The sequence below is a fragment of the Serinus canaria genome, chromosome 27 (assembly GCF_022539315.1).
Source record: "Serinus canaria isolate serCan28SL12 chromosome 27, serCan2020, whole genome shotgun sequence".
NCBI lineage: Eukaryota > Metazoa > Chordata > Aves > Passeriformes > Fringillidae > Serinus > Serinus canaria.
Window position 1 is genome coordinate 3,532,170 of NC_066340.1, and position 51,355 is coordinate 3,583,524.

At 48.7% G+C, this 51,355-nt stretch overlaps 1 protein-coding gene across 1 annotated transcript; it reads right to left on the reverse strand.

Moving 5' to 3' along the window:
• Positions 1-26,608: 26,608 nt before the first annotated feature.
• Positions 26,609-45,674, reverse strand: WNT9B (Wnt family member 9B). Its single transcript, XM_050985717.1, has 4 exons — positions 45,594-45,674; positions 36,773-37,029; positions 28,306-28,571; positions 26,609-27,217 (listed from the first exon to the last, which is right to left on the reverse strand). Exons 1-4 carry the CDS (start codon positions 45,668-45,670, stop codon positions 26,741-26,743), a joined length of 1,077 nt encoding a protein of 358 aa, XP_050841674.1. The 5' UTR covers positions 45,671-45,674; the 3' UTR covers positions 26,609-26,740.
• Between the last annotated feature and the right edge of the window lie 5,681 nt (positions 45,675-51,355).

Sequence of the window (51,355 nt, forward strand, 5' to 3'; positions counted from 1 at the left end):
AAACTCCATAGAGCTCAGAGCAATAGGAACAGAAAGCTGTACAAGGAATTTGGAATTCAGATTTGTCTTCTCTCCTTGGGAGGGAAAAAGCAGCAGCACTGTGAGGAGCAGTCCTTCAGCAACTTTCAACCCAAATTCATTCTTTCTGTACCTATTCACAGATGGAAGTCCTTCATTTCAAGTCCAAAAATTTTGAAATCCAGAACATAATCAGCTCAGATTATTAAATAATCAGCAAAGTTTCAGACCCAAATCCACCAGCTCTGAGAGACTGAGGACCTAAATAAGAAAACCTGGTTCAGGTTTCTTAAAACCTAAACAACACCCTGGTTCCTCCAGAGCCAGCCAGAATCTCAGCACTCCTAAGTGGCAGGGGAAAAAAAAACACCTTTTCTCCTATGTAAACACTCCTTAGGATATATTATGCTTTATTTTCAGGAAAATGCTGGTTTGTTATGGCAACACTTCAAGCCAAAATCACAAACACAAGCTGTCTCCAAAGTAGGAGCCATTAAATCAGAGGTGACCAGGGCTGCCAGCAAATCAGGCTTATCAGGCATCTGCCAGGAACATCTCTCAAACCTTGAGGTAGGACAGAGGTGGTTAAAGGAGGGAGAATAGGAGGAAGGAGGACAGGAAGGAAGGACGGAAGCAGGATCGTACAGGAAAGGTAAGGAATTCGGAGGACAGGAAGGAAGGAAGGAAGGAAGGTACAGGAAGGGATAGGAAGGCTAAGGAAGGACAGGACGAAGGTACCAGGCAAAGGAAGGAAGTAGGCAAGGATAGCACAGGATAGGAAGGATAAGGAAGGCAGGACAGAGAAGGAGGCCAAGGAAGGAAGGAAGGAAGGAATGGCAGGAAGGAATGGAATTGGATGGAAGGAGGACAGGAAGGAAGCTAGGAAGGAAGGAGGATGCGAAGAGGAAGGACAGGAAGGAAGGAAAGGAAGGTAGGAAGGAATGGGAAAGGAAGGAAGGAAGGAAAGGAAGGAAGGATAGGAAGCAAGGCACATGGAAGGAAGAGGACAGGACGAAAGGAACAGGTAAGTGAAGGAAGCAGGAAGGTGGTAGGCGAAGGAGCGGAAGCGAAGGAGGAAGCGAAGGAAAGAATGCAAGCAAGGACTAGGAAGGAAGGAAGCGAAATGGCAAGGAAGCCGAAGGACGGGAACAGGACAGGAAGAAGTGGAAGGACAAGGAGGATAAGGAAGGAGGAAGGAGCAGTAAGGAAGGACAGGAAAAGGGAACTAGGCAGGAAGGAAGGAAGGAGGGAAGGAAGGAGAAGGAAGGAAGGAAGGAAGGAAGGAGACGGAACGAGGAAAGGAAGGAAGGAAGGAATGGAAGGAAGGAAGGAAGGAAGGGAGGAGGAAGGAAGGAAGGAAGGGAAGGAAGGAAGGAAGGAAGGAAGGAAGGAAGGAAGGAAGGAGGAGGAAGGAAGAGGAAGGAGGAGGAAGGACAGGAAGGAGGCAAGGAAGGAAGGAAGGAAGGAAGGAAGGAAGGAAGGAAGAAGGAAGGAAGGAAGGAAGGAGAAGGAAGGAAGGAAGGAAGGAAGGAAGGAAGCGAAGGAAGGAAGGAAGGAAGGAGGAAGGAAGGAAGGGGGAAGGAAGGGGAAACTGTAAGAAATCCCTGGTGTAAAGCAAAAGGGAGGAGTGTGTCTTTACACGTGGGATTTAAAACACAAAGCAAGGCTGAGAGCAGGAGAGAGTGAACCAGGGCTGCTGCACTGCAAACTTTGGGGCTGGAGAAAAGGAAGAGGAACCCAGCACTGACAGCCAAGGGTTGTCTGAGAGTGTAGGTGGAACAAGCTGTGATAAAATCACTGTCCTTAGAGCAACATCTCCCCAGGATTTGAGAAGAAGTTCTTATCATTCCATTTAAAATGTTGGAACTGGATCCAACTCAGTGTTAAATTCTGAATTCTGCCTGTCCACAAGGTTTCTTTGTTTTTACAGGTTAGAGATTAGCATGTATTTTAATTAAAGCATGTTTCTGTTTTGACTGAAATACAACCATAACCACAATAACATTAGTAGCAACAAATTGTTGTCATTTTTTTATTATATTATACTTCTCTTCAGGCCTAAAATGAAGCCTCTGCTTTGTTGCCATGTCCAATCCCATACAGTAAAAGGCTTTAATGGAGCCATTAGCCTAATCCTAAACATTTAACTCTGATACTGAGTCAGATCTTGAGCTTCTTGTTCAGTCTTGAGTGTGGCAAACCCTCCCTGAGCTCTCTGCAGCTTTGTCAGATCCTTTAGGATCTTTCTTCTAAGCATTTTCCTTTTCTCTCCTCACTGCCAGACATAAAGCACCATCCTGATGTGCTTACCATCCACCAAGTGAAATTTAAATGACAAATCTTATGATAGACACCACTGAAAAATCAAACTGACACTCCATGATTTCTGCTTTGATCACAATATATGATGGGAAAAATTCCAAATCTTTGAAAAACTGCCCCACAAAAGCAAGAAAACCCATTAAAAACCATTTCCTACTAAGCCATAATCTCAAATCATTTTGCTGTTTACTTTTGGAAGGAGAAGACCAGCAAACTTGACAGTGCCCACAAGGAATGTCCACCTGCCAGCAAGCTGTTCACAGCTCTCAGGCTGCTGGTGGAGTGATGGGAGGCAGAGTTCCACTCCTGGAATGCTGCTCCCCTGGCTTGGACAGGAGAGACCTGAGCATGGCCTGCAGCTATGCAGCCTCTCAAAGCTCAAACATCCCATGGAAAGGTTAGCTTTTAATGGATGCTAAATGTTTGGGGAGACCTTTGACCAGCACTAATACTGCAGCTGACTGGGCAGGAGTGGGGAGTGAATGACCTGCATTAGGCTGGGCTGCTCACTTTAGTGAACAAAAACTGTCAAACCTCTGCTGAACCCCCCCCTCCCTGGGCCCTCCTGCCCTCAGGTGCTCCCTGGACAGGTATGGATGGGGTGAGAGCTGGCTTTGGGTCATCCTTGTTCTGTACAACCAGCCCAGAGCACCATGCTGAGTTTGGAGAAGGTGCAGGAATACCTTCAGATGCTTCCAGAAATTCCTTTTAACTTTCATTTTCCTTTTTTAATTCATTTTTTTTCCTTTTAATTTTCCAAGCATCCAAATTTGTTTCAGCTCTGGACATTGTCCTCTGCTCTGGCAAAGAAAGCAGTGAGTGTGGAGGACTTGGCTCCTGACTGGGTCTTCCTCAGAAAGGCATCAGTGGAGACATTTTTCTTCCTGTGTCTCAGCATACAGCACTGGGCTGAAATTCCTCTGAGACTCTCACACTTTGGGGTGTATTGTATTTGGGTTTTCCCAAGATGAAGGAAGGAAGGATGAATCCCAGCCTGGCACAGGCCCTGGCAGCAGCAAAGCAATGATGAAACAGGACAACACATCTGGCTGGGAACAACCAAGGAGGCTTTTGCATCATCATTCCCAGCACTGTCAGGGGCAGTCTGGGAAAATCTGGGCAGGAAAAGCAGAAAACTCAGCTGAACCTGGAGTAGACTGGCTGAGATGCAGTCCTGCTGCCAAAGGCTGGTGCTGATGGAGGAAGCCAGTGAGAAAATGAGCTGGCAGCCACTCACTGCAAACAAGACGAGCTGCCTGCTGCAGTCGGTGTGGAGGAGAACAGCTGAGAGCAGGAGGGAGTTCTTGTCAGTGCTCAGTGCCCCTGGAACACTGGGTTCAGCTGTGAGCTGCTGTAGCAATGTGCTTCTTGTTGATGGAGTGACAAAACTATTTTTTGTTTCTTTAAAAAGGAAATAAGCTTAGAGGTTTCTCTTTTCGTTTAAGTGAAAAGACATTTCATAGGACTTGGGGGACTTCACTTGAAACTTAAGGATAGCTAATTGGAGAGACCTAAAAAGTCTTATTTGAGCAATTTACTAGAAAAAGAAGAGAACAAAGAACTAACCACTTTTGTGAGGTGTTCTACCAGGGGCAGGAGGGCCTCTTGCACCTGAATCAGTTTTTCTCTGTGAAGAGTTTGTTATTTTGCCTTTTATTAAACCTTTTTGTTTCCAACACTGCCACAAAAGCCATCCTGCTGATTTTATGCCTTCTAAAGTAGCTCAGCTATCTGAAGTGTGAACTAGACCTCCAAAAGCTTCTCAGACCTAACTCAAAGAAACTCCTACTTCAAGCTGCCAGCTCAGAAACAAAGGGGAGAAACTGCAGAGGGACCAGGCAAGGCAACCCAGATGGTCAAACCTGGGGCATGTGATCTGCCAGGAGAGGCAGAGGGAGAGGATGGTGTGGCAGAGGGGTGGAGGGAAAGGCATCACCTCTTCTGTTGGGCAAAAGGAGACTGAGAATGTCTGAGAGCAGTCTGTGACCTTTTGAAGTGCCAACACACCAGGATGACAGAGCCAAACTCTTGTCACTGATGCCAGACAGCACAGGAAGGGTCAACAAACACAAACTGGAGCTTAGGAGGTTCAGGTTGGGCATTAGGAAACATTCACTGCACAGGTGGGTGGTGCAGCCTTGGGTCCATTGCCAGGGGACCCTTCATCGCCCAGAATTTACAGGGTTCAGCTGCACAAAGCCCTGATTGTCCTGATCTGGTCCTGGCCTCATCCTGCTCCAGGGAGGGCTGGGCTGGAGACTTCCAAGGGTCTCTCTCTGCCCTGTTTTGGTTCCTTCCTGTGGCCCAGTTTCTTTGCGGGTTGCTTTCTCATGGATGTGCACTCTTCCCCAGGCTGCCACTCTCTCATGGAGGTGAAGGAGTTTTTTTAACACTCTTGCAAAGCTTCCCAAACATTCTCCATGCAAGATCTCCACCTTGTCACAAATTCCATCCAAGATCCTTGTTGCACACACAGTAATGAGTGGTCACCAGCTTTCCTTATCCTTTCTAAAGGCTTTTCCCACGGGTTTCACCTTGGTCCTATGTCACTGACATATTTAAAGAAAAATCCCTTTGCCAGGATTTTTCTCCTGAGAAGCTGAGAAATCTCAGAAAACAAATGTAAACAATAATTATTTGATTGTTTGGAATGTGTTTTGGAGGTTTCTTACCAACAGGTACATCTTTGATTGGTTCCATGTGAATTGTTGTTAATTAATGACCAATCCCAGTCCAGCTGTGTTGGCACTCTGGTCAGTCACAGGTTTTTATTATTCATTCTTGTCTAGCCTTCTGATGTCTCTTTTCCCTTTTTTTAGTATACTTTCAGTATATCATTATGATATGATGTGATATGATAGGATAGGATATAACGTAATGTAATATAATTAATAAACCAGCCTTCTGAGAACTTGGAGTCAATTCTCATCTCTCACCTCGTCCTGGGGACTCACAACAACACCACAGCAATTAATAACCACAATCCTACACTTCCCCAGTGTGGCTGCACAGTAGCACCCACACATGGCACTCTGCCTGGATGCCATCAGGGAGCAGAATCCTGTCTGCAGGAGGAGAAAGAAGGAAGGTTTGCTCACAGTGGGACTCACTGTGGCTGGGAGTGGGAATCTGGCTTGAGGAGGCTGGTGGTGTTGTGACAGTGGAGGTGATGTGGTATAGGAGTGTGTTTTTTGTTGACAAAGTGACAAAATTATTTTTTGGGTTTTTTTTAAAAAAGAAGCTTAGACGTTTCTCTCTTCGATTAAATAAAAAGACACTTCACAGAACTGAGAAGACTTCACTTCAAATTTAAAGATAACTAATTGAACAAAAGCCAAAAAGTCTCACCTGGGCAATTTAGTAGAAAAAGAAGTGAACAAAGAAACTAATGGCTTTTGTAAAGTGTTTTACTGAGAGCAAGAACCTCTGGCACTTGGCTTCGTTCTTCTGTTTGTTATTTCACTTTTTATTAAACCTTTCATTTCCAACACTGCAACAGAAGCCAACTTGCTGCTTTTTATGCCTCCAAAGGTAGCTAAGCTATCTTAAGTGTTTTATAGACCTCTAAGAGCTTATTAGACCTGGCTCAAAGAAGCTCCTAGAACAACATAGGATCACCAGACCAGGCAAGGCCCACAAGAAGGTCCAGGACAAGGACAAGGAAGGTTTAGGACAAGGACAAGGACAAGGACAAAGAAAAGGAAGGTCCATGACAAGGGCAAGGAGGGTCCATGACAAGGACGAGGGTCAAGGACAAGGACAAGGGCAAGGAAAGTCCATGACAAGGACAAGGACAAGGACGGTCCATGACAAGGACGAGGGTCAAGGACAGGGACAGGGACAAGGACAGGGACAGGGACAAGGACAAGGACAAGGACAAGGACAAGGGCAAGGAGGGTCCATGACAAGGACAAAGAAGGTCCACGACAAGGACGAGGGTCCAGGACAAGGACAAGGACAGGGAAGTCCATGACAAGGACAAAGAAGGTCCATGACAAGCTGTTGAATATCCAAGTGGAAAGAAACACAGAAGGTCGTGATGTACATCTGGGGGAGGGTGATGATGTGTGGAGGCAGCCACTTGAAGGTTCCATGGGTGGGAGGAGAGCACCAAAGGCTGATGCAAAGGCCCCCAGACAGGCTGAGCAAGGTCCAACAAAACTCTGCCTCTCTTTGCCTGCTGATGGCACAGCTGACATGAAACAGGCTGGCACAAAGTTAACCAATCAGCCCCATTTGAGCAAACCTGAGCTGGCACAAGAAGTTTATTCCAGCTCAGCTCCCTGAGTCGGGAGTCTGGATCACTGAGAGCCCTCCAGTCAGATTTAGCTATCACTGAACTGCAGTTGTAAATCACAACCTCCCATGTATGCCTTCCTTTCAGAAAAAACAAGCATCAAAGGATTCTCTTTGGAGCTTCCCCTCCTACTCCTTCTATCTCATTTTTCAATTTGAGGGAAATCATTGTATGGTAATTTCACCTCCCTCCTCTCAGTTCCTTCCATCAGGCTGATGCCTTTGGACACTGCTCCAGTGGCAGTGAATATGCAAATATCACTTTGTTTGTCTTGCCTTGGGACAATGAAGGCTTTGAAATGTAGATGTGGGAGCTTCAATTTGTCTTGCTAAGAACCTACTTTCTCTTTAACTCTTATGTTTTTATACAATTCAATTGAGGGACTCTCACTTCCAACTAAGCCATTCACCCTCATTTAGACACAGTACAATATATTTCATCTGGTCACTGGTTTTGTTTGCTGAACTGCATCACAAATTAGGTGTTTTTAAAAGCTGTTTCATTCAATCCTGGGCAGCATGACAGCTGTCTGTTTTTACCCAGAATTACACAAAGTGTAATATATATATCATTATATAATATAATATCATAAAATAGTATAATATAGTATATATTATCTATATTTAGCTGTAATGTACAGCTAATTGTAGCTGAGAGATGCACAGGGTGCCCAGAGCCCTCCTGGTTTAGACATGAGGACATAGGATTGTCAAATCTCACTCAAGCCCAAGATCCTTTTAGCTCAGTGCTGTGTCCCTGGCTCTGCCCAGGTGAAATCCCAAAGGGAGGTGACAGGAGCTTGTTGGTCAGAGAATGAAGCCAGTCAAAGATGTAGCAGGAGGTATTTGTGTTGTGCTTTAACCCCAGACAGCAAATAAACCCCCCAGAGCCTCTCACTCACCCCACACACACCCCCAGCAGGGAGGAGAAAAGGAAAAATAAAAAACTCATGGGCTGAGATAAGAACACATTAATAATTGAAACAAAATAAATGTAATCAATAATAATGATAGGAATAATAGTAATGGAAAGGGGAAAAAGGAATAAATCCCAAGAAAAAACAGTGGTGCACAACACAATTACTTATCACCCACTACCCACAGCAATCATCAGCTCCTGGGCAGCTCCCCCAGTTTAAATCCTGGAAATGATGTTCTAAGGTGTGGAATATCCCTTTGACCACTCAGGTCACCTGTCCCAGCTCTGCCCCTTCCCAGTTTCTTCAGCTCCTTCTTGCTGGCAGAGCCTGGGAAAGAGGAAAGACTTTGATTTGAGGTAAGCACTGCTCAGGAGTAGCTAAAACATCAGTGTGGGATCAACATTATAGAGATGGCAGTTGGTGATTGAGCAGGAGGAGCCCAAAGTGGAAGAGCTGGGTGCAAATGGGATGGAGGAATCTCTCCACAGGTGTGGCCCTTCCACATCTTCATTGTGAGCCTTCTCAGTGGGTCCCAGCAGAGCCAGAGAGGCTTCTGAGGGCTTGTCCTGAACACAACTCTGCCCTTTCTGCAGCTCCTTCTCCTCACTGGTGAATGGACACCCACTGCAGGGGCATTTCTGCTGCTAATTCCCAGTGACCTACTGGGAAATGCTAAGCCAATTTGTGGTTTCACTCTTGGCTTTAAACCCCCTTCCTGATTCCTGTCCCAGCCTGGCTCATGGTTTCAGTGCTGGCCCCATGGCCTGTGACCCCAGAGAGGCAGAATTCAGCCCCACTTCTTTGCCCAACCATTGCCTGTTGCCTGATCCATCACCCCACGACGTTCTGCTTTGCAGGCAACTCCTCAAAAATGCTGGATTTGAGATTGTGAGTGATTGAAAACCCCAAATCACACATTGCACAGTTCAGTCACCACTGCTTGAGCCCCTCACAAATCTCACCAGCAGTTTACAAAAAGACCCACGAGCAGATTCCCAGCACAAGTCAGGACTGGGGGAAACAACGACTGCAACAGGAAGCAGAAAAAATCTGACAAGTAAAAACGGCTTTAAATTAACATACAATAGCAGATTCTTTCCAAAGATAATTTAGGGAAAGTTTTCATGAGGTTGTTATCTTTTAATTTCTTGATACATTTGTTCACTGTTGCTCCAAGTTCTCCAGGATTTAAGGATGCTTGGAACACATTCCTTAAAAGAAAAGGAAATGCTCTGTATCTCACAGTGAAATTACAAAACCTCTTAAATATACTTTCAAGAATAGAAACAGCCTTGTTAAAAGAATGAACTGCCAGTGCACTGAAGGGTGAAATGCAATAGGAAACTGACTTGATAAAAGGATAATTCCAGTAAATGAATAACACTTCCCTTGTATCACACAAAATACATAATGCTCAGCTGATAAAAATAGCAACGGCAGGGAATGTTCTGAGCAGCTTTTCTGGCAAACTCGGCTGGGAGCCTGTTGAGAGGAAGCTTTACAATCAGTCCAGATGAGGAATAAGAAGTGTCTTGATGCGAAGCAATCCTAGATGATCAGCAGAGCTAAAAATTGTTTCAATTAATGTCATTCTTGCCGTTGAAAACATTTTCATTAATGTCTTAATGAATTAATTAATTCTTGCCCTGTGGCAAGGGGAGGGTGCAGGTGAGTGTCCAGGGCCTGACACTGTGGATGGGATTCAGCTCCTTTCTGGGGCTGGGAAATAAAGGATCAGCCAGTGATCCAGGAAAACCTGGGCTCTGCTCATGCTCAGAGAAGGGAAAAGACACAGGGCAACTCACATGGCAATTCTTAGACAGTGTTTGTCCTTGTGGGCCTGATTCTTCCACTGGCCAGAAAGGGAGCCCAGAGCTCAGGTGGGGCCACTGGATGAGCTGAGGAAGCCCTGACAAAGAGCCCTGACCATGTCATACAGACACCACAGACTGTCCTGGGCTGGACAGGACCCACAGGGATCATCCAGTGCAGCTCCTGCCCTGCACAAACACCCCAACAATCCCACCCTGGCCATCCCTGGCAGTGCTGTCCAAACACTCCTGGAGCTCTGGTTGAGACCAGGATCATTCCCTGGGGAGTCTGGGCAGTGCCCAGCACCCTCTGGGGGAAGAACCTTTCTCTGAGATCCAACCTAAACCTTCCCTGGTCCAGCTTCATGTCAGAACCCCTCAGGAAGGATCCCTGACTAAATGGCAAGTCTTGAAATGAATTATCCTTGAAGTTCTTGCCAGAAGGAATGGGGAGTGCCACCTTCACTTCATGGCTGTAACTCTGATCCAGCACTGTACTCCAGGTGAATCTTGTCTTCTGCTCTTCCCTTTCTTATTGCCCAAAAATGAGGGAACTTGAGGCTCATTGGGAAGCTGTGGATCTGGGCTAGTGAAGGGTAGGACAGGCAGCACATCAGGCAGCCAGCACTGCTTCCTCAGCCCACACAGCTCCAGACAGGGCCCAAAGTGCCAGACACAGCATTCCCCTGCCGCCCTCCCCTCAGGCTCTGACAGCTCAGACTGTGGTTACCATTTGTGGGCACCCAAAGCCAGCTATGAATGTGGTCCCATGGTCACAGGAGTCAGAGCAGACCCCTCAATGCTGGACATTAACCCTGATGGCCCTGCAGAGGAGGAAGGTGTGGGAGCTGCCTGCCTGAATCACCACTGAGACTGACTCCAGTGTATTCAGAAACATGGGACCAGACCATCCCACTAAGCAGACCCCAAATGGGAAGTGTTTTCCTAATCCTGTAAAATATTTGTATTCCAGTGAGGACCAATTTTTATTCCAGTGAGGACCAACGTACTGATTTTAGAGGCTGGAGACATTAGGAATGAGCATGGCAAGCAAGGGGAACATTCAATCCTCCCACCTTGGAAGAGGTGTCCAGGTCCTACAGTAAATCTGCATGGCCTGGTGCTGGCAGGTGACAGGCACTCATGGGACAGTGGCCAACGCTCTGCCACGCTGGGTGAGCACTGAGGCTGAAGTGAGGAAGATGAAGGCTCCGTCCCACCAGACCCTCTGAAGAAATGGGCTTCTCTTTCAGCACGGCCAACCTCTGCAAAACTCTTCTTCGAGCTGCTCCCTTGGTGGCAGAAGCAGCTGGAGCCCTTCTGAGGTCAGATAGTGGAATTTTAGCTAGAGGCATTTTTTGTCTCAACAGAGATGCCGCCGGTTTGTTCGGCTGAAAGATCTAAAGTGGAGGCCGCTGCAGCAGAAATCCACTTGCTTGGGCCAACCTCTGCCCACCCACCCTGGAATGACTCCAACACACTCCCCTGGACCCCCCAGCTCTTGTTTAATCTTTAATGCACCTCCAGTCGCCCTGGGCTGGACAGCACAGCGAGATAGCAGTGATGATTAGCTGCTGACCCCTGGGCTGAGCTGGGCACTGGGAAATGCTGCTGACCCTGCGTCGATCCCGCCGTGTCCTGCGGGCAGGAGGAATCATTAGTGCTCCCGTGGAGGGGCCTGCAGAGCCTCTCACTGCTGCCTGCAGACCTGTCCTACCTGTTCCTGCTGCCCTGGCTCTCCTTTGGGCTGTTCTGAGGTGTCTGGTGGAGTCAGGGATGGGGGAGGGATGCAGCAGCACGCCCTGTACGAGCCCCTGCGTCCTGCTCTCCCTGTGCCACCCAGCCCGTGCCAAAGAGAGCTGTCCTGCAAGAAACAACACCTCAGAGATCCCTGCACTGCCCAGCCCCTGCCATCTGCACTCAGCTTTGGTGCTGGGATGGAAATACACACAGGGAGGGAAAAGGATCAGGAGAAGCATGGCCCCATCAAAGAGGACCTTCTCCAAAACGGGAGAAACCCAAGATGTAGGATCAAACATTGTTATATATGACAAAAGGTGGGGTTGACAAGGACAGTGAGGGAACTCAGATCAGACAAGGCAACAGAAAATAGCAAAAGGAACAGATGTTATGGCCAACACATGAAATAAGGGAACTTCTCTCTTCCCAGTGATCAAAAGGAACATTTGGGGCAATAAGAGAAGGGGTTGAGAACCCAATTGTAGAAGAAGAAAGCAGAAAGAAAATGAAGAGATGAGGGAGCTTAAAGATAACTGTGATCATGTCCCATGGGCTGGACTCCAACAGGGCAAGGGCTTCTCCTTCTCTAAAATTAATCCCTAGATAGTTGAAAAGAAAAGTTTTATAATAATAAACAATTATTATATATAATATTGAATAATTTTTCTTTTAAAATTACATCCTAAATAAGTTAAAGACAAATTTCCCTAAGGGAAATGATTTCTCTGAGAGCAAGGCAAGAGTTCAGCATTACTGAGAATGTGTTTTGTGCAGGTTCTATCCAGGGTCCCTCTGGGGGTACAGCTCTGGGTGGGGATCACGCCTCAGTTGTGATATAAGAATAGCCTGACATGGCAGGAAGAATTTTCCCAACTGAAAATATCATTCCAAACACCAGGAGGAGGAGGAACAAGGACTTTGTTGTGAGAGATTTACTGAAGTCGTGCGTGGCAGCACCAAGATCAGTGACACCCAAATCAGTTAATTGGCTGCTGAGACAGAAATGAATACCTGGAAATGGTCCTGAGACAGAAATGAATACCTGGAAATGGTCCTGCCCACAGCAGCCTCAGGCAGACAGGCCTGGCATGGCTGGAGGATGCTTCCAGCAGGTGTCAGACCCAGGAGAGGACACATCCTCTGAGGTGAGTGCCCACCCTAGGCCATGACTGAGCCCCTGAGGATATGCAGGGCACAGCCTCTGATTCACTCAATAATCTTGGGGTTCTCCATGCTCAGTCCTGGTCAGATCAATGCCACATCCATGTTGTATCCCACAGGAAAGCCAGAAGGTGTAAATCTCATGAGATAAATGTGGCACGGGTGCTTCTCCAGATATGTGATTTACAATTGCTTCTCTTTCTCCTCTGAGTTGAGACAAGTTTGGGGTTTTATATCCTTGAGAAATCAGTTTCTGAGCTGCAGGAGCTGCAGTGGCAGCTGATATTGTGAAGTCAGAGCAGAAGCAATTATGCTCCTCCAGCAGAAGTCGCTCAGGGTTTCTGTGCCCATGTCCAGTCACAAAGACAGTGAGAGGCAAGGGACTTGCATTTCCATAAAGCACCTTTAGCAGGACATCCAGTCCTGTTTTAGGTGTTGGGTGGGGGTTCTTTTCTCTGACTGGAATGACAGAAATTGCCTAGATAACTGTAGAAACTCTTTCACTGTTATCTCTGCTCAAGCCACAGGCTTGTCTTATCTCTCCCACAATACCACACTATGAGCTCCCTGTTCCCCCTGTGCTGCTCACTCCCTCCCTATAGTTTTGCTTTTCAATATGTCCTGAGGAATCCAATAAAGGCTCCTGCAGGAATTTGCAGCAGCACATTCCTTTTCCATCATCATCTGCACTTTGAGAAAAGCTCTTCTCTTATATATCTCTTCTGACAGAATATGAAACCACAAGTATTTTAAGCTGAGACAAAGAAGGCAGAGGGCTGTAATCCAACCTGACAGCAACGTTATTAATTGGGGAAGGAGAGGCTGAGCAGAGCAGATTGCTCAGAGATCTAAGAAATGGCATCTTGGGAGGGGGCTCACAGGTAGTTCTGGGCACTGTGGATGGGCTGCAGAGCCTCTCACCCACAGGACACCCAGCAGTCCCCAAAGGCAATGGTGGGAGCAGAGATAGGAGACCACACAGGGCTGAAGTGCACCCACTCCCAGCATCTGCTTTCCTTCAGAGCCCGCTCTGAGCACTCTGGCTTTGATCCAGGGGAAAGGGGGGCAGGCACTCTTTGCAGAATGTCTTGGAGGGATTTTGAGCAGCACAGGGCCCTTTTCCTGACAGTGCTCAGTGCTCTCCTGGGGCAGGTTTAGGGGCTGGGGGCAGGTTTAGGATCTGGGTGAAGGTTTAGGAGCTGGGAGCAGGTTTAGAAGCTGGGTGCAGGTTTAGGATTTGGGTGCAGGTTTAGGATTTGGGTGCAGGTTTAGAATCTGGGTGAAGGTTTAGAATCTGGGTGAAGGTTTAGGATCTGGGGGCGGGTTCAGGATCTAGGTAAAGGTTTAGGATCTGGGTGAAGGTTTAGGATCTAGGTAAAGGTTTAGGAGCTGGGAGCAGGTTCAGGATCTAGGTAAAGGTTTAGGATCTGGGGGCAGGTTTTGCCGTCATCGACCAGGTCAGGATCTCCATATCTGGAGAAGCACCCATGCCCCATTTATCTCATGGGATTTATACATTCTGGCTTTCCTGTGGGAGACAACATAGATGTGGCATTTACTTTTTTTAAATCTCATTTCCTGAATAAATAAAATATTATTTCTCAGTATCTCAGACATATTTTCATGTGAAGTGCTGTCTTTCCATCTGGATCTGTGTTCTCTGTAAATGAGGGATATTTGTTGTAACTCCTTTTGGGCTTGTTTTGCTAACTGAGGCAACAATTGTTCCACTTCTCAGCCTCAGATTTTGACACTGGAACAGGCTGAACACCTGTATTTTACAGAGTGTGGCTGAGCTGTGCTGAGTCCACAGCTGGAAGGGGTGAACACTGCAGCCCTGCAGCTGGGCACAGGTGGGCACCCTCCACATTCCACATGCCCAAACACCTGGGTAAAACCCTCTCCTAAGTACTTGTTACAGGTGATGGAGAAATAAGGGAGCTGCATTCAAGGCTGGGGACCTGGTGAAGAAGATATTGAAGGGTCTGCAGGGTGCTGGCATGACATGGATGGGCCTCAACAATGATATTTAATAATTTAGTTGTGATGTAATCCATCTTTAAAACTAGCTTCTGATTTTAATTACACATTTAATTACACAAGATTATTTGGGTCTTTTGCAACTTTTGCTGATAATAATTTACACCAGTCCCATCACCAGTAGGAACAAACCCTGCCATGAATGTCCCTATCAGGGAATAATTCCCTTGCAATTCCTTTATCAGTCTCATTTATATTGATTCATAATGGACAATCTTTATTTTGGATTTTTAAAACAGAATATATGCTGTCACTTCATCAAATGAATGACAGCAAGTATCCTTCATACCTAGAAAAAAGCAGCAAATCCTTCTGAATTGATCAAAGAGGGAGATAAATGGCAGACCTGAAAGAAAGAGACTTCCAAGACCTGTTTATTCTAACAGGGAATGGATGATGTGAGGCAGCAGTTTGCAGCTGAGGCTGCACAGATTTATATTCTATCTCCTGTCAGCTTTTCCATCATCTCCTGGGCATCAGCAAAACCAGCCCATGATTCCACAGGACCTCCTCCCCTCCTCCCCACCTCTCCAGTAACCCAAGGCTTGTTAATCATCTTTGCTAATGGCCCCAGGCTTCCCAGACATCTCCTTTAACTTCACAGCAGCAAATTACTTGGCCCAGTCAGTACAAAAACACAGGAGACCTGGTGTGGAACCCAAGGGGACAGGAGGGAGCTGGGTGCTGCAGATGGAGGCAGCTGCACCTTCACATCACTGGTCTGCAGCTCTGGCCTCAGAGAAGGCTGCCAAGTTATTCTATTTCCATTTGTTAGCAGAGAATTATTTCAACTGAGAAGTGAGTCACTCTTCATTTACTTCTCTTCATATCAAAGAAGCAGAAAATGAAGTACAGGAGAATTAAGGAAAAGCTTCCAGTCGCTACAAACTTCTTTAGAATCTCTATTTTTTCTTTTTTTACACTTGATTGCTTTTTAAATGACCAAATTCATCCCTTGGGAAGAGCAATACAGCCAGAGTGGCAGCCAGAGCAGTCTGGGGGTGACTGTGTGACAGGCTGTACCTTCTCAGCACCATGAGGACATCACGTGGTGGGCACTGCAGCCAAGCCAGACCTGCCAGAGTTAAATTCCAGGGCAGATGAGGCTGGAAAGTTGTGCCTGGTTCACAGGCTGAGGTGCTGGCCCTGAGCACAGTGACAGCTGATGGGGAGGCAGGGAGGGTGGTCCCCTTTCCCTTCAGAATCCCTGCAGCCACTGGGAAAGTTGAGCTTTTTTGGAGGGATATGTTATTTAGAAGAATAAGAGCCTTTAGCTGTGAAAAGTCACCAATGAAAATGCTGAGGTTTTTTCACTAAGATTTTTCTTGAAGAAAATTATTGTTGAAGCACATTTCTGTACTTTAATCTGAAACACTATATTGGAAAGGATTATAGAAAGGGGTTTTGATACTGGAAATGTGTGCCAAAGGAGGTTGTGGATTTGTTTTATGTCACAGAAACCCAGCCCTGTCTGTGTCACACAGTCACCCACAGACTGCTCAGGTTACCTCTCTGACTGCTCAGCTCTGCCCAAGGGATGAATTTGGTCATTTAAAAAGCAATCAAGTGTTAGAAAAGAAAAAATTAATTCTTACTGAAATCATGGTGGACAGCCCAGCACCAAGTGCTCCTGCAGCGCTCATCACTCTTCCCAACCCCAGGGAAGAGACTTTTAGGCCTCTTAAAAGAGGCTTTTTTGGCCTTTTTGCTCTTAGGCCAAACTGAATCCCACCTGCACACAGATGCAGACTGGGACAGCATCTCTCCTTCAGCTGGAATTCAGACTTATCCTCCCAATTCCCACAGGAATGCACATGCCCTCACTTAGCAGTGCTAAAGGCAATTGCTGTCTGGGTTATGTGAGCATCTGGAGGCCTCCATGAGCCAGGGCATCTTTGTGCTGTCCTGCCCTGTGGGGGTGTTCACAGGGGTCCCAGGAGGAGGGAAGAGATGAGATTCTTGACTCCATGTTTCAGAAGGCTGATTTATTATTTTATTATAGATATTGATTTTAAAAAATTATATGTTAGAACTATACTAAAAGAATAGAGAAAGGATTTCATCAGAAGGCTGGCAAGGAAAGGAACGGAATGATAATAAAATCTTGTGACTGACAAGAGAATCTGAGACAGCTGGAGTGGGATTGGCCATTAATTAAAAACAACCACATGAGACCAATCAAAGATGCACCTGTTGCATCCCACAGCAGCAGATAATTCTTGTTTACATTTCGTTTCTGAGGCCTCTCAGCTTCTCAGGAGAAAAATCCTAACGAAAGGGTTTTTCATTCAATATGTAAACAGAGCAGGGCCTGGAGGAGCTGCCACAGTCCCAAACATCAACAGCAGAGCTGAGGAGGTGACTGTTGAATTGGCAGGGAACCCCAGAAAGGAGAGGGAATGATTCATCTGACTCCATCTTATCAGAAGGCTAATGAATTACTTTATCACACTATATCATTCTATATTATATTACACTATGTTACATTACATCTGAACTGAACCTGCCCAGCACTCAGCTCTGCACACACTGCACAGATTCTCGTGGCTGTCAGTGACAGTCCTGACACACACACACACACCTGGCCCTGACAGGCCAAGGAAACAAAACACCATCACTGTGGGGAAACAATCTCCACATTGCATTCTACTGTGGCACAAACACAGGCACAGCAAGTGAGATAAGAATATTCTTGGAAAGAATGGTGCCTTGCTTTTCTCTGTGAAGGGAAATGTGGGGCTACACACCTGGCCCTGACAGGCCAAGGAAACAAAACACCATCACTGTGGGTAAAGAATTTCCATATTGCATTGTGTTTTTGCAGAAACAGAGGCACAGCAAATGATAAGAATTGTTTTTCCTTTCTCTGAAGTTCAGAGAATGAGAAACCCAGAAATATTCCTGGGAAGAGTTGTGCCTTGCTTTTCTCTGTGAGGAGAAATGTGGGCACAGGTGACACTGGAGTTTTGCCTCAGAGGACACGAGGGTGGCCCACCCTGCTCATCCCCAAACCTCTGCTTGGGGGGTGTTGTGTTATCTCTGAAAGAGCAGCCCAGTGGGACATGTCACTGTCTGTCTCACAGAAATCTCCTTTTTGACCTTGGGCTACAAGCCCCAGACTAAAGCTCCTGTTCAAACCTGACCCAGCTCCCTCCAGAGCCGAAACGTGAGCCCTGGCGCTTGCAGCTCTGGCTCCTGACGTGTGTCACCCCCTCCTGCAGCCCCCCCATCCTTCCTGGGGCTGGGAGGGAGCTGAGCCCCCCATGCTCCCAACACCTGCACGGGCTGAGGCTCCCAGAGCCCCTGGGCACTCGTGGGGAGCAGCTCGGCTCCGGGGCGGGAAATGTGCTTAAGAAGATTTAAAAAAAAAACCTAAAATGTGCTGGTTTCAGGTGACCTCAGGGTGTTTTTAGATAGCAGGGAGGGGATCCTTCTCCCCCTCTCCCAAGTCAGTAACACAAAAGTCACAGCCTGGTCAGTACAAGTTACTGATCTTTATTTCCCTGTGTTCCATGGTGCTGGGATTGTCCAGGGGAACAGGCAAGCCTGTCCTGACCTCTCCTTTCCCAGCCATGTTTCCCACTTCATCTGCACTTGTGTCCTGGCTCCTGCTCTCCCTGGGGATCTGTTGTCTCCTTAGCTGGGTGATGCTACAGCCAAGAGGAACTTGCTGTTCTTTTTTCTTTTCCTGTTTCCTCCCCTCCATCTCTAGACCTGCAGAATTCAGGCAGTGGATTAAACACCAGGAGAACTGAAAGAGAGGAAACCAGAATGAGCTTGATTTTGGACAGCAGCTGAGGTGCTCAACAGGGGACAAGTACCTGTTTCCACCTCCCAGCTCTGGCACCAGGTGACTCTGATGGGCACAGGAGTGACTTTGTGAGTATTGATACCAACCCAGCTGACAGCTCTTCCCAGCTCCCAAAACCTGGAGAGAAGGGCCCTGCAATGGGTGTGAACTGTGGCCACACCAGGAGCTGGGAGACCCCCAGCAGTCCTCTCTTTCCACACAAGGCCTTTCTCCAGCTGCCTGTGTGTGAGATCTGGCTGCAGCCCTGCCTGCCCTGCTCACCCCAGCCATGCCCCCGTGCTCCCAAGGTATTTTTGTGCTGGAGTTTGCCTGGGGCAGTGCAATGCCATGAATAACTTCCCTGCTAAAAGCAAGAGGGGATGGAGAAATGGAAGAGGCAGGTGGGTTTTTGGCAAGAGCAGCACAGAGGGAAAGATAAAGAATTTGGGTTGAGTCAAGGGTGGGGGAGGGAACAGAAACTGGATAAAACACAAAGGGAGGTGAAGGACATTGGAGGAAAGCCAAATCAAACCAGGCTTCAGGCAAGAAGGTGGAATTGAGGCAATACCAGGGCATGGATTTGTGTGTCTACCACAGGATCAGGCAGGATAAGATCCATGGCAGGGCCAGCAGGTGACTCAGAATAACTGATTTAATGGGCAAGAGCTGAATCCAAGACCTTATGGAGACATTTCAGCACTGTAGGTTTGTCTTGCCCAATTCTCCATCCTGCCCATCCATGGAGTTGTGTCTCCAGACCCACCAGGGTCAGATGGAGACCAGAAAAGCTCTGCAGAGGAAACCCCTGGAGCAGCTGGGGCATGTGGGGTGGGATGGGGAGACACAGCAGAGCTGTTCAGCAGAGCTTTCCACAGGCATCTACAATTTCTCTGCATAAGCACAGGTCTGTGGAGGTGCAAAGCAGTGAAATGGGAGAATCTCATTCCCCACCACATGGCACTGCACCTGGTGCTGCAGCCAATGTCTTCTGGCTCAGCACATGCTGGGCCTGGGATCCAACAGCCAAAAATCCATTCCCAGCTGCTTGTAGGGCTGCAGGAAAGCAGTTGGCAGCAGGTGGAGCAAAGGTGACAAAATCTAAGGGCTGTGTTGTACATTCAGCTCAAAGCATCCCTGAAGGCAGAAATCTGCCAGCAGCTGAGCACTTCTCATGTGCCACTGGGGACCTTCCCATGGAGTCTTGGGAGTCATTTCTGCATCCAAAACATTTCACCAACAGATATTGGCAACATCATCAAGATCTGGTGGATCTGAGGCATCAGGTTCTACAGAACTGATTTCCACTAACCAGGACAAAAAAGGAGAAGAATCCCCAAAATCCTCTGGAAAACATTCTTAACACTGGGTTAAAAAAAGAGCAGAGAAATATAATTTCAGTGGGAAAATACCTTACTAGGAAATGAAGATTGTCAGTAAGTGCAGAAAACTTGGGATGTGAACAAAAGGTATACAAAGATTTCAGCAATTTATATTTTGATGGGTAGTTTCTGCCTCATGTGGCTGCCAAGATGTTTTACCTATAGGCATTAATATTTCAAATTGCTGGGTCACAGGGGATGCTGTCACTGACATATTTTCTGAAAAAATCCTTTGCCAGGATTTTTCTCCTGAGAAGCTTCAGCTTCTCCCTGTTTTGCTACTCTGGAATGTGATTTGGAGAATTGTTTACCCAGCATGTGAATTGTTTTTAATTAATGACCAATCTCAGCCAGCTGTGTCAGACTCTCTGAGTCTGTCACGAGATTTTATTATTCATTCTTGTCTAACCTTCTGATGAAATCCTTTCACTCTATTTCTTTAGTAGAGTTTTACTATATAACTTTCTTTTAATGTAGTATAATATCATAAAATAATAAATCAGCCTCCTGAAACATGGAGTCAAGATTGTCCTCTCTTCCCTCATCCTGGGGACCCTCAAACACCACCGTAGGATGATGATAGGAATGTGTTGTTTGGCTGGGAGCTGGCAGAGCTGATCCCCCCAAACTTTCATCCCAGCTTTCCATCAAAGGCTGGAAGCCAGAGGCAGGCCAGGCCCAGCAAAGCTGGCAGAAAGTTTCCTGCATTTCAGAAAAGGCTTGGCAGAAACTTTTACCCACAGCCTTTCAGACAAGTGCAGAAGGAGGGCATTAGCAAACACAGCACAGGTTGCAGAGGCCACTGTCCCAGGCATGGCTGTGGGATTTAAAACTTGTCTAAGCTGGGAAAAAGTAGAGTGGAGTTCATTTGTCCTAAACCTCCTGCCTGGGAGGTGCCTCATTCTCCTGGGCTCACTCAGATTTGCAGCTCCAGACTCCCAGGGTTAGGCTGGAAGCCACAGAAATGGTCAGGTTTGGAAAAGCAGAGCTTGAGCACAAACAGATTCAGGGTCAGGGACCTGCCCTGGGGCCTGGCTTTGCCACAGCACAACCCAGGGCACAGAAAAGGTTCAGTTCAGGGAGCACAGGGGGGCACAGGGATCCCAGCCAGCCATCACCCCCCCAAGTCACAGCAAACAGCCTCAGCTGCTGTTTCAGCAGCCAGGTTGGGAATGGGGACAGTGGTGAGGCCATGTGAGGGTCACAGAGCTCACACTTTGCTGCTGTCTCTGGAGGGGGTGTTGGATTTACACAATAATTTAGATGCAGTTGTGGAGGAGAGGGAAAAATTGTTTTTTTCCCAGAGCCCCCCAGTGATGACATCAAACAGGATTGTGATTTGTGCTGTTTATTAAATGTTTCCATTGAGCTGCTTGCCCCCAAAGCAATGGTACTTTGGTCTTCCATGATGCTGCTTAGAGAAGGAACCTGGCTGGAAAGACACTGAATTGTCAATAAAAGACACTTCCAGCATTTCCTATATTTAAGGTGTGACTTGAAAACGACCTTGTGTTTTCCCACAGAGTCACAGAAATGTTTTGGTTGGAGGGGACCTTAAAAGCCTTTCTGTGTCCAGGGTCCTGCTGCTCTGCTGTGGCTTCAGAGAGCTCCCTGGAGTCCCCAGTGCCTGGGGAGGAGGTGGCAGGAATGGCTGGGAGGTGCCACAGTGTCTGCCCCAGCCCAGCACATCTCCCAAAACACAGGACCCAGCCCCAAAGTCCTGATTCCCTGCACCCAGCAAGGCCAGGGATTTTCAGGGTGGGATTTTCAACGTGGGATTTTCCTGCACAAATGAGCAGGGATCCCTCTGGCCTGCTTTGCCAGGAGCTCTTTCCCATGACATTTTAATCCCACTGGGACAGTAACAAGCAGCACAAGGAGGTTTCACTGCACCCACCCACCAGGGCTCAAACAACCCCTTCCACTCAACACCACCAAGAAAACAAATTCCTCACATCACCATCTCATGATGAACAGATGATCTCCCCTGGTGTGGCACTGACAGTGAAGAGCCTGTGGGCTGGCACAGGAGAGCCCTGGGCTGGCACTGCCACTGGAGAGCCCCTGGGCTGGCACTGTCACTGCAGCACAAGGCCAGTCCATCATCCCTCCCTGCAAAGGCTGAGCTGGGAGTCCACAGCTCCCCTGGAGAACCTGCAGAGCACAGGGCACCTTGCAGTCGTGTCTTTGAGGCTCAACAACTCCTGCCCCAGTTGCCAAGCTGCACAAGCTGTCACACCCAAACGAGTGGCACAGTCAAAGGAGCATTGCTTGTTTTGCTGCCCCAGGAAAGGTGCCACTGACGTGTCCTGGATGAGGTTTGGCTCACCAGAGTCACATTTCCTCAAGGCAAAAACACCTGAGCTCAGCTCACCTGGGCAGCCCTTACAGCTGGGTGGGCAGGAATGGGCATTCCCAGTTCTCTCCTGCACAGGGTATGTGAAAAGGAGAACTACAGGAATAACATCACTGTGACTGTGGAGGAATGGGCTGAATCAGGGGGTGTTCCCTAAAAGGCAGAAATGAATATTCTTAAAAAACAACTGGTATTTATTGACTGACAAGAACACAGCAATGCAGACACTTGTGCAACATTGGACAACACATTATAATCAAAATGAATATATAAAAATTAACACAAGGTACAAGCAGGACTGTAATGCAACTTAAACCCCATAGCACCACTTTCTTTCTAGAGGAAATAAAGAAATATAAATAACACCCATACTTCTTGTCACACAAGCTCTACATCTTGAGGTAGACTAAAGTTTTCTTTCCCTTAAAGCACAGACTTTTTTTTTTTTTCCAAGTGACATCTTTATTATTTGGCTGAAATTGGCCTCCAGATCTGCCACGAGGTGTAGAGTGACTCCTGCAGGAGTGGGGTTTGTTATTCCCCTCACTGGTGGGATTTGGTTCACAGGGCTCTTTCTGTTGATCTAACAGAGCCCCCCCAGCACTGCCCTGCCCTTCCATCAGAGCAATGAATCCATGGATAAGCCCCCAGGAATTACTGGGGTGTGACCATGAGATGGGGCAGCCTCCTGAGATGAGAATTCTTCCCAAGCAGGTTCAGCTCCTCACTTGGGGATGGTGGAATCCAAAAACATCAGAAAGGGTTCAGTAAAACCTTTTATAGAATCCCAGGATGGTTTGGCTGAGAAGAGACCATAAAATTCATCCCATTCCATCCCTGCCATGGAACAGGGACACCTCCCACTATCCCAGGCTGCTCCAAGCCTTGTCCAACCTGGCCTTGGAAGCTCCCAGGGATAGGGCAGCCACAGCTACTCTGGGCATCCTGTGCCAGGGCCTGCCCACCCTCCCAGGGAGGAATTCCTTCCCAATATCCCACCTATCCCTGCCCTCTGGCAGAGGGAATCCATTCCCCCTTTCCTTGTCACTCCATGACCCTGTAAAAAGGGATGGATGGATGGATGGATGGATGGATGGATGGATGGATGGATGGATGGATGGATGGATGGATGGATGGATGGATGGATGGATGGATGGATGGATGGATGGATGGATGGATGGATGGATGGATGGATGGATGGATGGATGGATGGATGGATGGATGGATGGACATAGGGATGATGGATGGATTTCTATTTCCCCCATACAACAGACATGCTGGATCCATGACTACCCAGCTCAGCAATTCAACACACCAGGAGAGGGACTGTGTGAGCTCCTGTGTATGCAGTGAGGACCCTGGTTTGGAGCTATGGCTGTTCCCAGGTTATTTGGATTTTAGGTGCAGAGGAAAAGATTCAGTCCAAACCAAAACACTCTCAGCAAACCTGTGCAGCTCAGACTTTTACCATCAGTAGTCATCATTTGCACTTGGAAAAGGCTTTTTTGTAGGCAGGGTATGAGGTCTCAGCTTTGCTGCTGAGAAGATTTCTTTGTCAAGACTTAATGCAATCCCCTTGTCATTCCAGTCATTTACACGTATAACCAAACCCATGGGATTTGCAGTGCATTGTAAGGTGTGTGGCACAACCAAAAAGTCCAAATGAACTTCCAGATCTTCACAGCCCAGATCTCCAGGAGGTGGCAGAAGAGCTTTGCTCAAGATCATGCTTGGTCTTGGCTCAGAGCAAAATACAATTCAAGCCTAAGAATACTGAGGGCCAAGCAGACTCAGGTTTTGCTCCCTCTTCCCACTGCAGTCAGTTGAATTAAATCACATTTCAAATATCAACCCAACAAAACAGCCCTTGACAACTGAATGAAATAAAACCTCAAAGCCACCACAATATCTGTCCCAAGAAAACTTTGTCCCTCCCTTACCCATGGCACCATGTTTAAAAAATTTTGTGCTGAAGGACACCAAAAGGATTGACATCAGTGTTGCCTCAAATTAAAACTATGCTCACGTCTTTCCTCAAACCTCAAATTGGGCATTTGAAATTATTTATTTCCCATCAGTGTTCATCATTTGTTTTCCAGCCCTTGAGGCTGGCGTGCCTGGCAGGGCTTGGACAGGAAGATTTCCAGCAGTGCCAGGAGGGGCTGAAGGGAGCTCTGAGTTAACCAGAGCAAAGCTGGGGGCATCAGATGTCCTTGTCCAGACCTGGTTTAACAGTGAACAACCCAAATTCACTCCAGTCCAATGCCAAACCTCCACATCCCACTGAGCCCAAACCCACCCCGGGGTACCAGGGAATGAACCATCTCTTCCTCAGATCTTCTCCAGCAGCTCTAAGCCACACAGGACAAAGAATTTCCAAAAGTCCCCTTTGGTATATGAAGAAACTTAATTTTCCCTGAAATTTGGTTTTGTCCAGTTCTTATTCAGCAGTTCCTGTGCAGCTTTGATAAGAGCAAGAGGACAGAGTGGTGCCTCCTCCACTTGCTTCCAAAGGAATGGGATCCAGTTCTTTCCACTGAGCCACAGTCCCTGTTTAAATGGGAATGATCCATGTAATGGCATGGGACCCCAAAGGACCCTCCTGAGATGGGGTATTCCCTTCCCCTCTAGTGCTGGACAAGGCTGGAGGTCAGTGGGGCAGAGGGTTTGGGATCAATAGTTCAGCCAGAGCAAGTTCCCTGCTCACTTCACCTATGATGCCAATTTTAGCTTATTTGGAAGCTTTTTCATTGAGTGCTCAAAATTGAGACCCGTGGGAAGATTTCAACTCCAAAAGGATTACAAGCAACATATAAATAATGGTCTGCTCTTGGGTATTTAGGAGGTAAAAAAAAGTAAGGCTAATTAAGCCTATTTGCAGTATTATGTCTGTCATAAACTCTTTAATTCAGTTCAAGTCAATTTGAGCCAGAAAAGAGATAAAAAGGAATAAGACCTGTAGCTGGTGAGAGGGAAGTGGCCTCCAAACAGCCAGTTAATGACTTGATCTGCTCTGAGACTGCTCTGTGCCAACACTGGAGGGAGCAGAAGTCAAAAACAGTTGTAAAAACTGAAAAGGCAACAAAGTCAAGGTAAAGAGAGTGTGAGCACACGCTCCTCTCTGCAGGGAATTGCTCAGAGCAGCTGCAATGAGTGGCTGAGCTGCCCCACTCCAGCAGATCCACACTGAGCTGAGCACACAGGCAGATCCCACACCTCTGAGGAGAGCTCCATCCTACTGGAATTCAGCCCAATTCCATCTGTGGATGAGCCCATCTTGCTACCCAAAGCAGCATCTTCACCCCTTACACTGCCAGTGAATTTGGATTTGAGTTTTAGGATTCCCATGTTCTTTGCAGGACCAGCCCATCTGCACTCTGGCTGGTTTGTACCCATTGCCAAGAATAAGCCACAGCAGGTTTGTCACCTCATGGACAATCCAGAGCTGCTGCAGGATCAACCAGGAAAACCCTTGAGCAGGAAAATGCACTGTCAGAGAGCTGAACACCCAGAGAGGATGTGCTCCTCTTCCATTTACCTGGTGGCCAGGTCAGAGGGTGCCTCGCTGCCATTCCCAAAACTGCTCCCTAAATCAGCCAAAGGAACTGAACAGGCTGTGTCTGCTGTGTTCAGCTAAAAGTCAAAGGGAAAAACCAGGTTTAAAGTCAGGGGCTCATAACAGCCTGTGCTCTTTTCCCCAGGTCACCTTCCCTCACCCTGCAGGGGCTGGACATACCCAACTTCTCAGGGCACGGATTGTCACTCATGACTTGTCCATTTTTCAGATGCCCCAGCTCCCGTGGTTCCTAATTCTCTTTCAGAGGCTTTACCTGCCATTGGCACAGGGCAGGACTGTGGGATGTGACACACCTCGGGCACCACGCAGAGTGTGCTGCACATAGGACAAAAAGGTGATTGATTGATTGATTGATTGATTGATTGGGGGGGAGGAGGAAGAGAGATGCATAACTGTCACCATCACCCTGGATCATCACCAATAAATACCCCCTGGGGGGGTCAAGTGCTGCAGAGGGGTGACTTCAGAGCCTTCAGCTGAGTTTTCATGGCTCAAATACCATCACTGCAGCAATTCCAGGTGACCTGGAAGAGCAAGGTTAAATTGCACCTGGAGTCAAATATCCAGCTACAGACCTGGGAGGTGATGGACATGAGCTCCCTTTGTAAACTGGTATTTCTGAGGCACAATTCTTGAGCCAAAATGAGATTATTCAGCAGTGTGTGGCTGAGTTGGCAGCAGAATGGGTTCAGCCAGCTCCCCTGGAATGGCACTGGCAATTCCTCACTGCCAGAGTCCTTTTGCCCCGGTGCAGGAGCACAGCTGGCCCTGCCAGTCTCTGGTTGTGACCTCCCCAGTTCTTTAATCCTCTTCTCTGCAGGATTCAGGGCACGAGCCCTCAGTGTCCCAACATCACCACCCCAATGCATCTCCAGGAGTGCACCTGAGGGGAGCAGAAGGAGGATCTTCCCACACAGGTGAGTACAAGTTTGAACTTGAGGGATATCTGTGGCTGCATCAGGGTTTCTGCTGTCCCCACATCCCCCCCGCTCTCTGTCCCTCCTTCCTGACCCCACACCGACCAAACCTCTGGTTTTCCCTGCTCATGCAGGGGCTCTCGCCAGGCTGGAGCATCTCAACACTGAGGTTGGAGCATCTCAACGCTGAGGTTAGAGCGTCTCAACGCCGAGGGTGGAGCGTCTCAACGCCGAGGGTGGAGCATCTCAGTGCTGAGGTTGGAGCATTTCAATGCTGAGGTTGGAGCATCCCAGTGCTGAGGAGGAGCACAGCACACACTTGGCGCTCACCTTTGCCCTCACCCCACAGCAGAGAGCCATGTCCCTGTCCCCCTGCTGCTCCCCTGGACTCGCCTCGCCCCTCAGGGCTGTCCCTACTGCTTGCAGCTGTAGACCACCTCCTCCTGCATGCACTGCTGGCACTCCACGTAGCAGCACCACTGCACCTGGCAGTGGCACGAGAAGGTGACCAGGCGGCTCTGGGTGTTGTAGCCCCGGCCGCAGCACATGCTGTCGCAGTTGCCCTCGCGGGAGCAGGTCCTGCCCGCGGTGCCCAGGGAGTATTTGCTGGGCCGGCAGAAGCTGGGCGAGTCCTCCACGTACACCAGGTCGGTGGGGCGCGGCAGGGCGGGCTGCTTGCCAGAGTGGCCGTGTCTGTGTGGCCCTGCCAGCTCCGAGTGTCCCACGGCGTCGTTGGTGGTGCTGAAGACCTTGACGGCGTCGTCGTAGCGCAGCTTCAGGAGCCGCCCGATCTCGTGGAAAGGAGAGAGCTGCTTCCAGCACGTCCGCACCGCGCACGAGCCCGACACGCCGTGGCACTTGCAGGTGGTTTTGAGGCCGTTCTTCACCGCCTGGTGAGGAAGAAGAGTGGTGGTTATTACCTGCCAGGACCTAGTTCTGGTAGAGGCAACGGCTCAGATCACGGACAGCTGCAAGCACTTCAGTTTTATTGGCATTATTTCTATTCTATGGAGAAAAAAATGGTAATAATCGTTTCAAAAAAGCAAAACAAAAAAACCCAAACTAATAAAAAAAACCAATCCGAAAACCAAAACAAAACAACAAAAAAACAAAAAACAAAAAAAACAAACTAAAAAAACAAAAAAAAAACCCCACCAGAACAAACAAAAATCAAAACCAAACTAAACCAAAACCAAAAACAAACAAACAAAAAAAAAAAAAAAACCAAAAACAAAAAAAAAAAACCACACTAAAGCAGAAGAATAGCGACAGAGTTGACAGGTGAGCCAGAGAGTGGATAGCCTGAGGACATCCAGCTGAACAGCAAATAAGCTCTTATTAATTCTACTTGCACCGTAGGAGTAGTCAATCATAAAACTGAGTATCTCCAGCATGGTGGATTCCTTTAGGTGTATTCAAATGAAGACAGTGCTTTAATTAAACAATCAGTTTGACTCAGTAAACTGAAGACAATGATGAGTCAGTAGCCTGTAACCTACAGCTCAAAATGTTCAATCTGATGATCTCCCTGACCCAGACCTGTGACAGGACTTGTTCCACAGCAAGTCACCAGCAGACTCATAATTGATCTCAAGAGTTTCAGTCTTTAATCACTTTCACACATGCCACCAGCTCTAAGCTCCAGCTGTTCTCAGAACCCCCTGTGGCCCTGGCATAACCCCTGGAGTAATTCAGCTGTGGAGGTTCACAGCTGTCACCATTCTGGGTCTCCCTGTCACCTACCCTGGGGCCACCAGAGTTCACAGGATATTCCTCTGCCACTCAACATGCATCTCCTCACACAAGAGCTCAGGAGACGTCCCAGGGACTCTCAGCACCACAAGGCCCAGAACACAGATGTGAACAGGTCTGGTTTGTGAGCAGGGCAGTGAAAATCCCTCTCACACACAAGATGGGTTGGCAGACCTGTACTGGAAAGTCCCAAAGTTCATCCCTAGCCCACCAGTACAGGTCCTACCTTGATGCCCACGTTGGTGTTGTGGATGTCCACCTTGGCCCGCAGGTCTTTGCCGATCCTCTTCTGGCCCAGGAACTTTTTCAGGAACTTGGTGCTGTACTTGAGGTTGTCCCCGCAGACGCCCCACTGCCAGGCCTTGCGGTTCTCCAGGCCCGGGGAGTCGTCGCAGGTGCAGCGCTCCATGCGCCCCGCGCTGCACGCCCGCGCCAGCGAGTGCGTCAGCGCCGCCGAGGACACGGCGTACAGGAAGGCTGTCTCCTTAAAACCTGCAGGAGACAGGGGCTGGTGTTGCGGTGTGGTGTCATGGTTTGCCCCAGATACCCCGGGTTTGTCCTTGATAATTCCCTGCCAGGTGTGTCAGCCATCTCTTCTTCCCCCTCCCCTGCCCTCTGCCGAGTACTGTCTGTCAGTCTTGGCATTCCAGAAGGGCGTCGAGTGACTGGGCAGATTCAAAAGATGCCTCCTACCCCTGGGGGGACATTGGGCCATCCAGGTGTCCTTTGTCCCTTGAGACCTCCCCTGCTGTACCTGGTTGGTGGTCCCCATGTTCCTTCCCTCCCCCTCTCCCCCAGGTAAAAGGGCCAGCAAACCACACGGTTTGGGGAGTTCTGTTGGAGCTGTTGCTGGATTCAGAGGCCTGTGGGCCAGAATAAAGCTCTGGATAGAAACCTTCCATCAGAACTGACTCCTTTCCTTCACCATCACCTTAAAGCTTCTCCACCAAGGTAAACCTGAGCTCCTGCATGCCCAGACTTGCCTCCAAGTGCCCAGCTGCAGCCAAGGGTGTGTCTGGGGTGAAAACACCACAGCTGTCACTTTTTGGTCAAGCAGCAAGGACCAGACAAGCCCAGGCACGTCCCATCTGGCTATATTGGTATTATTCCAATAGGTTGGGAGATGGGAGGAGCAGGAAAGGCACCTCCCTGCCTCCCTGTAGTCACATTTCTCCTCACAGGGAAAAGCAAGGCACAGTTCTCCCCAAGAATATTTCTGGGTTTCGTATTCTCTGAACCTCAAAGAAAGGAAACACAATTCTTATCATTTGCTGTGCCTTTCTTGGTGCCAAAGTAGAATGCAATGTGGAGATTGTTTCCCCACAGTGATGGTGTTTTGTTTCCTTGGCCTGTCAGGGCCAGGTGGGTGTGTGTGTGTCAGGACTGTCACTGACAGCCACGAGATTCTGTGCAGTGTGTGCAGAGTTGTGTGCTCGGCAGATTCAGTTCAGATGTATAGAATAATCCAGTATAATAAAGTAACTAATTAGCCTTCTAATATAAATAGAGTCCTTCTCATCATTCCTCCTTTGTCAGGGCCCTTGCAGCATTGCTATACCTCTCCTGCCTAAACCTTTTAAATATTTAGAAGTAGCAAGAGACCAAACTCCTCCAGCCCTCGCACACCATCCCCAGCAGAGGAAGAGCGTGGTCGCAGTTCTCTTCACAGAGAGCAGCAGACACAGCTTTCCCAAAGATTTCTCCTAGGGAAACACAGGGAGAAACCTCAGAGAAGAAGAGAAAACAGTTCTTATCTCCACTTGCTGCTCATGTTGTTTGGCACATGTGGAATGTGTTATGGAGATTGTTTACCAAGATTTGTTAATTGGACTCGGCTGATGATTGTTTGGATTGATTGGCCAGTTGGGTCAAAGCTGTGTCCTGACTGTCTCCAGACTGTCACAGGTTTTTCTTTAGTGTAGTTTTAGTATTAGAATATATATATATATATATATATATATATATAGTAATATATATAGAGAGTAATATATATATAGTATTAGTATAGTATCTCTTTAGTATAGTTATAAAATAGTCATATATAATATACTGTAATGTAATATAATATAAATATAATATAATATAAAATAAATTTAATATAAACTTAATAAAGCATTTGTTCAGCCTCCTGAATCATGGAGTTAGAGCACATTATTCCCTGGCTGGGGGTGCCCTGCATTGACAGAACAGAGGTTGAAGGGATTGATGTAGTAACACCCCAGTCTCACCCATGACTGCTTCACTGTGGACAAGGGAAGGGTGGCAACAGACACTGCTGGGAAAACACCCAACTGCAAAAAGTGAGAGCCACCAAGCTCAGTTTGTCCCCAGCACGGAGCTGATTGGTGCAATTACAGACTGTCATTGATATCACAGTGTGTCATAAAATCAGGAAATCCGTAGTAGAGACTGAGAGAATGTCCCAAAATCCAACCTGTTATTTAAAAAGGGTTTTAATTGGGAATTTTAATTTAAATGGTTTAATTCTATGAAAAGACCACATGTAGTTGGAATGGGAAGGGTTCCATGCTTAAGGACATCTTGGCAAGATGGCAAATCACAGATGTGTGTGGGTTTTCTGAATTCCCTGTAAATTATCTACTCCCAGTGACTGCAGAGTTGTGTTCTGAAGCTGTTCTACTCCCCAAAGCAGGATTCCCAGCTGGGCTACAATACCTGAGGTCATGGTGTGACTATGACATTTTAACCAGGAAACAATGTACAGTGGCTGAATGAAAATTTCATGTGGAGAAATGAGATCAGACAGGAATGGGAATATTGATACCCATGAGCTTCACAGAAGTTTCAGAAACTCTGATTGACACAAACCTGACCCAAATGCTAAAATATTTTTATTTATTTATATTTACTTCCTCTGCTATTCATCCCTGGGTAAAATCTTAATATTTCCTCTAGAGTTCATTTGCAGAAAAAAACCCAACTATTGATGGGAAATTGTTTAGCAAGTCTAAAATTTAGGAATTAGTGCAAGGAAGACAGAGACAGGTGACTGATCAATAGCTCTGCTTGCAGGAATGGATAAGATCAGCCAAAATAGAAAAAATTTGGTTTATGAAAGATAGAGCACTTATACATTGCATAGAAGAAAATATAATGAAGCAAACAAATATTCCACATGGAAAAATTCCAAATTTCCTTCCACATAGAAGGAAAATCTGTTTTTCCCAATAATGGAAGAGAAAGAGAGACAATCACAGAGACTTGACCTAGACTTGCACTGAGCCCTGCCTGGAGCAAAGGTTGGAAGCCACTGCTAAATTCACCTAGTCCAACCTCAAATCCCTCCATCATTCTGTTCCCTCAGAGAATTCCCATCCTGCTGTAACAGTGGATCAGGACACCAAGTGCTGAAATCTGAGTGATGTCCACCATAATCATGACCAAGAGAGCAGGACAGAGTTCTCCTGATGGTTGCCATCAAGAATTAAAAATGTGGCTAATCATGAACATAGTGGAAGGGCTTCATTAGCAACTTCAATAGAGCTCCTTCATAGGAGCTCTTTGGAATTGCAGAATTTTAGATAAAGATCTACCAATAGCGTGGATATGTGGGGAGAATTGGGGAAATATGGAGGAGACAAGGAGATCAACCAACAATCTGCTTCCTGCCTCAATATTTTCGTTGCTGTAACCACTGGGGTAATAATTTGCAATTAATCTCTCTGGTTGATGATCCTCTACAAAATTTCTTGGGGTACTCTAAAGATAATGAAAGAATGTCACCAAATCCACCAAAAGTTTTGTAAAAGCTGGAATGAGGCGTGGTCAGTGCAGGCTGTGGACAGCAGCATGATGCTCACACATTTTCAAACAGTGCCTGACCCTCTCCAAAGGAGCTGAGAGAGGATAACTGATACTTGGGATCCTAAATCTGCTAAATCATCCCAGCAGCCAATCTCCAAACGCTCACCAGATTCCCAACAGCCTCTGTGACATGCTGATCCCAGAGGTGAGGAGAGCATTCCAGAGGCCCTTTCCCATGCCATGAGGAGCCAGCAGGCCCCGGTGGCTCCCCAGCCCCTGCTAAATCTGACTCTGTGGATCACCACACTGCTCCTGCTATTTCAGATGCTTTGGTTTCCCCATGTTTTCCTGGCCAGTTTTCAGCCCACTGGAAATCAGAGGCCACTGCTGTGGTCAGGCCACTGCAGACAGCAGCAACTGCAGATACTCAGCAGACTTTGAAACGTCTCCTTCTCCTTCAAACAAAGTTTCAACACCACCAGGCTGCCAAATGCTTGTCTGAAAAGTCTAAGATGACTCCCTCCATTCTGTCATGAGGAATCAATCACCATTTAATTGTTAATTGATGAAATAAAAGCTGTCCTTCAGCAGAGCAGCTGCTGGAGCTGGATTTTCAGGAGGACACACCACAAATGGCAGTGATAGCTCCAGAGAGCACAATTTGGGATCTGAACAGAGGCTGCTCCATGTGTCCTGCTGTGTCTCCTCCCACAGTGACAACAGAGCTCCTGTCACCACAGGCAGTGGGGCCTGGAGCCAGTTCTGGGCTCTCAGGGCCTGGGTTGGGGATGGGTCACTGCCCTGACCCCACTGAGTTCTTGTCAGGGACAGAATGGAACCTGGGACTCAGTGCAGGGGCAACATCTGGGTGCAGCTGTCTCTGCTGGGCAGTCTGGCTGCAAACACCCAGCACAGAGATGGATTTCAGGAGGCTGCAGCAAAGCAGCTCCCTCTGGTAGGACCTTCCATGTGTCCAAGCCTTGCCCTGAGCTCTCAACAGGATTTCTTTGCTCTGAAGCCTTTAAATAAGAAGGACTTTGCTGCAATGCACTGTTGAGTGCTGTGGTGTGCTCCAGACCACAGGGAAAATTGTGATGGGAGGTGTTTTTGCTGTGGGGTGACTGTGCCAGAGGAAAGATGCTCAGGGTCAGAGTTTTCAGTGCTGTAATGAAGAAGTGAGAGTGTTCAAGAGCAGGTGGAGGAGGCATCTCTCCGAAAACAACAGCAAAACCAAAAAAAAGCAATAGAAGTATAGAATGATTTAGGATGGAAGGACTCTTGAGGTCTTTAGAACAACCTCCTGCTCAAAGCAGGGCTGGCTCTGATGCCAGCTGCTCAGGGCTTTTTTGCTCAGAAGAGTTTTTTCTCCAAATCTCCCATCATGGAAATTCTGTGTCTGTGAGTCACCACTCCTCTGCTGCACCACTCCTGGATTCCTGATGACAACAGGGAAACCACTGCTGGAAGGTCAGAGTCCAACCAGCAGGAGGCAAAGGAGTGGATTAAGGGATGGAAGGATTGCAGAGCACTCATTTCTCAAGAAGGATTTTGTGAGTGGCTGGCTCTGACCTCTTTGCTGAAGGTATTTATTTCCCCAGATCACTGAGTTATTTGAGATGAAATCCTGCTTTACCTGACTTCCAGCAGCCCTCAGTGGCACAGCCAGGACACCAGAAGGGCATCACTGCTTTCCATGTTTTTATAAAGACACCAACTGCCCCTGTGTCACAAGGTGGCTTGAAATCATTTAACTCTTCCCATGGATCTTGGAAGGAGTGGAGAAGGGATGCAGGAGGATTTTGAATGGATCACTGAGGAAAAAGAGGTGTCACAAGTGCCACAGAAAGTTTGCAGGCAATGCAAAAGGAGCTTCCCTGTTGTACCCAGAGAACTATCAAGAGCAACAAATGGTGCAGACTGGTAAAATAAATCTGTCATTTCAAGAGCCAGAAAACCCTTGGCTTATTTTTTGTTTTTTGGTTTTTGGCATCTCTAGAAGCAGATCTGATGATCCAGATCAGTCACAGAAGTTTGTCAGTTGGGATTGTAAATCGAATGTGGCTTTTCACTTGTTACAAAAACACCCCATCTCACTGGGAAGGACCTTTTCTACTCTCTTGCACTCTTAAGACCATTTAGGACTGCTAAAAATCTGTATTTTTCTTCATGGTTTCTCTAGTACCATGGAGATATCAAATGAGTTGAACATTTTTAAAATGCCTCATCACTGCCTGGGTGACAGGGGAGAGCTGCATGACCAACAATTTCCAAGAAAGTTCCAACAAATGTCACAAACAGATCAAAAGTGGCAGCTGAAAGTCATGTTCATGTTCTTTATGAAAGAAACAAACCCCTTTGCAAGCTAAAGGAAAATGAGAACCAAAAATTGCTCCCAGCCAAGTGTCCTGTCACACAGGGGGTGCACACAGCATACCTGGCTGTATTAAATCATCATTTGATCCTTAAGATTGTGTAATAAAAGTTTTCAAACACTTATCCCCATCTGCCAAAACAGGTTTGAAATTACAGGTGATATTTTATTTTGTCAGTCAGGAGCCCTTGGAAATGTTAAGGCATGCCACTGCCAGATAATTAAATATTTTCCAGCTATTTGAAGATGAGGATTATTCAATTGTCATTTTCAAGTTCTTTGAGGTTGATGAAGGTGCAGATGTGAGAAAGACACTCAAAATGATCATGAACAGCTCCTTCCACTGCCTGCTAAAAAATTCACAGTAAAGCCTTGCAATGAAGAAAATCTGATCTTGCATGTGCTGATTTAATTATTAAAATATTAAGTTTATATTTTTAATGTAATAAAAATTGATATTTTTAAAAGGAAACATTAAAAACTTCGATCCCAATGTTAATTAAAATTAGCGTTGATTTTCATCAAAATTAATATTGGCTTCTTCAGGTCCTTTTTTAAAAACATTAAGTTGCTAAACATTATTAAAGGACAGAAACTCAATAAATCTGAAGACTGAAGCTTAGTAAGTGCTAATAGAATATTGAAGGGCTGCAGCTCTGTAACAGTCAGGCTTTGGTTGGATCAGGTCTGGCAAACCCTATATGCATTCTCTGGGAATTTTTATTAAGAAATAATTTCAGTGTCCATCTTCATTGTATTTTTCTCAAGCATTAGAAGGATTTATTATCCTTCCCTGCTCAAATCCAGACCTTACAATTTCTTCATCTAAAGCATTTTGGGAATCAAAATCCAGCAGGTCTTTTGTCCACTCTGCCCAAATTTCTCCAACTTTATGTGAAGGAGTCTTAGAAGAGATTTGTCAACAAGCACTGAGATGTCTGCATGCAGATAAATAGCTTTTTCACTCAGTAAACAGGTTTAAATTTTGTATTTGAGAATAACAGAGGTTTACATACACAAATATCCAAGTCACTAAAAGGATTTTTATTCTTTAACTGACCCTGTTTTCCCACAGCACCACCCCAGCTGAGGAGGGAGCTCAGTGTAAGGAGCTCTGCTCTTGGAGAAGAAGCCACCAGCCAAGGATGTGAACCTCCTCCCACTTCCCAATCCCTGGCAAACCATGCTGGGAAGATGAGGACAAGGCTTCTTTTGTGGCAGAGGAGCCCAAACTGCCCAGCTCCATCACGGGGTGAAACAGAGATCTCAGCACTCCCCATCTGCTGCCTCTCTTTGCTTCCTGTGAGATTGAATTTGGGACACCCTGGGTGCTGCAGCCAGAGTTTCCCTGCACACCAACAGTTGAAGAGGTTTTGCAGTGACTTCTGTGAGCCAGAGAAGTTTGATCAGAGGATCCATGTTCACCCCTGAAAGAATTTCCTACTAAGGTCGTTGACCAAGAAAGAAAAAAGGAGAAATAAGAGAAACTTCAACTGCCTATTCCAATAAGCACTTGGTTTGAGTAAAGTGAGTAAAGTGTAAACTTAGGTGTTTTGTAAGAATGTATAAAAAGCATGCAGTTAGTAAAAACAGTTTGAATGAAGCCTTCTGAAAATGGAGTGTGGCTTTGTGTTGTCTCCATCTCTACCACGACATCCTGTGAGATTTAATTTGGGACAGCCTGGGTGCTGCAGCCAGAGTTTCCCTGCACACCAGGGAAAAGGTTTTGCAGTGGAAAGTGGAAGAGGTTTTGCAGTGACTCCTGTGAGCCAGAGAGGAGTTTGATCAGAGGATCCATGTTTGAAAGAATTTCCTACCAAGGCTGTTGACCAAGAAAGAAAGAAGGAGAAATAAGAGAAACTTCAACTAACTATTCCAATAAGCACTTTGTCTCTGGTGACCAATGAGTAAATTTATTTTGTAAGAATGTATAAAAAGCATGCATGCCATAGTAAAACAGTTTGAATGAAGCCTTCTGAAAATGGAGTGTGGCTTTGTATTGTCTCCATCTCTACCACTGTTGTATTGCACTAAACAGTTTATTTAGTTGTTGTTTGCACTGGGTGATGGGAATTCTTTACTGAGCATGTTAGGTCACCTGGATGGGTTTTCCCCCTCCCTCACCACATGGTCTCCCCCTCACACACCCCCCCCCATTATACACACCTGGTGTGTCCCATGGGTACCCCTCCCTTTGCCCTTCCCCACTGGCATCCCATTGACCACAGTCCTCTCTCCCCCGCTCCCATCCCATGGGGTATAAAACTTCCTTGTGAGAGTTCCACGTTCTCTTCTCTACCTGGGTTGTTGCTGTCACCAGAGTGTCTTGCCTCCAAGCCAATAAACAAGAGACTTGTACCCACATGGAGAAGAGCGCTTCTCGTCTTTTACTTTGGTCTATTTTAGTTCTATTTAGAGTCTGAGCTAGCCGGACTGGGACTCGTAAAAGGCCCAGGAAAACCACGGAATACTGCATACCACGACCTCGTGTGAGATGTAATTTGGGACGCCCTGGGTGCTGCAGCCAGGGTTTCCCTGCACACCAACTACCTTGTACCTCTCTTGAGCAGGCTGGGCCGGCCCTCCAGGCTGCAGTTCCAGCGCTCGCTGCGGAACTGGAACTGGCACTCCAGGATGCCCAGGCGGATGGCGTCGCGCAGCGTCTCCGCCAGCCCCGGCTCCCTCCGGCACAGCCGCCTCTGCTTGCGGGACAGCTGGAGCAGCTCACACTGCTTCACGTGGCCCTGGCCCGGGCCAGAGCCCCCCGGGGCACCCAGTGATGGGAACTGGGTCAGGGCTTCCTTCCCGGTCAGGCTGGAAGGAAAGAAGTAGGAGAGGAGGTGAGTTAGGGAGGACATGGCTGGGAGTGCTGCCCTGAGCAGGCTGCCCTAGAACAGAGACTGGACAGAGCTAAAGAATACAGCAGGGATTTATTAAAAGGCCTCAGTGGATCCACCTTGGGCAGCACAAGGGCCCAGACAGGGCTGCACCCCAGGTGAACCCAAAATGGTCACGAAACGAACCCAAGATGAACCCAAAATGGTCACAAAATGCCCCACAGGTCACGGAGTCTCTCATTTTTGAGAGATTTGCTCTGCTCCATTTGCATCTTGGAGTTAATTGTCCAATTACAGCTCCAGCCCATCAAGTCCCATCCTTGTTTTTCTCTCTCCAGCCCACGTTTTTTATGCTCTTGGGCTGAGATTTGGATCATTTGTCCCCAGCTGGAGCAGGAATTGTTTTGTCTCCCTGCTCCGTGCACAGAGCTCACCATCCCCTCATATGGAGGCCAGACCCACCCACTAAAGCAGCACAGAACCTGAAAAAGACAAAAGCTAAAACCTGAGGCATCAGGATTATTCATGGTCACGTTGGGCAGGAGCTCTGAGCCACCCTGAGGTGCCCCTGCCCATGGCACAGGACTCGACTGGGTGGCTTTAAAGGTCCAACCCACACCAGTTTGGGATTCTGTGATTATTTTAAGATCACCATCATGGAAATGGTGAAGAAGGGAAGGATACTCAGGAAGCTGCAGGTCAGGGCATTTTACCAGCTCAGAGGATTAATCAATGCAGATTGATTAGATCTGGTATCCCATCCCCACCACACACCAGGGCAAAGTCCCAGACTGATGCCACAGGGAGGAGGAGAAAGCCAAGTGTGCTGTCACCAGCAGCCCCAGGGGAAGGAGTCACTGCCCCCACAGAGCAAGGACAGGTGAGATTGCCTGCTTGGACATCTACAGCTGACATATTTCCAAAAAACTTATGTAAGATAAGCTGGATACCTTCCACAATTCCCACCAGGAGAGGAAGGGATAGCAGAAGAACACAGGGCTGTGGAAGCAGGACTGGCCTCCAAGTGAGTAAAGATTATTCTGATCTCTAAAATAGAAGAATCAGGGGGAATTGTGATCATTTATTAATTTTTAGACTTGAAATAAATGAGGCTGGAGTTCAACTTGCAGCCCTTCTCAGTGCAGGGCACAAAGGATGCTGAAGTATCCATGTACTCATACAAACCATGGAAGACAAATTCCTAAAGGGACCAGGAAACACAAAGACACTTTGGCACAGGAAATTCTGGATGTGCAGACTGCCAGAAGCTGGAAAAGATTCTGAGGGAGCATCTCAGTCTGCCACCCTGCTTCTGTTCATGCTTTTGTCTTCCCATTTTTCTTCTCATTGGTGAAGGTGGTGGAGCCACCCCAACCTTTGGCCTGAGTTTTACACTCCTGGGCAGGGATTATCCCAAGGATGTCACCACCAGTAGGATCTGGGAGAAGGTGGCATTGCCATTCCCCAGGCTCTGAAGGATGTTGGGTGCTGATATTTGTAGAAGAAAGGCACCATAAAAACCTTTGGAGAATTTGATTCCATTTCCAGAGCAACCTCAATAGTGCACAGCAAATACAGCCTGGGACCACACACAGAGATACTGAGTCTAATTCATCATTTTCACCATTCAAAGCAAAAGCTTCATGGGAAAAACACTTCCTAAAACTGGATCCAGCAACACTTTAAACTCTGAAAGAGGTCATGCAGCATCTTACACAGAGAGTTGGTTGCACAGGCAAACCTACTTAATTTTTTATTTTTATTTTTATTTTTATTCTGTAGTAGTAGTAGTAGTATTTCTTATTGTTGGTGGTTTATTATTATTGTTGTTGTTGTAGTTGTTGTTGTTGTTGAATTTCTGAAGCAGCAACACTTGGAGTAATTTGGTTTTTCTCTAAAAACAGAGGTCAGAAACAACCCAATGGATAGAACACATCTGATGAAATAAGCAGTAAATTGGTAAATCCAAGTGGCTGAAGCCACCCAGAACACACCTATCTGGGACAGCCTCCCTGGTGCAAACTCTCACACTTGTCACCTGGGGCAGGGCAATGTCAGCAGGCAATAATTACACAAATTACATCAATAATTCCATCATTGTGTTGGAGGCTCCCAGGATCAGGAGTCTCAGTCAGAGCACAGACACAGCTCCAAAAACTCATCTCTCACACAAATTCCAACTTAGACAAGCAGCAGAGGGGTTCAAGGAGGTGCCCAAGGCCATGCAGGTGGCAGTGGCACAGCTGGGAGCAGAAGCCACTCTCAGAGCCAGGACAGCCCCAGAAATTGCCCAGAAATTGCTTTGCAGGCTCCCACCACAACTGCATTTCATCAGGGCAGAGCCAACACAGGATCTGATGGAGATCAGAGCATGCAAACATTTGTACAAGATTAAATATAAAATATGCAGATATTTGCAGTCGGGCAAACTGCATGGTTTTGGATGATTTAGAGTTTATTATCTACAGATCATACAGCAAAGAAAGTGAGCTCTTTGAATTAATGCACACCTGCTTGCAATCTGAAAGAACAATAAGGATCTCCAACTTTATTTCTCTCTCCTTTTCTGTCTAAGCCCTTTGCTAAATTCATCTATTTCCTTTAATCTCCTTCCAGCCACATTCCAGCTTCTTAAGAGACTTTTAATGAGAGCCTGTTCCTGTGCAATGCCCAGTGTCCTCTGGATCTGAAAGGTCTTAAAAACCAGTAAAGATATGCCTTTCCTACCTCTCCCAAGGAAGGAGACAATCAAAGCAGCCCACAACAGGACTCCATATCTGATTTCAGGGGCCTTTCATGTTCCACAGGAATATCTGCACCCCTCGGAGAGCTGCAAGAAGGGCTGAGGGAATGTGGGGCAGGACAGATGGAGCCAAGGCCTGTGCGGGGCACAGAGGTGCTCAGCTCTGTCAAACAGGGTTTTCATCCTTCCAGAAGCAGCACAATTTAATGCTCCCCATCTGTCCCTGGAGAAGGGAGGCCTGTGAGTGCTGCACTGCTGTCACTAACCAGGATGGTTCCTCTGTTTGCACCCCCACTGCCTGCAAAGGAGGGGGCAGAAATCCCCAGAGCATCCAAACTATCAATCTCCAGAATCAATGTTGAGATTTAACAGTTGATATCAAAGCTCTTTTCTTTCCTCCCTCAGAGTTGTCATCTCAGACCCCCGGGCAGGTGTCTCTGTACCTGTTACCCTCCAGGTTTTCTATCAAGTTTCTGCTCCTCACAATGAGAAAAAGCTGGAATTAAAACCTCAGATGAATCCACATGATGCTGTGAGTCAGAATCCTTTGAGATGGATTGTTTGCTGCAAGCCCTCCCTGGGAGCAGTAACAGATGATGTGTCCAGGTCCAGACTCATTTTTTAAAAAGATTTCTCCTGAAATTCCACAGAGAACAGGATAGAAAATTCCTGCATCAGAAGAGCTGCCAGTCTGGGAGGAGAGCAGTAACCAGGGCAGGGCTCTCCACCCTCACCTGCTCTGGGCATCCTTGGTTTGACTCCTTCCACCTCCCAGCTCAGCCACAGGGAATATTTCCATGTGGATCCAGTTCCAGGCCAGTTCCTGCCCGGGTACCTGTTCCCCAACTTCCCCAACTGGACTCAGGCTGGGCCTTCCCAGGGGGCTCCCCTGTTGGGGGAGACCCTCCTGGGGTGGTTTTGTGTCAGGAAAGAGAGACACACTGGATCTTTTCAGTCTTCAGGTTCCTGTTTGTTGTTATCTAAAGTTTTGCATGCTGTCCACACCAGGCTCAGTGCTCTTGAAAAGCACCACAGAAATGGCCAACAATCTCTTGTTCCAAGGTCTTTTAAAGCCAAACTATCCAATGAAGAGCTGACACCTGGATTATTTTCCCTTTTAATGCAATAACTGATCCCAATGGGGACTTTTCTGCCCAATTACAAAATGCCACCCAAACCCATGGAGAAGGAGGAAGAAGGATGAAGAAGAAACCCAGGACAACACCCTGTGCCTCCATCTTGCTTCCATCCACAACACACTAAAAATCCCAAAACCTCAATTTCTCACCCAGTGACACACCTGCACTGCTCTCTATAATCTATTTCACACTTTTGTGGATTCCAGTCTATCTTGATCTCTGGGAAACTTTCTCCATGAATGAGGGTCAAAGTCAGTGCTCCCCTGGGGGTCAGGGCACCCCAGAGCAGACAGAGAAATATTCCCTGTGCCCTGGGTTTGCACAAGTTCTAGGGCTGACCCCAGCCCAGGGCAGGGGAGAGCAGATTTTCAGTCTAGCTCTGCCCTGGCCACATTCCCCAGAGCACTCCTGGCATGAAACACTCAGCACCCAGTGAGAGGGGTGTTTACAACCTGTGCTACACTAAGGTAGTGACTAAAGAGAGTCTGGGGGCTGAAGAGAATCAAAAAGCATCCATGAAAATCCTTTCCCTCTGCAATGCTCCTGCAGCCCCACAGCCCCTCTGCTGGCTCACAGACTCCATCCTCAGTCCCCCCAGATCCCAGCTGAAAGTTTCCTTCCCTCTCCATTTCTGCTCTTTCTCCCTCTTTTTTAAAACCCCAGTGCTCTGTGTGGCTGACAATGACAACAGTGATGCTGTAGCAAACCTTCCTGAAAGAGGATTTGTCCTTTGAGGAACAATGCTGCAGCCTGTAAATATTATCAGCATTTAATTATCAGCTCAACAGGAAGAGGAATATCCTCAGAAACCTTTCCAGGAGCACTCAGCACTGGACACCAGTGTCCAGTTATTTGAGGTGTGTTTGATCCATCAGATTTATCAGGGGAATGCTGCAATAAGACATTTACCAAGGAAAATTATGGGATGTGGTAACTGGGCTAATGGGATGGAAAGCAAGGCTTGCTGGACACCTCTAGGAGGATACAGGAGATTTGAGAACAGCTTTTTAGGGATATCATATTTACTTTAAAGCATCATTTGGTGCTGCTTCCAAAACTGTGCAAGGCCCAGCTTCAATAGCCCTGTAAGCCATGTGCAGCTTTCACCCTCTAGCAGCCCCAAAAATCCTTCCAGCAGGGAACGAGCAAGAATTGTGCTACTGCCTTTGATGGAGCAGAACCAGCACTAAATCCAGAGGGCATGGGAAGGGCTGAACCAAGAGGAGCTGTGAGCCCAGCCAGCACATCCTGTGAGATCCCAGGCACCCCTGCAGCCAGCACAGGAATTTCAGGGTGAGTTCTAAAGAAATCTGCCCATGGAGCAGGGGCCAGCCTGGCCCATGGGTGAGACTTGTCCCAGCCTGCTCCACAAAGGCCTCTCCAGGAGAAGGCTTTGATCAGCTCTGGTACTTAAACCTTCCCACCAACCTCCTGCCTGGGGTGGGTCTGTTCTGGATCCTGCCCTGGGAGAAGCTCTCTGCCCTCCAGCACATCCTCAATGCCTTTTCACCTTGTGGAACGTGAATAAGGAGACAACAGGAGGCTTGGAGCTTTTAATGAGGTCTGGAGACATTCCCACCACCTGAGGAGCTGAACATCCTGAGAGGAAAAGCACGAAAAGGAGGGAATGCTTTACAGGAGGCTGCAGGGTGGGGGAGGATTGAAGCAAAGGTGGAAGCAAAACCAGCTCAAAGAGAGTGAGGAGGTGAGGACGCTGCACACTCCTGGATTCCTGCAACCAGAGAGCCAGGCAAGCCCAACACAGCCCCAGCAACAGCCAGGCCACCTTTCACACACTGCTTTTCCCTCCCTCTCCTAAAAGCAGGGTTTCATTTCCCCCCTGTGACCCAGCACCAGGAGCTCAGGATCTGCTCAAGCAGAGACCCCAGTGAGCCAAAGCTCCAGGCACTGGGGATGGGCTCAGAGCTCTGCCACAGCTGCTGCTGTTTAAAGACATCCCCCTTTGTCCTAAAACCATAACACCAAATTTGGGAAGGGATAGATGAGATATTGGGAAGGAATTCTTCCTTGGGAGGATGGGCAGGCCCTGGCACAGGGTGCCCAGAGCAGCTGGGGCTGCCCCTGGATCCCTGGCAGTGCCCAAGGCCAGGCTGGACGGGGCTTGGAGCACCCTGGGACAGTGGGAAGTGTCCCTGCCCATGCACAGGGTGGCATTGGGTAACCTTAAAAGGTCTCCTCCAACCTAACCCATTCTGGGTTTCTCTGGATTTCTCCATTGTAATGCTGTGCTCACTCTGGCAAAACTTTGTTTTCTGTATTTAAAGGTGAGCTCCATCCTTGCCAGGCCCTTGGACTATTTTTGCTGCACTATCCCACACACTTCATGCTTTACCTTTGCCCTGATGGAATCAAATTTGGCATTTCCTTCACCCTTTGAACCAGCAATGCTCCACCTTTGCCACATACACAGCAGAAAGGGCTCAGGTCCTGTCTCTGCACACTGCCACCCAAAAGCCTCCTTCACTCATTCTTCAATCTTTGCAGGTTTTCTCCATCAAGTGTTTGGAAAGCCAATATTTGGCTCATGTGCCTCAGTCTCTCCTCTTTGGCTAAACTTAGAAGCAGACCACTGACCCAGGGTCCCTTCCAGTTCAGTTACAATTTAGGTGTAAGATTGGTTTTCTCCCAAACCAAGCCACATCAAACATTCCCTTCTAAAATATTGAAGTCTTTCAGCTCAGTTTTGTATCTGAAAGCACCCATGTATCACCACCAAACTCACTGAGTTCTCATGGGTTTCTTCTTTAGATTTTCAGATGAAGAGCTGAGAATACACAGGACACACCTGTGCCAGACCCCTCAAGGGAAAAAACCCACATTGAAAATTGACCCCACAGCCTCAGATCCTGAGCTGTGCATGGTCAAGAGGCAGCACACACAGATTTCATGTGCTTCTACCAAATAAAATTTTAAAGAGCACATTTAAAAGCAAATAAAGCACACAATTCTGTGTGCCTGTACACACAGAAAGCTGCTTGTACCAAATAAATCATTGACACAGAGCAAAGGATCACCCATGCTGCTCTAACAGAGCCCAGCTTGAGCAGTGGTCAGTGACAGCTCCGTGCTGTTATCTGCACAAATTCATTCACTTCCCCTGGCACATCCCTGTGCCTGGAAAGCCAAACCCTCCCTGCAGCCCAGCTGTGGGCTCTGAGTGTGATAGCATGGATTATTACATCTGTATTGTCTCACATGGCCTTCACATGAGACTGAAAATGGAATAAAAGTTTTTAAATGCCCCTCAGTTGTCCCATCTCTGGGTCAGAAAAGGAATCAATCCAACACCCAACCCCTTCAGGGAGAGAGGGAGTGCTGACACTGAGTGACTGAGAAAGGGGAGCCCCTCCCCAGCAGATGCTTCCACGTGAATTAGGCTGAATGATACAATTAATAAATGTAAAATCCAGATTATTTTATGCAGCAGGACTGAAATACCAGTCGTGTCCGAGGTGAGAAGTGCCAAGCCAGCAGACACTTCCCAGCATGTGCTGGGGGGATCTGTGGAGAGGGAGCAGGACCCTCCACGAGTGCAAGGCAGCACAGAGCAGCCCGCAGTGCTGCAATCACTGAATCACAAATTCTCATGTCTGTTCTGCCCTCCCTGATGTGTGCACCAACAGCTCTGCCTGCCCTGCCTGAGGAGCAGCTCACACAGAAAACAGGACAAAAACCCCCAGAACTCTGCATGGGGAATTCTGCATTGACCCAGCCTGTTACAAACCCACCTCTGCCTTTATCCCAAACGAACTAAAACTAAAACAAACCCAGGGACAGCTGTGCCGGATTGATTCGGACCCTGCAGTGCCCGGGCTGGAGCAGCAGCTCTTCCTCGGTCCTGGGCTGGCTTGAAGAACCTTCATGTGCCCCATCCCTGCCTGCCGAGCCCTGGCTCCCTGTGCCAGCCCCATCCTCTCCCCCAAGGGAGGCAGCCTGCAGGGAGGGATCAGTGCCAGCCATTCCCGGGGCTGATTCGCACCCTGAGCAGACCCGGAGCGCACTTCAGGGGTGAAATCCAGCTTTGCTCCCAACCAACAGAATTTCCACATCCTGCTCTTACACCGTAAATCCTCCTCTGGTCCCCTCTGTCCGGGCTCGCCGGGAGCTCCCTGTGTCTCTGTGTCCCCGCACGGTCCCGGCGGTGCCAGCGCTGCCCGGGGGATGCTCCGGGGGATGCTCCGGGCCCTGCAGGTGCGCGGCTCTCCCGGGACCCCCGGCAGCGACGGGGACGTGCCCGGGCACCTGGGCAGCCCCGCGGAGCCCCCGCTCGCCCTCCGCAGAGCATCCGAGGGGAACCGCGCTGCCACGGCCCGCCGCTGTGCCAAAGGACACCCCGAGCTGTCCCAGGACACCCCGAACTGCTCAGGAACACCCCGAGCTGCCCATGAACACCCCGAGCTGTCCCAGGACACCCCGAGGTGTCCCAGGTCACCCCGAGCTGCCCATGAACACCCCGAGCTGTGCCAGCTCACCCCGAGCTGACCATGAACACCCCGAACAGCCCATGAACACCCCGAGCTGTCCCAGGACACCCCGAGCTGTCACAGCTCACCCCGAGCTGCCCCACGGATACTCCGTCCCCCGCCCCGGGTCCCGGTGCCTCCCCGCGTTTCCCCGGTCCCCGCGGGCGGTGCTGACCCGAAGTAGGCGGCGGCGGGCGGCGGCGGCAGGAGGAGGAGGAGGAGGAGGATGCGGCAGGGCTTGGCGGAGCGCATGGTGCGGGCGGTGCCGGTCCCAGCTCGCTGCGGGCCGCCCGGCGCCGCGGCTCTTTAAGCGGGAGGCGGGGCGGCCCCGTCCCGTCCCGTCCCGTCCCGTCCCGTCCCGTCCCGTCCCACCGCCGCCGGGAACCCCCGGGGCTCCCTGGGGACCCGCCGTCCCCCCAGCCCTCGGGGACGCCGCGCCGGGTCCCACCATCCCTCCGGGTCCCTCCGTGTCCCTCCATCCCCGCCGGGTCCCTCCATCCCCGCCGGGTGCCTCCATCCCCCGCGATCCCTCCATCCCCCGCGATCCCTCCATTCCCCGGGATCCCTCCATTCCCCTGGGATCCCTCCATTCCCCGGGATCCCTCCATCCCCCGCGATCCCTCCATTCCCCGGGATCCCTCCATTCCCTCCAGATCCCTCCATCCCCACCCGGTCCCTCCATCCCCGCGCAGTTCCTCAAATCTGGCGGGATCCCTTCATTCTCGCTGGGTCTCTCCGTCCCCCCGGGAGCCCTCCATCCCCGTCGTGTCCCTCCATCGCCTCCAGGTCCCTCCATCCCCCGGGATCCTTCCATCCCTTCGGGATTCCTCCATCCCTTCGGGATCCCTCCAACCCCATGGAATCCCTCCATTCCCCCGGGATCCCTTCATCTCCCCGGAACCCCTCCATCCCCCGGAATCCCTCCATCCCCCGGGACTAGGTGGGGCTCGGTGCCAGGCTCTGGGATGCCCGCAGTGCCCCACGGAACGGCACTGTGGGTGCGGCAGGGGAACCTCCCCTTTCCAAGGCTCAGCACTGCCTTCGGGCACTTGTCAGAGCAAGGAAGAGGAGAAGAGGCACCCACTGTGCCCGGACAACCAGCAGCCCCCAGCACATCCCTCCTGTGCTCCAGCTCGCTGCTCTGCTGCTCATGGAGGTCGATCCCGATACGTCCCAGCTCCCACAGCACGTGTGACCAAACCTGCATTGCACAGGTGACATCTCCTGGAAATGCTGGGGGGAAGGAGACCCTTTGGAGGGCTCCAGACAAACCTCCCATGCCAAGACAACGAGCTGTCAAATCTAGACCAGGATGGCTGTGGCTCTGTCCAGCCAAGTCCAGCACACCCCCCAAGGATCCCCACACCTCTCGGGGCACTCATCCTACAGATGCGCAACTCTGTAGGGAAAGGGGGTTTAACACCCAGCCTGATGCCCCCAGGAGAAGGGTTTAAAACCCTCCAGGGGAAGAGTTTAACACCCAGCCTGATCCCTCCAGGGGAAGGGTTTAACATCCAGCCCAGTTCCTCCAGGGGAAGGGGTTTAACATCCAGCCCAGTTCCTCCAGGGGAAGGGGTTTAACACCCAGCCTGATTCCCCCAGGAGAAGGATTTAACACCCCCCAGGGGATGGGGTTTAACATCCAGCCTGATCCCTCCAGGGGAAGGGGGTTTAACATCCAGCCTGATCCCTCCAGGGGAAGGTTTTAACATCCAGCCTGATCCTTCCAAGTGCAATCACACAAACCTTCAGAAGAGCTCAGAAGGAAAGTTCCAGACCCCCCAAAGTGGCCATTGGGATAAAGGTGCAATGCCCACCCTTGAAAACACTCCCACAAAATGCCAGTACTGTGGAGCTGTAGGTGTGGAAGGGTCTGGACAGGCACGTGAAACCAGCCAGGCAATGGGTGAGTGTAGGAAATGGATTTACATTGTAATTAAGAAATAGTTGGCTTTTAATTGTGATTGTGTGAATTTAATTGTGATTATGACATCTGTATTGTCTCACCCTTCCCATGAGGCTGGAAATGGAATAAAAGTTTTTTAAATGCCTCTCAGTTACACCATCTCTGGACCAGAAAAAGGCATAATCCAACAGATGAGGAGGGCTCTGTGCCCAGCTGGAGGTGCCCTGGTGCCCATCCCACCCTCCTCCTGATCCCAGGTACCTGGGAGATGCCTGGCACCAGCCCCTGTGAGAGGCTGACCAGCCCAGCACATCCTGGAGCAGAGAATCCAGCAGGATGCTCAGGATGTGGAGGGACAGGACCTGTTCTCTGCTCCTGGGAGCAGTGCTGCTCTCCAGTCTGCACCTGGGCTCCTCCTTTTTATTTCCCTTCTGGCCCACCTTTGAAATAACAGTTCAAAAGTGATGCATCCTTCAGTAAAATGGAAAGTGCAGGGAGAGAGACTGAACACATGGAAATTAAAGACATATTGCAAGATTTGATCAGTCTTGCCCAGCATTTATGGGCATTTTTTAAATATGAGATCTGAGCAGACATCACCTATCTGGATAAGTTTGTTTAGAGGTTGTTTATGAAATATTATTTATCCACTGTTAAAATTTAGAGGGAGAAATATTAAACGTGTGTGGGATTCACAGGCACCAAAATTGTCTGAGCATCCCTGAGCCCTGTCCCTGCCTGGCTGGCAGAGATGAGCTGCCAAGGAGTGACAAATAGAAATTTGTGATTTTAGGTGATTTTAGGAGAGGGCTTGAGGTGAGCAGGGACAACGTCAGCAGCCACCATCTCACACCAGTCCTGCTACAGGAGGAAGAGGAAGCTCTGCACTCCTCCTCTGCTCTGTCCTGAGCTGGGCTGTGCCCCTGGCCCTGGTGGCACAGAGGGGTTGAGCAGGGCTGTGCCCCTGGCCCTGGTGGCACAGGAGGTTGAGCAGGGCTGTGCCCCTGGCCCTGGTGGCACAGAGGGGTTGAGCAGGGCTCTGTCCCCTGGCCCTGGTGGCACAGAGGGGTTGAGCAGGGCTCTGTCCCCTGGCCCTGGTGGCACAGAGGGGTTGAGCAGGGCTCTGTCCCCTGGCCCTGGTGGCACAGGGGCAGGGCTGGGGTTTGGAAAGGGAAGCAGAGGAAGGTGCATGGCTGGCTGTCACAAAAGTCTGTGTGGCTTCACACAGGGAGTGAGATGGGAGCAGCAGATACCATGAAAAATGGGATGAAGAAGGGCACTGTAACTGCTTCAGCCCTTTCAGAGTTCCCCAACACCCTGGAATGTCCCAGGACCCTCCTGACTGCCCATGAACTGCTCAGCTGCAGCCTCAACTCAGCCTTGTTGCCCAAATATTCAAGGAGCAGCAACATTTCATTTCTGTGCCCCTGTGAAAAGCTTTTCTCCTCCCTGCTCTTGGCAGGGCTCATCAGGTGAGACACAGAGATTTGCTGATTTTCTCCCTCCACTTTAGGGATGTTTGCATAAGAAACACTTTTGATGCTATTTTTCAAAGAATCACAGAATGGTTTGGGTTGGAAGGAACCTTAGAGCCCACCTCACTCAGCCCCCTGCCATGGGTAGGGACACCTTCCACTAGCCCAGGTTGCTCCAAGCCCTGTCCAGCCTTGCCTTGGACACTTCCAGGGATGAGACATCCACATTTTCCAGCCAGTTGTATAGGAATGACTGTGAGGGGAGGTTGCTTTTGATAACCCTCTCATTTCTGACTCCTTGCTACCACAACCTCCACAAGCAAGACCCCAGAGAGGAGGAGGTGACAGGGAAGTGCCACCACCATCCAGCCCTCCCCTCTAATTCAGACACAGTTTCCTTTTGGCTTCTGTGCAGCACAGAGTTGGCAGCTCCCATCCCCAGAGCTAAGCAATATTTCACATTTCTGTCACACTCGCAGAAGTTTGTCCATCCCAAGGGACAGGTCAGATCTGCAGGAATTCATCATCTCCTTCCCACCACTGCAGCTCCTGCCAGCAGCACTGCCAGGGTACAGCCTTTCCCAGGCACCACACAGGACCTTTACAGCAATAAAAACCAAAATTCAGGGGCAAGACCTGAGAGATTCCCTGATATCCCAACTCCCTCAGAGTCTGGGGTGTGCCCTGGCACTGCCACCCCAAATGTGGGCCAACAGAGAGAACAATCATACACCCTCCCCTGGAAGGAACCCGTCAGGCAACTACCTCATTGTTAGGGTGAGAAAAAAGCTTCTCCCAGCATGCCTTGCTACTGCATGCAGATGTCATGTATTCCATTGGTCCTTCCCTTTTGCTCCGCCCCTGTGCCCTCACCCCATTGGCCCTGCTGTTCTGCCCCACCCCTTGAGATCCCAATATAAATCCCTGCTTTCCTCTGGGGCTTTTTGACCCTGGACTTTTTCAAGGATGGGGAGCAATGAAGGTTCTCCTTGGAACCTCTCACAAAGATCCAAGAGGAGCTGAAATCACCAGGATTGAGCCCAGCTGTGCCTGTACCCCCCCCCCAGGATCTGTTTCCAGAAGTTTCTTTGGGAGGGTCATGGTGCTCTGACACCCAAAGCCTCCTCCTGAGGCACCTTTGGCCAGCTCATGCTCCTCTTGTTTCTGCTGAGCTCAGTCCCTGTCCCAGCAGTGTGGGGACACTCCCAGACTGTGACTCCAGGCCAGGGTGCCCGGAGTGTGTCCAGGCTGGCAGAGATCCTTCCTGTGGCTGCCAGGAATTACAACCAGCCCCAGTAGGAATTGCATTCATCCCTTTGAGAGAGCCCAGCTGGGGAGCCCCAGCCCTTCACCAGCCATCCCATCCCTCAGGAACTCTGGGTCCCTCCACCACAGCTCCCAGCACCTGCCCTGGGTCTCCTGGCTCTTCACTGGCAATGAGGAGAGCACAATGGCAGATATTCCCTCTATTTTTCCCATTTTGAGCCCCTGCAGTCCTGTTCTCCTTGATGGCCACCCAGGAGGTTTGAGATGATCTGTTTATAGAAGGCTGTGCTTAATTAAGCCCTTGTTGTTAATTGGGCACTCATTGTCCATAAGGAGGGGATGAATTAGCTCAGATGTCAAGGTTCCCACCCCAGACACGAGACAGATCCCTCCTCCCTGCCCCACTGTGCTGCATTTCCCTGTGACAGTGGTGCTTGTCCCACCAGCTGGAGGCTGGGAATGTTCTGCAACCCTTGCAGGGAATGTTCTGGAGCTCTGCAGCTTCACCAGCCCTCAGCCTGGGTGGTTTGGGGTTTTCCTTGCTCATCCCAGGGGAATGGCAAGGAGCAGCAGCTGTTGCCCAAGAGCAGCCTGTCTTCATGGTGCTCAAATGGAGATCAGATCAGGCCCCCTCCCAGCTCCCACCTCAGCCAGGGGTGCTGTGGAACAGGGAAAAGGGTGGAGAGTCACAGCAGCAGGATCAGAGCCCGAGATCTGGAGAAGGAGCTCCAGGGCTGGGATCCCTCAGTGCTGCAGGAACAACAGAGCTCGTCCAGACCTCTCTGACAGGGAGGGGACAGGAGCTTACAATTATTGTGAAATTGAGTTAAGCCATTAAATGGCATTTAAAATAGCTTGTGTAAAATAAAATAACCCCCTCCCCCCCCCCAACTGGATGCTGTCCCTCACATAGCCAGGACATTGTCACCATTGTCACCAGGAGCTCTGGGACTGCAGGTGACACCAAGTCACAGAAGCCAAATGTTCACATGCAGTTTAAGGAGAAACCATGTAGATTTATGGAAGGAAAAAACCCCTACTGTTACTAAAGCCATCAACACTACCTTGGGCTGGGGAAGTCCCTAAGCTGCAAATTCTTGCTGTCTGGGAAATTTTTCAGGAGAAGTCTCATTACGTGCACATTCTGTTCCTGTGATTTTCCCAAGGAATCTGCTTTTGCACAGCGTTGCTGCTGGGCAGGAGCCAAATTTCAAAATCTAAACAGAATATTGGGAAAATTGTGAAACAGATCAAAAGAAAAATCAAATTACAAAGGTGGCGAGAATGAAA

Coding starts and splice junctions, on each gene's coding strand:
- WNT9B (XM_050985717.1), bottom strand. CDS start 45,670: ATGCGCTCCGCCAAGCCCTGCCGCATCCTCCTCCTCCTCCTCCTCCTG. Junction 37,030..45,593: donor CCCGCCGCCGCCTACTTCGG/GTCAGCACCGCC, acceptor CTTTCCTTCCAG/CCTGACCGGGAAGGAAGCCC. Junction 28,572..36,772: donor GCCCAGCCTGCTCAAGAGAG/GTACAAGGTAGT, acceptor TGTCTCCTGCAG/GTTTTAAGGAGACAGCCTTC.